Source organism: Mauremys reevesii, linkage group 3 (genome assembly GCF_016161935.1).
Source record: "Mauremys reevesii isolate NIE-2019 linkage group 3, ASM1616193v1, whole genome shotgun sequence".
Lineage (NCBI taxonomy): Eukaryota > Metazoa > Chordata > Testudines > Geoemydidae > Mauremys > Mauremys reevesii.
In genome coordinates this window covers 91,916,444-91,988,532 of record NC_052625.1, presented here as the reverse complement: position 1 = coordinate 91,988,532, position 72,089 = coordinate 91,916,444, and the positions used below count along the sequence as shown (strand labels likewise).

Below are 72,089 nucleotides of genomic sequence, written 5' to 3'. Positions count from 1 at the left end.
TGATGTGTCTATGGAAGAGTAACTCGGGGAAAAACAGACTTTAACAGACTCTAGTCCAGTCTAGTGGACCACAATACAACATGAGTCATTACTGTGCACTTCTTTTGGATGCAAATTCTGTTCACTTATGTGGAACTTTATTCACTTTTATAGGTCAGACCCTAGGGATGCATTAATTCAACACCCCTCCCAGGTGATCTCTGCCAGCAGACCTGCTATGAAGCCCTGACTAAACGTTAAATGTTGCTATCCCTCATTCATCCCAACAGCTCTAGTTATCAGCTGGGGTTAAAGAAGCCGATGGTGTGTCAGCACATTACCATGGTGAAACAAACTTGCTTCCTCATCACTGACAATCTACTGTACTTAGAAACCAGACTTTCCAATTAATTTCCTCAACCAGTCTTGCCTTTGCCATAGAACTATGGCACACCTCGAAATATCTCAGTGGAAATTAAAACCCACAATGCATGCTGTGCGTGCATTTCAAAACCCTTTGAGTTATAGAGCACTGGAGTTTCTTCATGTGGAGACACACACATTCCTTTCAATGTCTAGCTGCAACATGGCAAGAGAGAACCTCTCAGTCACAACTTTTCAGACCATTAACAGAATCTGACCTGGTGCACACATGCCCTAGCAAGAGTCACTCACAACTTGCAGTACAACTGAAAGTGATATGCTAGGTTCATAAGATATGTCTACACTGCAATAAAACACCCTCAGCATGAAGCAGCTACAGATGGTGAAGCACCACTTCTGTGCATGAGAAATAAGCATTGACTGGTGGGATCACATTGTAATGCAGGTTTGAGATGATGAGCGATAGCTGCAGATCTTTTGGATGTAAAAGGCCACATTTCTGTATCTCTGTGTTCAGTTCCTTCCAGCCCTCCTGCGTAGGGTCAGCAGAATGAGAGCTGAAGTGAGTGGTAATTGGATTGTGGAATCTTGCAATGCTAGATTGCTACTGGCCAGTGGGAAATCATTTTGGAGCTGGAAAATCCACAGTAGAGGCCATTGTCATGCAAGTGTGCAGGGACATTAATTGTCTGCTGCTATGCAGGACTGTGACTCTCAATGTGCACGATGTAGTGGGTGGATTTGAAGGAATGGAGCTCCCAAACTGTAATGGGGTGATAGATGGCACACATATCCCTTTTTTGGCACCAGCTCATCTTGCCGCAGAGTATATCAACAGAAAGGGCTACTTTTCTATGGTTATGCAAGCACTGGTGGCTCACTGGGGATGCTTTACCAACATCAATATTGGCTGATCGGGGAAGGTGCCTGACTTTAAGAACACAGCACTGTTCAGAAAACTGCAATCAGATTTACCACTGGGGATACTGAAATGCCATAGTGATCCTGGGGGACCAACCTACCCCTTGCTGTCATGGCTCATGAAACCGTACACTAGCCACCTCACGAACACCAAGGAAAGATTCAACTACTGGCTCAACAGCTGCAGAATGACAGTTGAATGTGCTTTTGGTAGCTTGAAGGGACGTTGGTGGAGTTTACTCACTAGATCAGATCTCAGTGAGAAAAATATCCCAATAGTTACAGATGCCTGTTTACTGCATAATTTCTGTGAGGCAAAGTTTGTCACCAGCACAATGAGCAGAGGGGAACAGCTTTCTGCTGAGTTTGAAAAGCCCCCGATACACAGGATATTAGACGAGCTCAATGCGGAGTTAAGCAGCTGAGGGAGGCCATGAAAGAACACTTTAACAGTCAGCCACAGTGATGTAGTGTGGTGGGCTGTGCTTTACCTGGCTCTGAAGTCTTGGGTCCTGTTAGGAATTGTGTGATTCTTGGTGTACGTCTATGAATATAATACTGTTAATGCACCTACTCAGTGTGTGGCACTTGATATACATGTATAATTATTGCATTGTGTGTTGTCACTGATCCCATAAGTTCTGTTGCCCTGTAGAATAACAAGCAGTGGGTGCTTGGCATGCTGAAGTAATAAAGATGAATTAATAAAAAAAAAAGAATTTTATTGCATACCAAACAAGTGCAAAAAAACCCTATGTGTAATTACAAAACAAATACAATAAAAACTTTTGAAATAGATTAATGGAACAGAATTTAACAAGAAGAACATTCATGTCCATTCCAGTCCATTTTGGCTTCACATACACTGATCTGTGAAAACCACAGTTGGCGTATGTGAAGCTGTGGTTGTCCTTACTGTCCCCAGGCAATGGAGTGGCTGGGGTAGGGATTCAGCCCCTGCTGCCATGTTGAATGTTAGTGGGTCTAGAGTGGTGCTAAAATGGAGTTCTCCAGAGATTCCAAAGGGAGGAGAGCCTGAGCTTGTTGAACCTGTAGGTCAACCAGAGTCTGCAGCACCTGTTTTCTGCTGAAGAAGGTCCATTATGTCCTCTTGCATCTTCCTCTCCTCATCCTGCTGGGACTTCTGGCCCTTTCTCCTGTCTGCTCTCTGTTTTTCCATGCTGTCTGACATACCCTCCAGGCCCTCTGTTCATGGTCCAGTGCAGCACTGGTTTGCAGGATTTTGCTGAATAGGTCCTCCTGAGCCCTCTTCTTCCTCCTCACAATAAAGGTCAGGTGTTCAGCGTGTGTGGAGGGGGCACCCTTCAAGGCTGCAACAGCAGCTATTACAGATAAAACACACAGAGGTATTGCATTAGTCACAACAGAAAATGAACGTTAACTTTCAGGACTCCCTTCCCTTACTTCCCTAAAGGCTTTGAACAGGACATGCTCATTGATGCTTCAGCCTTGGAGCATCTCTGTACAGCACCACTCTCCAGTCCCAGCCATGGTGAGTATGGCCCTCCAGGGGCAGAAGGGGGAGTGGAGGAGGGGAATGAACTGGAAGTACTTCAGTTGCATGAAACAATAACATGCAGGCCCCTGTTTGCATGGGTATGAGTACAGGGCAAGTTTACTGGGTGCTGGTGGTATTTTCCCACAGGCAGTGCTAATTTTAGCTGATATCTGACTCCTGAGGGCAACCAAGGCACAGAAAGCACAGCTGCTGCTGGCATCATGAAACTGCCCAGGCCAGTATGCCACTAGTATGTTTTCTACAATGCTGCCTGCTGAAGTCATCTCAGACTGGTGTGGGAAAGTGTCCTGCTGAGGAAGAAATACGGCTGCTCTCCCTAGAAACCTTCAGGAGAGGATTGCAGCTACGTCTGCGAATGTTTCATGGAGATTTCTATGGAGAATTCAAGGGACATCCTTTTGTATGTAAACAAAGTGCTCCGCACAGCCCTCCCCTGGCCTAACTGTACAGGGGAATGAAAAGCAGATAACTCTACCTCTGTGTTGTACCGCTCCCTCTTTTAGTACGAGTAAAACAATGAAAACTCAATAGCTGTGCCCTGCTAAATCAGGGTCAGGCGCCGTCTGTACATTTAAACCTTGTAATGGGGAACTCATTCACGCACTTATCCAAGGTTCCTTCCCCTGCATTGACCTTGCCCGTGCTCAACTGCTGGGACTGACTGAACTGCAAAGGGATCTCAAACAGGTCTTGGCTTTCAGCATAGCTAGACCCACCCCCTACCCCATTGCATATATCCCATCCTCCTGCGCCTCGCTGTTTATGGCAGGGCTCTGTGTCTCAGGCTTCTCTTCTTTTGTGTGGCAATAGTGGAACAGTGAAAGCAATGATGAGACTAGAGTTGGATCTTAAGGTTTCTTATCCAGTCCAGAACAGAGTGGGTAGCCATGTGAATGGCTACTACTCCTCCAAGATGAGCATGGATTGGGCAATCATCTGTGATGTGTCCAACAGCTTGCACCATTGCACAGTCGCAGTTCGGTGATTCCCCACTTTCCATCTATGGAGTATATGTATCTTCCATGTCGGGTGTGGATACAGTTTAGAGCTGTCCCTATGTGCTGTGGAGAGAAGCCCGGCACTTGCACAGTTGGGTCGTTGATTAGATTTTTCTTTGGTGCATTGGCAGCCACCCAGGCTCCAGACCATCATCTGTGAATGTCCTTATCTTCCACAAGGAGTGCTGTGGCATGAGACCAGAAGGGTTTTCTTGATTTTGGTCAGTGGTGAGGGGACTGTTCTAGATCACAGTGGAGCGGTTGTGTGGTATTTGTCATGATCTTTATGTACTCCTTAACTGTCTCAGCGTCTCCTTGGATACTTGCTGGCGCAATGTTAGCCAGTACCGCTAGCCATGGAGATGACGTTGATGTGAGTGTGCCACTAACTATGCAAAGAGCAGCATTAATTTCGGTGTCCACTTCCACTCCAAATTGGGGCACAGTATTCCTCTGTGGAATGGCCCAGGGCTAGCATTGATATTCAGAGTGTGTGGGTATCGTTTCCCCAAAATGTTCCTGCAAGCATCTGAATAAAGTTGACCCTGGCCTTTGTTTTCCTTTTGGTTTGTTCAGGGTGGAGCTGGGAGCTGGGTGACTTATGAATTAATTCTGTTTAATATCTAGTATTTTCCTGAGACATTTGCTTTTAAAGACATTTTAAAGACCTGTAGATGTCAATGTGATTTCCAGCTTTCACATCCAGATGGTACGCAGATAACATTTGAATCGAAGATGCTTAGTTTGGTCTATAAGTCGTAGATTTTCAACTACCAAATCTTGTTAAAGCTGCTGAATGCAGCTGCCGCCTTGCCAATTCATGACAATATTTCCTTCTCGACATCCCCACTGGCTTGCACCTTACTGCCAAGGTGTATGAATTGACTCACTTCTTGTATTCCTTTGTCTCGTAGTGTAATGCTTGAATTGGGAGTTGCTGGGATTCTCATTATATTTGCTTTTTCATAATTAATTTCTAGTGATGAGCCCTCTCTTGAGATGTTGGACAATCTTTGGAGCCTTACTTGCGTGTTGGTTGAACTGTCGGTTAGAAGAGCTATGTCCTCAGCAAAATCTACACCTTCTAGTGTACAGTTGTTAAGCCAAGCAATGCCTGTGTTGTAGCCATCTACACCTTTTCTCATACTGAGGTCAATGGCAATGCCAAACAACAGAGGTGAGAGACTGCACCCTTGGCTATGTCTGCCCTATGAGCGAGGGGTGTGACTCCCCTGCTTATGTTCACAGACTTACGTTAGCACTCAGCAACCTAGCGCAAGCATAAATAGTGCTGTAGCTGTGGTGGCTTGAGTAGCAACAGCGGACGCACAGGCGAGTCATGCCAAGTATGTACCCACTGGTTTCAGGTGGGTTTGTACTCAGCTTGGCTCAGCTGTGCCTCCGCTACCAGTGCTATTGCAGCGACACTGCTACTTAAACTCATGCTAGCTTGATGAGCAAGCAGGGAAATCACACCCTTAGCACGTAGTCTAGACATAGCCCTTATTTGACACCAAAGTCTATGTTAAACCATTTGCTTATGTCTGTATTTACTTTAACTGTGCAAGATGCACTTTAATATAAAGCCCCCTTGGTGTTAATTATTTTTGCTGGCAGGCCACTGAACTTTAAGATGTGCGTCCCGATGGAGGCTGTGAAAAGCTTTCTTGAAATCTTTGAAATTTATGATCGGTGGTTTTGCCATTTGGTGCTCTCTTGAATGATTATATATAGGGTGAAAATCTGGTCGACACATGATCTTCCATATCAAAATCCAACCTGCTCTTCCCTTCGCCTTGCCTCAACTGCATCCTTTAATTTGCTTAAACTACTGCAGGAGACTTTGCCTGTCACTGAAAGGAGCATGATGCTTTACCAATTATTGCAGTCACAGGTCACTGTTCTTTTGTATTGGGACTAAAATGCCATTTTTCTATTGTTCTCCATGCTTTTTCTGGTCCCAAACTTTGTTGAAAAGTTTGATTTTTAATATAAATGGTCTCACTGATAAAATTACAAAATACTAAACTAAAATTACTAACACATTAAGCAGTGAGCTCTAACCAGTGTTGAATAGCAGGTAGTAGACCAGAGATGGGCAAACCATGGACCACAAGGGCCACATCTGGCTCACGGGACCCTCCTGCCCGGCCCCTGAGCTCCTGGCCCGGGAGGCTTGCCCCCACTGTTCCCTCTTCCCCCAGCCTCAGCTCACTACGCTACCAATGCAATGCTCTGGGTGGCGGGGCAGCACGCTCCTGGGGAAGCTGTAGCGCCGCCAGCCACTGGTGCTCCAGGCAGCGCGGTAAGGGTGGTAGTGGTCAGGGGGTGGGGCTGTAGATAGGGGTCGGGAGAGTCAGAGGGCGGGGAACAGGGGTGTTGAATGGGGGCAGGGATCCCGGGAGGGCAGTCAGAAAGGAGGGGGGATTGAATAGGGTGGCGGGGGGCAGTCAGGGGCAGGGGTTCCGTGGGCAGTCAGGGGACAGAGAAGGGGGGGTGGATGGGGCAGAGGTCCTGGGGGGAGCAGTCAGGAATGAGAGGAGGGGTTGGATGGGGCAGGAGTCTCAGGGAGGCTATCAGGGGGCAGGAGCGGCGCCAGGGTTTCTGGCATCCTAGGCAGAATTCAGGGGGCGGCATTTTGTGCGCTCCCCACATGGTGCGTGGGAGCTTCTGGTCCCGCTCCCGTTGCACTGCCGAAGAAGGACTTTCCTCGGAAATGCCGCAGGCGACAGCGGCAGTCATTAAACTGCTCAATTGCCTGCCGCTGTTTTCCGCGGCATGTCGGCAGAAGGTCCTTCTTTGGCGGCGCGACGGGAGCAGAACCAGAAGCTCCCGTGCGGCCCGTGGGGAGCGCACAAAATGCTGCCCCCCGAATCCTGGCGCCCTAGGCGACCGCCTAGGGTCGCCTAATGGAAGCACCGACCCTGTCAGGGGGTGAGCAGCAGGTGGAGTCGGATAGGGGGCGGGGGCCAGGCCATGCCTAGCTGTTTGGGGAGGCACAGCCTCACCTAACTGGCCCTCCATACAATTTTGGAAACCCGATGTGGCCCACAGGCCAAAAAGTTTGCCCGCCCCTGTAATAGATAGTCCCGAATGGCATGCCGACTAGAGGCCTCCAGATGCATTCAAACCACGTTTTCATTCATTCATTCATTCTGGGTTTGCAGTCTTCTGCACTGTACAGTTGGTGAACAAAGAAAATTGATTGCGGAGGGGCAGGGGCGTTATTCTTCAAAGTCTGAGTGCCTGACAAACGGCTCATACCACAGCTCTAGTCTGGAGCCTTTTAAGGGGAATGGATTCTCAGAGGTTGTGACACTGAGAGTGACAACTCTTGTCAGATGAAGACTTAATCACACTTAAAACTTTAGAACTCCAGGGAAGAGACAAACTGAGAGAAGGAGACAGAGAAAGGGCAAGTTTGCTGTGCTGCATGACAAGGTGTTTTATGGACGGTGTTTTTTGTAATACCAGGCAGTACAAGATAGCCAGCCTGTCATTGCTATCACAAACAGAACCTTACACAGGAGATATCATACTATTTTTAAAGTGTGTCATTGGTAGTATGTTCCCAATGGACTCTCAGTACTGTCATTATTGCTGAGGTGCAGCCACTTCTGTCAAGTGAGTGGTGTTATCTAGCAGAATGGTAATGGATCATTCTCAGGCTGAGAATAACCTCCTCAATTCTGAGAGCTGCACCTCCACATCTTGCAAGTTCTGCTTCAGCATGAAATGTAAGCTGAGAGTTGATGTATGAAAATCATTTTCTGTTCTTCAGGCTCGAAACCATCATGCTGAGGACTGCAGCTACCACAGAGCAGGGTAAATCACAACAAACTTCTGAGCACTCATGTAACTCATTGCCAGCAACAAAGGAAATTCAGTACAAACATCTATATTAAACTAGTGCCCTATCTAAACACTCAAAGGATGGAGATATAATTGTTCTCTGTCAGGACAGCTCAACAAGGAGGATCTTACTCCAGCTTTAACTAATCTAAAGAAATGCAGATACCGTACATGTATATTGTGTTTTTAACAGCAGACCCAGCACCGAGTGACTTCATGGTAGCAATGTGACTTGAAAGTCTGCTAGTGCTTCCACCACTTAATAGGATTGATGATCTTGAAAGCCTAGCTCTGTCAGCTACATTCACAGCTCTCTGTTCACAGCAGCTGACAAAACCAGTGACTACAGTTCTTGTACAATTTTTCCCAACAGCTCCACAAGTTTGCATTGTCCATATGTGATTCCCAGTAAGACAGTTCAGAAACACTTTTATTTATTTCTGGTTTTTAATTTGCTGTCAAACGCATTGTTGTTCTTTAGCAGGATTTGTTCAGAAAATATGTGAGGAAAAGGCATCCACTCAGAATGGTTGTCATTGAAGAGGAAATAGAACTGCTTAAAGAGATTGATTCTGCTCTCCCTTATACCAGCTTTACACTGTGTAATGCCATGGATGTCAGTGGCATTCATCGCTGGTAGCACAACAGAGAATCAGGTTTGACCTGCATAAATGTTTCATGTTAATTCATCAAATGGCGCCAGAGTGGAGTGGTGTGATTTACTCCAATGTTTCATATAACATTTGTTTATCATTTGCTGGTCATGTATGATTATGGACCACTAATTATCTCAGCAATATACCCAGGGAGTCAGTGATGCAGTAGTCACATTCCTTGATATCAGACAAAGCCCACTGGTTTTCACGGAGATGGTTTCAATAAATGGAGTGAGTGATATCCATCCTGTAACACTGAGGGATTGCTGGTTTCTGGGCAAGCAAAGTTTTTCCTCTGTACTGTACTTTCACAACTCCCAAGTGGTCAGGAATGTTTGGATTCCAGGACTGGATTATTTCACAGTTTTGGAGATAAATGAGTTTCTATAGACACATGACACTGTATCCTAGCCTAATTTATTTCCAAGTATGTATGCTCTTCAGCAGGGATAGCTGGTCTTTAACAAAAAGCACTCTAAGGATAAAACAATTTCTTATTAAAAATGCTATTAGAAATTGCTTTCAAAACAATAAAGCACACACATTTGCCAATTTCTGGTCCTTAACATTATGTTTGTGCTAATCCCATCTGTTTCAGTTGGAGACAAGAGTTCAAATGAAGCAACAGCAAGCAAGCAGTGTTGGTCCCAGGATATTAGAGAAATGAGGTTGGCGAGGTAATATCTTGTATTGGACCACTTCTGTTGCTGAAAAAGACAAGTTTTTGAGCTTACACTGAGCCAGACCTAGAGAAGAGCTATGTGTAAGCTCAAAAGCTTGTCTTTTTCACTAACAGAAGTTGGTCCAATAAGAGATGTTACCTCACCCACCTTGTCCATCAAGGAAGCATTGGGTCAATTTCAGAGATTTAATAAATATCACTGCCATGCAACCTGTCATCCATTTAAAAACGTGAATCCAGAATACTTGTGCCAAAGCTTTTGAAGACTTGGAAGAGCCATGCAAGGGAGTGGAAATGTTGGCATTAAGCATTAATAACTTTCTGCTGTTTGCTGATATCCTGTTGGACTTGCTGCACTGAGACCTCCACTTCAAGGTATTTCTCAAAAACTTGGCTGATGCAAAACAAGAAGTTGGATTACTTGATATGGAATCAATGTTTTCTCACGGTTGCTGGTGTTATATAATATAACTTGGAACTCTTCTGCATACACATGCTTTCTTTCAAGGTGAAGAAACTGAGCTGGAGTTTCTCAAGACTCCAGAAGTGTACAGTTTCTGGTCTATTCACCACCATGGCTGAAGGGGAGGCATTTGCCTCCATAAATACCCTATGGGATTGGGTCAAACGTGATGCAATTCATGTTTGTTCTGAGAATTCCTTCCATCTGCTACTAATTCCAGAGATTAAGTCAAGATAAAGCTAAAAACTTCTTTCTTTTTCTCTGTTGCTTGCTGCCCCTTCATGAATGTAAAGAGGAGAGGCCTGAGGAGAATGTGGTTTAGTAGTCTGAGCTCTAATATTGGGTTGGTTCTCTCTGTGGCCATTGGCACATCTTTTAACCTCACTCTGTTGATTTTCACATACGTAAAATGGGATAATAGGAAATAGTTTCTATCTCGTGAAGGTTTTATGAGGATTAAGCTATATGGTACTTTGAAGATAAGTTCTAAGACTGAAGACGAATCCCTCACAAAATTTAACTCTGTTGTAATTTGGTGTACCAGCCTTGTAAAGGTATGGCTGCACTTACGGCAGTGGCTAGCGTACAGTAACTGCATACCCAGGAAGCATGGGTATAAATAGCAGTATAGACAGTGAGGCACATCTCAGGGAGTAGAGTGCTCTACACACCTAAATCCTAGTGTGTGCACCCTGCACTGCTCTCTATACAGCCAAGCAGTGCTTCCCATGTCTACACTACTATTCTTAGGACTCTAGTTGTCCCGCCACTGAAGTCTTTCCCCACTGCGGTAAAAGACTCCAGTGGCTGGGAAAGGCTCCAGGAGCAGGGAAAGGCTCTGCAAGCTCCCCACTGCCTCCCTACTACCAGAGACTTTCCCCACTGCCTGCCTTCTGCCAGAGCTTTTCACTGAGGCACGTAGCTACATGTGTAACAGCTGTAGTCTACATGCTGCCGTAAGTGTGGACACAGCCTAAGTCTAGTGAGGGGATCCTTCTATGTCCCCACTCCCCTGTTCCAGGTTTTTCACCTTATGATAGATCTGTGGAGGTGGGGACACAGGGAGAGGAAGTGGCCTTGGTATTTAGTTTGGGGTATGGTGAAAAACCCATACAGCTGACTCTGGCTGTAAGGCCCAAGACCAGAGTTCTGTGATTAGGGTGGGTTGGAACTCCCCTCAGGAAGGAGGGATCACCCTGGCTTCTGGTGATTCCAGCCAGCTTCTCTAGTATCAGAAGCAAATGAGTTAGACCAGCTGGGGAATGTAGTCCTAACTTGGGCAAGGCACGCTGGGATAAGGGAAGTATAAAGGCCCTGAACTTTTCCACAGTCATGGAGAGACCTGGAGGGAGCTAGAATACACTTTTGGTCTCTCCAGGGAGGTCTAGAGTTGAGTTTTATTAATTGTAGATTAGTTTGGCCTTTTTTTTTTTAAAAAAAAGACATGCTACATTTACACTAGGAAGGAGTGGGGAAGGCAGAGACTGTTGATTACAAGCTTCCATTCCTTTTTGTGTGAGTTTTACCTACCATAGGTGGGGTGAACAACCCTTTCCCTCCCCACCCCCAATCGACCCCACCCCTCAAGGAAGAAGCAAATATTTGGTTTTGGTTTTATACATGCTCCAGGGGCATGCTTGTTTGTTTGACTGCTCGCACATGTGTAATGCAGATTGTTACAATCAGCTCTGAATCCCTTGCTCCCCATTTAAAAGTTTAATTGTTACGACCTAATTAATAAATATTTGCTAATGTGCATTGTAAACTATATTATGAAAAACCCACCATATCTTTTCAATTATCAATGCCTTAAATAAACTAAGGGGATGCTTTTCATGATCCAAATGTTAAGATAAAAGCTGTACAATAAAGTGTGCTATAAAAGTAATGTAAATTGAATACTTTTTTTTTATAGACTAACAGAGTTTTTGCAGCATGTGGGTTGATACCAACGCCTTCGAAAGAAAGAAAGAGGTATTCACCACACCCTCATGCTGCTGCGTAAACGCCTGTCCAAAAGGTGCAATTTGTTGCAACAGAATTTAGTTTGGACTAAAACAAAATGCACACGATTGAAAATACTTGGAGATATTTGAGTGAGTGCTCTAACGCCTGCCATGCTAGAAGTATTGGTAAATTCATCTTGCTCAGCACAAAGACTGTGGGTTGGTGTAATAAAGATTTTTTTTCTTCTGTCTCCAAACTAAACAATGTTTGGTCATATTGTAAACTGAGCCTTTCACCAAATGGGAACTCACAAGTCTGAAATAATAACATTTCTCGAAGAGTAAAGAATGCAGCTGGGCATGGAGAAATGGATTCATATGTTTGCCATACAGTTACCACACACTTCCATTTCTATCGCAATGACTAAGCAAACAAAATGCATAGTTTTTGCTGTAACTATAGGTTATATTAAGTGGGATCTTCAGCCAAAGATTAACTCAACTGGAGAATAAAAAATTAGGGAGAAAACAACTTTCCATGGGGATGAGGGGAAAAAAAATCCCAAATTATTGCTGTTTATCCTTAAGTAACCTAAAGTATTTGAAATCTCACAGAGATCAGTGCTAATGCCACTTCTCAAGTTTTCTGGGTTTCAAACAGAAGTCTTAATAGACTAGAGTCTAGACTTTGTTGCATAACAATATGTGTCATGTTACTAGCATGGGAGTTGCACTTCAGCAACTCATTTCTATCATAAGCATGGGACTGATTTATGCTAATATTGATGTTAAACCTCTGAGCTTATATAGTGTGAATTAACTGCCTGATTCTTCACTATGTTACTCTAATTTTACACCGGTGTAATTCTGTTGATTTCAATAGCAAGAAGTAAAATGTTATTTTGGTTCTGCTCTTCCACCTGAAAACTCTTCAGTAGACTGCAGCTGTTTTGACACTCTTGCACATCAAGTATCTCAGTGACGAGTTTTCAGGTTGTGGAGCTCAACCAAATATTTTACTACTTGGTGCCACTGACTGATACACTTAGTGGCTTCATTCATCATTTAAGTATGTCTACACTAAAACTAGCCACTCACAGCTGGCTTGTGGGGCTGTTTCATTGCAATGTATACATCTGGGCTCAGAGCTGGACCCTCCCACCACGCAGGGTCCTAGATCCCGGGCTCCAGCCCAAGCCCGGAAGTCTACATTGCAATGAAACAGCCCCGCAGCCCACGCCCCATGAGCCAAAGTCAGTTGGCGCAGGCCAGTTGCAGGTTTTTCATTGCACTGTAGACATACTTTAAGTGGGTGGGTGTGTTTGTGCTAGGGTGGGAAGAGAGGTATGTTTAATGGGAATTAAACGTTTAATGGGTCTGAATTCAGTTTGGGCTCATGTGTAAAAGCAAGGCAGCAGAGATTTGTTCTGGTAACTAACGTTCATTGTAAACTGCCTGTCATACTGTGTAATCAGCCAGACAATGTCACTACCACTGAAGAGTAACAGAGTGAGCTAAGCTACAGTGGGCCTTGATTCTGATCTCACACTGGTGTAAATCCAGAGTAGTTCCACTGACATCAATACTGTTACAATTGTGCAGAACTAATGTAAGTGAGAACTGAATGGGTTCTAAGCGATCCCAATCCTTTAGGAGGGGGATTAAAAACCAGTTTCCTTTTTTTGTCTCTATTGTTTATATCTTTCCACTTTACCATGACAGATTTCTCTTCCTGGGGCTTATGTCTAGATAACACAATGGGTTATTACAGGTATAAAGATAGCAGCTATCACAGCACAGGAGTGAAGAACTGGCTTAAGCTGTGACTAAATCACAGCTACATTGTGTCTTGTTGATCATAGCCATGAGACACATTTTAAGCTTAATATGAGCTCACTGTGACTGAGGTGATGTATGTTTTTCCTTCTGGAAACAAGTAATATCTCTTTAATGTGTGCACTCCTCAGGGAAGGCATCATGCTGTGGTGTTGAACTTGGGTTCTTTATGACTTTTTGAGAAGTAAGTGGCCCCCCGTGAGACGATAATCTCAGTTTGTAATTTAAGCTCAGCATTTGGGAACATTAATAATACTTTCCACTTATGGAATGACTGTTATATAGGTGGCCTAGTGCACTTTACAGACATGAGCATGTTCATTAAAGGGACCCAATCTGGTAGAAATCTGGCCCAAAATGTAAGTTTCCAAAAATGAATAGCTGTATCCTCAGCTGCATCAAAACCCTCCTCAGCACACAGAGGGGGAGAGGTGACATTATGCCACCTTTCTGCTCCCTCCCATATTTCAGGAGGCCCAAGGCCAGTTTGGCCCCTGGTGCAAGTTAGAGAAGCCAGAGAACTATATACGTGCTATGTATTATTGTAAAAGGCCTGGGAGTCTTCAAGTTAGTGAAACTTTGCAGGATGGTTGGCAATTGTATCCTATTCCCTGCTCTTCTGGTCGTTCTCTTTTGCCTTCTATGTTCCAGTACTGACCCAGTGACTACAACGGACACAGGCCATCTACTCTTATTTGAACATTGGAACATAACTTACCCGTCAAGTTTAAAGAGCTGCTGAAACCTCTTACCCCATTAAACCCCATTTGCCGATTCAGAAGCACCAACACTCTTGTTCATCCCGAGTAACTCACTGCCTTAAACTGCAGCTATAAGCCTCTTGTACATACAGACCCACAGCGGTGGAGTGCCCAGTGGGGAAAATGCTGCAACAAGCTCCAATATGCCTGCTAACCAAGCCCATGTGTGTTTCATTCACATGAGAAGTGCCACCTCATATCAGCGCAATGACTTTTACAAACACCTCATGGCTTCAGCACTTCACAGTTGTCAGGACTTTCTCCCCTTGTGGTACAAATGTGGTAGTTCCCCCTCTAATCCACCTTCTGCCCTTTCCTAAAGTAGACCTCTCCTATAGATCTTCAGTAATCCTGCTCCCCTTGCTAGGAAATAGGGAATAGAACCAATTCTTTCATGTCTTTTGTTTGGTTGATACCATCAGGTTCTGATTAGCACCAACCTCCACAGGCTTCCCCTTTCTAAGTCACTCTGGTGTTTACATGCAAAGCTGAGCACCAACCAAGCTGGTAAAGTTTTTATGAAACGGCCCAGAGAGATCAACAGGCAAATGTTTGTATTTCACAGCCCGCAGGCTCTATAAACATCCCCTTAATTATGAGCGGTGGTGCTCGGCTATCTTGAAGGTTCGTCACTCCTCTCAGGCAATTCCACATTTCAGCCGTCAATTTTTCATTAACACATCTGTTTTCAAATTGCATTTCTATGGGAAAATGATAGGGGCTTTAATTAAGCCAGTGAAAGGTCAAAAAACAACCTTTCTTATTAAATGCACCCTTGGGAATTCATTTGGAAATAATACTCTTCATTTTTGTTTCTCTGTCTGTCTGCCAGTGCTGAGCCACATAACAGCCCACTAAAATAAACGATCTTAGTGTGCCAGGTTCTGAGCAGAATCATCCCTAAACCTTTCCATTTGTTAACATCAGAAATATCCCAACTAGGAAGACAAAGTGGGAGAGAGAGAGACAGAGAGAGAGAGAGAGAGAGAGAGCTGTTGCTGCTGCAGCCAGAGGGGTGGAGTATAAAGATGTATAGTTAAAATATTAGAAATGCATTATTTTTGATAGAAAAACTCCTGTAATCAGCATGCTAAGAGCCACAGAATGAAAGGAAATCCCAAGTGGTAACCAGTCTGAAGGCTGTTTTCTATCTACCGTACACAAAGAGTACAACCTTCCCTCTACACGTCTGTTAACAGAGATGTCATCTCACAGAAATCAGTAGCAATAATGAGGCAGACACACAGGAGAACTTAAAAAGCAAATTTAGAGCTCATGAAAAGTGTTAGATTTCAAAAACTGAAGACTAGTCAGAACCCTGATTCTTGGCGCCACTTAAATTTCCAGGTGCAGATGAAGATCTACCAATAATAGATTGTGACTCACTTGAACAAAGGATAGACAAAGTCCTCAACGACAGGTGTACTGTTAAACCATTCCTGCCACCTCCTGAAACTTCCTTCTCCCAGACCCTAACTACCAGTTCCATCTTGTTCTGATTAAACCTCAGCCAGCTCGCTCAGCTCAGCCCCAGGGGCAGTTATGCACTGGGATACCATGTATCTGGATCTGATGGAAAGAAGTCATTGAGCTATGTGTCATCTATTGACAAACATCATCAATCCCCGGAGCCATTCAGGCACTTGCAGACAAGGTGTTGGGATGTCCCCTTTCATTGACAGTTTCTTTTCTCTTTCTGATAAGCAGGAGAAGAAAATAAATGCCACCTAAACTGGGAAAATCAGTTAATTTTCAGATAAAGCCAAGCTGCTAGTCAATTAAAAAAGCTCAGATTTGAACAAGAAATGTAGCTTGAGTCACAGGAATGGATGCGATGCAAAATGTAACTGGCGTTTTTCAGAATTTCCTGCTTCTAGAATTTAGAAATGTTTTTCACGTTTAAATTCTGGTATGGTACATTCTTTAATTCAGTTTGCCTTCAATTTTTAAACTCCAATGGGAGTTCTGCACATATATAGGAAGGTAGGGGAGGGTTAACAGTGAAGGGATTCTGGATACATAAAATTATATGGCATCAGTAAAGCTTTTGTTGTTCATCGGACCAAGTGTAGGAATGTACAATACTTCAAAAGGCTTTTTTACTCATGCTATAAACTTAAAAAGCGGTTTGCATGCTGTCTCCATTGCCCCCACATACAGTGACTTAACTACTTCATTTTTATGAGATCTTATACCTTGACACTTTCAGAAATGTGGGATTAGTTTCCACAGTAATGACTAAAGCAGCAAAATTACACAAATTCATATTAATGGATTCCAAAATTCTAGTTATAGTTTGCTCAGGCTTGTAGGGTAGGGATCACTTAAGGAAGAAACAGATTTATTCAGTTCTGTACTGTAAGAACTTAAAGACTTCAATGGTGACTGTGCTCTATAGCTAATCTTCTTTCCTGTTCCCCTCTCCCCTCAGGACGCCAACTGCTGAAAAGGCTTAGACAGTACAACCTTCCCTTTAGCTCTCCCTAGTCAGCTATTCTTCCCTAGCTTTATATTCTTCCTTCAAAATCCCCTTCTTTAATTCTTGGGCTTTGCACAGATCTAAACCCTACTGCCAAGTGAAAGTTGTGAAACTGAATGAAGCAGTGACTTGGCATTTTCAAGTACATAGATGGTATTCATATAATCACTTGACACTTCATAACATAAGAGGGACAAGGTGCATGTGGTAACATCTTTTATTGGACCAACACCAATTGACATTGGTCCAATAAAAGATATTACCACACGCACCTTGTCACTGTCATATCCTGGGACCAACACAGCTACAATGCCACTGTATAACATGCCATTCATGACACCACATGGTGGACAAGGAATTCTTCAAAAAATGACATGTGTTACTCCTTATTTACCATTGCAGGCTATCCACAACTTTTGTGAAACAAATCCTCCCATTTGGGTTCTCTGCTTAGCAGAAACTGTACACTGCATACTGTACATTGGACTCTGCATGAGGGGATATATGCTGTCTGACTTCTACAACTTGGTGAGATATTGAATACTTAGTTATGATCCATTCTAATCCAGCTCTAAGGATGTCTCCTGAAGGGAGCCCCAGGGAGGAAGAAGAATGAATACCTCTCTTCGTTCTTCTTCAAATACTAATTATAATTAATTAGCTCTAAGAATTGATAAGAAAAGCTGTGCCTTTGAGGATTTCCTACAATAATACAAGTGTGAGCTTGAGTAGCAAAGGCCTGCCTTTAACGTTAAGCAAAGTTGAGCATGGATTGCCAGTCAATATGAAGGCCTGGAATTAGAAATATTACATTCTTCAGCATAATTGAGCTGTAGTGTCTGTGAAAGAGTTAATGGTGCTGCATCTTCAAGAGAGAGATGTACCCCACTGGAATCATGTGACCCGAAACAGCTCTGTTAAAGTTAGCCCCCTACCTGCATCACCCAAGCAAATATAGCGGCGTCTGATCCTGCATATACCTTGCATGGCACCTTAATCCTCAGCACAAGCTAGCTTCATAGCCAACATGCCAACTAAGGTTTATGGGGTTTCACAGCCCAAAAAACAACAGCAGTGGGATTGGGAGTGTTTTCTTTGCTCCTGCTTCTTGACCCGTCCAAAGGCCCTTTAGGATTTAGGTGGCAATGGTCTTCACTGAGCCCCCAATTCCCCATCCCAAAAGAACAGCTGGAGCTAATGGGAATCTGGCAGTCCTGAAAATCCAACAGTGATTTCAAACAGGGTTCACACTCCTTTTTTTCCATTCTGTCTCAGTAACTGAAATTCTGCATCTGAAGCATGAAAGAGACTTGTATCTTTTTTAAGAAGAGTAACATTCACATTGCTAAAGAGTCCATACTTCCTTTGATAGTCTCCTTCATTGAAACAAGCCACAAACTATATTTTGTCAGGTGTATCTCTACCTCTCCAAGATCCCATATATCTGGGGGAATAGGCACAGGATATATGCCACTGGATAACTTTTTCATACCCCAAAAGGCATTTGAAAAAGAACTAATAAAGTCTCATCCAAAAGTACCCCTAGCGATTTCCACAACATCAAGGCCTCAGTTAGAAGGGGGAAATGCAGTAACCGAACTAATGAACTGTGTCGGTCTTTTCACAGCTTCACTCTTTAGCCATTGATGAATAATGAATTCAGTTATGACTTCTTTCACTCTGGTGTGGGTTCTGTGGTAATGGAGAAGAAAGAAGAAGGTCCGCAACTTCACATGCGCTAGAAAAATCATTATTCAACAGCTTTTGAGAAGACTAAGGAAAGACCTTGCCATGACTCTCTCTCAAAGCTCATACTTCCTATTTATGCTGTAAGCATGGCATATCTCCAAGATAGTGGACTGAGGCTTTCACAAAGATCAGGAAGGTATAATTTTCATTGTGCAAAAAGAAAAATGGCCACCTTTTGTCTCTTCTGTGATTGTTGGCATCTGGGGAATCAATGGTTATGGATATCATGCTGGAAAAAGAGGATGACTGAACCATTAGAAGGGCAGGTGACCATTTGCCTATTGCTGTTCTCAATGAGGGTGACCGGATTGCTCCTGGGCTCAGGCGAAAGGTGTTCACAAAAGACTGGGACAAAACAGTGTGTGGGGTCAGGTGTTCTTGCCCAGCTCTGGAGAACTAACAAAGCCCAGCGATTGTCTGCTTCATCGCTTTAACACAGGCTCATGACTGAAATAGAGTGCAGTGTAGAATAATATAATTTTGTACAACATCCAAGATTTATCTAAAGCATCCTTCTGACCATGAACCTTTCCACAGAAGAATGTCAGTTTTAACAATGTCTCACAGTGCTTACCAGGTCCATCACTGAAAGCTTTCTGTTTCTGTACTGAGACATGCAGAAGCCCAGGATGGGCTTCTGAGGACCAGAGAGGACCAGTTTTTAAAAAAGCCACTGGATATTGAGGAACAGGTCTGTGAGAGAATTAGTCCATACATTGATGCTTAATTTCTGTCTGATCTTAGAAAGAGAGACAGAGGACTATGTAATAACTGAGCCTACAAAATGTTCCCTAATTGTAAGCTCAACTGTGGGAAAGTGGATAAAAGCTCACAAAATGTCACAATAACCTATAACAATAAATGGTGATGGGAAAAGGTACAAGAGGGAGACCAACTACATTTGTCTAAGCAAATAGTCCTACGGATATAAACTCAAGGAGTGTGTTAAAATCGTGCCTGGTAATCAAGAGAGATATAGGACCAGAAATCAATGGACCAAAATTTGTGTTTTGGAAATTAGGACTAATTCGTGGACAAAATAAGAAGCAGATGGGCTATTTCACCCATCACTCTGTTTTTGGGAACCTCAAAAAGAAACATGGGGGGGAAATTAGCAGCAGCTGGCTGTCTGAAAGATGGGAGAACAAGAAGGAGTAAGCTTCACCATCATGGCTTCCACTCCCACTGTCTCCTGGGGCCTGTTATGCCATTGGGAGTTCGTCATCTTGATCTTGACAGATATCCTGACCAGACTGGGCTACAGATAGAGACCCAGGTGATCCCACCACCTCCACTGGCTGAATCCTGAATATGACCTGCTGTGTGAGACTGGGTTATTCCTATTCCTCAAGTGTTCTTTTCCTTCCACACCTTGTTTCTTCTCTTTTCTATCCCTTTCCACTTGCCTTCTGTTTAATCAACGTTTGGCTTCACTGGCCAAGACTATCTTTTTGCAACACTGCTGCAAGCCTGTGCTCAGAAAGAGGCAGATAAAAGCAATGCCCTAAGTAACCCAATGCTGGCACAAGTTTGCCAGGTCTCGGAGTGCCTAATAAGACTGTGCACCACACCTGTGTTCTTCCAGCAGTGAGATTGCCATGGAAAGTCAGTGATAAAAGCTGCATTTTATATCTTTGCTCTTCTTTTCTCTTCCCTCTTGTGTGTGTTTGACTTATTTTGTCTGCAAGAAAACTGGATTGGACATTAACAACAACAGCTCCAGCCCATCTCAATTAACTTCCCTCCACACCCCCAAAAAAAGGATAGCTATTATCATCTTTAACACTATCTAAAAGACTGCCAGTCAAGGGGGGTTTATTTTAAAAAATTCTGTACAGCTAAAGGGAAAATGAACAAGGGATATGGGCAAAATGAAGGTCTTATTTAAAACTGTACATTTCAGATTTTTCAACTGTCTTTCCTTCTTTTCTGCATCTTTAATAAAAAGATGAAAATATTTTAATGGTGTGTTTGCCTTGGTACAAAGCAAACCAAGGTATCTGTATTCCACACCTCAAGCCTTGTTTAAATGTCTAATATTGGACAGTGACAAGGTCATGTTAACCCCTTTGACTTTTTGATCCCACTTAGTCCACTGAAATTAATACAACAGGACTTTTTCCTTAAGACCAGAAAGAATGATACAGTGGCCATTATGTACCCATGTGCTCACAGCAAACCTCAGTGTCTGCTGCTGAAATTAGCAGCGTGGGTATGTCCACTTGGAGATCCTATAAATTTGTGATTAATCACCCATGCACATGAGAGATACCAGGAAGTCTATGGAAGTTTATCTGCTCCACAGAACTAAAGAGGTTTTTGGTTCTGGTGACGCTCCATACTCATGTGTAGTTTACAAACTCCACAGGCTCCCTTCCCTCAATGTATGGTCTGTTCCTCTGTAGCTCTCAGAACTGCCAAAGAATGTACTGCCCTCATGGCTCACTGGTCCTGCAAAGCTGTGCAAAGACCAAAGCCTGTGTGGCTGTCTGTTTCCGGTGGAGTTTATAGACTCCACTTACAACCTGGTAGAGTTTTCAGAGGTTCATACATAAATCAATTTAATAACTTCACAGTTAACAATCCAGACTTGCCCCAAGTACTGAAGAGTACATGCCACCATCAGGAAAAGAAACAAAAGAATAAACCATATAAGGAATTTGTAGCTAAAATAAAGTGCCAGATTCTGCTCTTGATTACACCGACAATCATAATGCCATGTAGATATACTAAATTTGGTGCAATTACTCCAGTTTTACATCATGGTTAATAAGAGGTGACATTCCCCCCCATCTTCCTGAGATGCATTTTTAAAAACAATTAGCGAAACTTAAAAAGTGAAATACCTCTAATTTTTCAAATGCTTCTATTTTACAAATACTCAATCCAGTATGGTTTGGTTTTGAAAAATTAGAAACTAAGGCTCAAAAACTGAGTTTATATTTGGAGCTATTTACAACCGTAACATTGGCATTGCTGCAGCAACTCTACAATAAATCAAATTTCAGACTTTACTCAAATTCAGAATTTACTGGGTTCCAATGCAACTTTAAATTGAACACACCTAGAAATTGCTAAGGTTACAGGGCAAGTTTGATCTTATTGTTCTTCAGAAAATAATGCATAAACTGTATAACCAGGTTTTTTTCCTGGAGCAGTTTTTATCAACTATTTAGATTCTGGGCCAAGCTGTTAGTTACACCCATTCTGTCCCATTAATGGGTTTGAAAGGTGTAACTAAGAGCACTGTTTGGCTCTCCATTATTAAATAAAACTTTGCTGCGTTAAGAATAGCAGAATTTCAAATGTCTAAAGCATGACCCACTGTGTCTGTGGTATGGACAAAATTCTAGGAAGTCAAAAGGAAGAGATCCAAGAAAAGCAGAGGAAATTATGGCTCACTAAAAACACAATAACCTCTCAAAACATTGTGTATATGGCTCAATGATTCCATACATATATTTAAAAACATTTCTAAAGTATATTTTCTTAATATTTTTTTGGAACAAATACTTTTAACAGCCACACTGACAAGAGTTTGGGAGAGCAGAGATTAAAAAAGCATATGCAAACCTTCGAAGGAAATGTTTAACAGTGAAGAATTCATCAGGCTATTTTATCATTTGCAGTTGTTGTTAATGTAATGAAATTTGAATATGTTATAATTTTTGATTCATGAAATTACCAAAAACTGATCTGAATTTGTGGAAAAGTGATAGCTAGGGCCCCTGGAAATACCATCATAGAAAGTCTGGGTGGGATTTTCAAAAACACTAAGTGAGATTCTCAAAAACATGTAGCATTGGCTTAACTCTGCTCCCACAAGGATTACAGCGAACTTCAAGAAAAGCAGAATTGGCTAATGCTGAATGATTGTGAAAAATCCCACAATCTATTAATTGGCACTGGGTTTTGGGGGTGTTCTGCTGCATTTAAGCTTGCAGCAAAACAGACAAACAAAAACATAGCAGTAAAAACTCAACCTCGTGGTTGCAAAGGAAATAGTTAATTTGTGATTCAAGTTTAGTCTTACTGAAAATAGTAGCTGACTTGTCCCTCCCACCACATGGGAAGGGTGGAGATCTACACTGAGGGGTTCCTTTGCACAAACAAATGTAAGAATTTTATTAAAGCTTATGTTAAAAAATTATATAATACATAGGTTGAGAAAAGAGTGTCTGCACATCTGGGTATAGTGTTTAGATTATCCACAAATACAAAGTTTGTTTTTAAAAGTCGTATGACACATAGAGTACATAATCAGCAATAATCCAAATTTAGGTGAATAGATTTAACAATATAGTTTAGATATTAGAATCCAAATACTTGAGTACATCACTCATGAAAAGTTGTACAGAGATTTGATTGTGGAAAGCAAAATATATCAATGAGTGGAGATTGTCCCTTAGTAATTGAGAATTAGGTAGGTTGTCCATTTAGAAAATACAGTCCATGAGGGAAGTATTTCAGTTACTTTCTGACTGCACTTCTCATCAGCACTCCAGCTCATCCTCCTAGTAGTGCCAATGTCTGGTGATGTGTTCTATGTAGATATCCCTTGATCACCTGATGGCATCCGAGACCATGAGTTGCTGCATCAGCCAAGCGTAGCGTTGACCAATTCCGCATTTTCTCAGCACTCACTCATTACTGGGATCCCATGCGTCAAAGGCTCTGATGATCAGTGCGTGTCTGAACCTGGTAGCCCTTAGCTCTCAAGGTTTCGGTCAGAGGGGTGTATTTCTCCATCTTTCAAGCTCAGGCATCATGGAAGGCTAGGGTCCTGTTCTTAAAGGGCACTGTGATGTCCACCATGATGATCTTCTTCCAGTCCTCGCTGGTGATGATGAGTTTCAGTTGCAGTTGGCTGTCGGTTTCAGGTATGGCAGAGTTTACGGGGTGGAGGGATGGCTCTGGCCAGGCGATCTTGGATGAGGTTGTGTCCCAGCTTCCAGGCTCTGGAATGGGGCTTGCAGTTACACAGGACGTGGGGTAGTGTCTCATTGATGTAGCTGCACTTCCTGCATCACTTGTCCTGATTCCTGTGGCAGAAAGGTCCATTCAGCAGGATGCAGTTGAGCTGGGCCGGGTAGATGAACCTCCAGTTGGCAAATCAGGTGATGCTGTCCCCGGGGAGGAAGTGGTTGCGGCCATCCCACTTGAACATCACCTTGAATGCCTTGCCCTGGTCTGGCTTCCATTTCAGGTTTTCCACGTATTGGCAGCAGATGGCATCCTTCAGGGTCCTCTCCAGCGTGGTTCTAGCTCTCAAAGTGATGATAGAATGATCTGTATTCTTCACCTGTGGCACCAGGACTCCCAGCTCCTGGCGTTCCTCGCACCACATCCAGTGGCTTCTCCGGTCATCGCGTAGCAGATGGGAACAAGTCCAGAGTGAAGCAAAGTCTCCCCCGTCTCTTCCAAATTCACTTCCAGTGAGCCACTTAGCTGGGTGCCAACATGTTGGTTGGAGGGGGGCCTGGCCATTTGCTTCTTGACGACATCCTGCAGAGCACACTCCATGATGTTGCTCACTGTGGCACATGAAAATCTTTCCCCATAGTTTTAGCATAATTCCTAAAACACAGTTGGTTCCTATCTATACAGCAAAATGGAACTGTGTTTAGCTCATATCAGTTCCCACACAGTGGTGGATTAACCATTGGGCCAATGGGGCCCATGCTCAGGAGCCCTGATCAGTTAGAGGGGGTCGGAAAAATGAGTGTCCCCATGCCCTGACCCATTCCTCCTGCCTGCTAGGGGCAAGAGTGCCAGGCAGGCGGGAGAGCAGGGAAAGCCCACACACCGTGACCACATTCCCTGGCAAGATCACCAGGGGTGGGGGTCTGCAGGTGGAAGGGGTGGGGAGAGGCCCCCACTTTCTCTGGCTCAGGGGCCGACAAAAGCATAATCCACCTCTGCTCCCACAACACACTTTCATTCAGTGAAAAGAGGACCTAGGAAGGGAACACTGTATTCCTGATTAGACTCTTCATAATAAGGCAGAGTAATGTCCCATCAGGGGCGGCTCTAGGCACCAGCGGGCCAAGCGCCCGCTTGCGGCATGGGGGGGGGAGGGCAGCATTGGCTCCGGGAGCTCCCCCGCATGCCCTGCCTGCGGTCCCGTCCGCCTCTGGGCTCCGGGCAGGCCGCCGCCGGCCGGCGCGGCCCACCACCGCCATGCCGCCTCCCAGGAGCCGGAAGCCGAGGAAGGGGGAAGGGGGGGACGGGCGAGAGGGAGGGCGGGCGCTGCGCAGGCAGCTTTGCAGCCTACAGCCTACTTTGTAGAGCCGCCCCTGTGTCCCATTGCTGAAAAATAGATTTAGAATAAGAAAGGTCACGTGAGGTATAAGACTTATGTGAAGACTGATGGGGAGCCTAATGAAAAATCTAAAGGGGGTCATGGAAGCTTATTCAATTGAACATTAAAAAAGGAAAAAATATGTTCAAGAAGCGCTCTATGCCAAGCAGCGGGAAAATTGTGGTGAAAAGTCCCAATCTATTACACAGGGAAAGAAATCCAAGTCAATTATCTTAAATATTTTTACAACAGAGTGGGGGGAAAAGGCAAACAGAACATGTGAACTTTAAATGTGGACTGAATGTTTCATGTGAGAACAGCTTGAGAGGCCAATATGTCAGTTTTTCAGGGAAGTAATCAGTGCTCTGTTACGTGACCACCTGCACCACATCAGGACGGCAAGGGTTTTCCATGCAGTCATCTCAGTTCCTGACACTGTCCTCTCCACTCCATCTCTCAAACAGAGCAGAATTCTGAAGATCTGGCCCAGGCAGGGCAGGTCCCTGCCCCATTAGGAAGAATACCTTGGGATTCTTCTTGTAGCCCCTATAAACATATGACAGTATTACTGAGGAAGTGGGAATAAGGCTCCAGTTAAAGGTTTCTCGGCAGGTTCATTAAAAGTCCTGATTTTCAGTGGTTTATAACACAGCCGTTTCAAATCTTATGGGGTGGAAACTTGTTTAACAAGTTATCAGCCTAGATAGGGATTTGGGGGATATTATAAAATGTAAAGAATGTTGGCAGCCCTTTTTTTAACATTGTGAATCATTACAAATACTGTGAATGACAAACAGTTTCAGATGTTTTAGAAGAAAATTCAGAAGCAGACAAAATAAATAGTCATGACCCATTGGCATTTTCATAGTTTTGTTTTTGTTGGGTTTTATCATTCATAATCTCAATAGGCAACATGGTCTATTTTTAATGGTCCATTTCTAATTCTTGTTTTTTGGGGGTTATTTATGCCACGTTGAAGCATTTTAGTTTGAAACTAGATCTGAAATAGGCAGAAACTAGAGCTGAGTGATTACTTCTTAAAAAGGGCTCTAGGGGTGATCCTGGCAATTACAGACCGGTAAGTCTAACGTCGGTACCGGGCAAATTAGTTAAAACAATAGTAAAGAATAAAATTGTCAGACACATAGAAAAACATAAACTCTTGAGCAATAGTCAACATGGTTTCTGTAAAGGGAAATTGTGTCTTACTAATCTATTAGAGTTCTTTGAAGGGGTCAACAAACATGTGGACAAGGGGGATCCGGTGGACATAGTATACTTAGATTTCCAGAAAGCCTTTGACAAGGTCCCTCACCAAAGGCTCTTACGTAAATTAAGCTGTCATGGGATAAAAGGAAAGGTCCTTTCATGGATTGAGAACTGGTTAAAGGACAGGGAACAAAGGGTAGGAATTAATGGTAAATTCTCAGAATGGAGAGGGGTAACTAGTGGTGTTCCCCAAGGGTCAGTCCTAGGACCAATCCTATTCAATTTATTCATAAATGATCTGGAGAAAGGGGTAAACAGTGAGGTGGCAAAGTTTGCAGATGATACTAAACTACTCAAGATAGTTAAGACCAAAGCAGATTGTGAAGAACTTCAAAAAGATCTCACAAAACTAAGTGATTGGGCAACAAAATGGCAAATGAAATTTAATGTGGATAAATGTAAAGTAATGCACATTGGAAAAAATAACCCCAACTATACATACAACATGATGGGGGCTAATTTAGCTACAACGAGTCAGGAAAAAGATCTTGGAGTTATCGTGGATAGTTCTCTGAAGATGTCCACGCAGTGTGCAGAGGCGGTCAAAATATCAAACAGGATGTTAGGAATCATTAAAAAGGGGATAGAGAATAAGACTGAGAATATATTATTGCCCTTATATAAATCCATGGTACGCCCACATCTCGAATACTGTGTACAGATGTGGTCTCCTCACCTCAAAAAGATATTCTAGCACTAGAAAAGGTTCAGAAAAGAGCAACTAAAATGATTAGGGGTTTAGAGAGGGTCCCATATGAGGAAAGATTAAAGAGGCTAGGACTCTTCAGTTTGGAAAAGAGGAGACTAAGGGGGGACATGATAGAGGTATATAAAATCATGAGTGATGTTGAGAAAGTGGATAAGGAAAAGTTATTTACTTATTCCCATAATACAAGAACTAGGGGTCACCAAATGAAATTAATAGGCAGCAGGTTTAAAACAAATAAAAGGAAGTTCTTCTTCACGCAGCGCACAGTCAACTTGTGGAACTCCTTACCTGAGGAGGTTGTGAAGGCTAGGACTATAACAATGTTTAAAAGGGGACTGGATAAATTCATGGTGGCTAAGTCCATAAATGGCTATTAGCCAGGATGGTTAAGAATGGTGTCCCTAGCCTCTGTTCGTCAGAGGATGGAGATGGATGGCAGGAGAGAGATCACTTGATCATTGCCTGTTAGGTTCACTCCCTCAGGGGCACCTGGCATTGGCCACTGTCGGTAGACAGATACTGGGCTAGATGGACCTTTGGTCTGACCCGGTATGGCTTTTCTTATGTTCTTATGTTCTTAAATATTGTGGCCTATTCTAAATCAGATATGATTTTATTACGTTTGCCAATTTTTTGATCCACTGTCCACATAGATTCTTGTAAGTGATTATTAATGTATTTATGTTCCCGCAAGTGTCCATTGGAAGAAAGAGACATGAATAAATGTATCAATATGTATTTGCACAAAGATTTGTGCCCGAACTGCTCATGTGGCCATCTTGATTAGAGCTGAATAATCATTTTTTTCCATTCAGTAGCTGAACTAAAAATTTAAAAGAAAAATGTTTGGGATTGAATAAAATGAATATTGTTTAATTTTCAAGGGTTTTTTGTTTTTTTTTTACCTTTTTTGTTTTTTAATAAAATTGAAGTAGAATTCACACAAAAAGTCATTTTGAACTGGAAAGTGAAAACATTTCATTTTGACTTTCTTGGAATTGTTTTGTTTTGTTTTCTGACTGAAACAATTCTGTGAATTCCCTGCAAATCTGTGAAATGTTTGTTAACCCAAATCTGCATTTTGGGGGTGGGGGGAAAGGGTTTGTCTGAAAAATTTTGAAAAAAAGAAACAATATCACATGACTTTAGACAACTAATCATGTGGTTCAAATATCAAATCATAGATACTTGAAGGAATACGTGTGGCAGACAATTTGCAAACCAGCCATAGACAGAAAAACTTGTTTGCACAAAAAAAAAATTAACTTCAAATAACAAGTAATTTTATAAAAATCACAGTCTGTTCAAAGGCAATTTCTGATATGCAAAAAAGGTTACATTCATCAATTAAAAGATTAATTTTCAATTAATTGCCAGCTCTAGCTGAAACCATACAAAAGTTCTTAGTCTTCTAGTATTTTTATACAAAAACTTTAATCCATAAACCTATTGCTGATGAATCAATAATTGTGCGTGAGGCTGTATAATTTTGTACAGACACATGTGTGTGCAGTGTTGTTGTAGCTGTGTGGGTCAGAAGATATCATAGAGACAAGGTGGGTGAGGTAATATCTTTTGCTGGACCAACTTCTGTTGGTGAGAGAGACAATATAGGTGTGGTAACAATGCTACTTTTGTTGCTCTAACCTTCTGTCCTTGCTGACAGCTTTTTGGTGAAGTCTCTAATCCTCCCATTTCAAAACAGAGGAAATTAACCGATACAGGAAATTGCAGTATATTCAAAGAATGCTAACGTTCGAGCCTAAGCTCATCAGAGTAAGGAAGTTCACAGTTGGGAACAAAGTGGTTCCCTGTCAGATGTGCTTTGGACCAAGGGATGAATGTAATCTGTTCTAACTAACCCTGATGCATTTACATGTTGGATGATTCAGTTTAGAGATTGAGGGAGGGGAATTATGTAGATAATCAAATTTTTCCTCAGCCCTGTTGTTGCTAACTGACAGATCCTTAGGCTGGGACCCACTTAGCAAGGGAGACTCTATTTCCCCTGACATCACCACCTGCGCACTGCAAGGCCCGTGTCTTCTTCTAAGGTAGGATTTTCAAAACTATGTAGCACTGGCTTAGCTCTGCTCCCCCTGAAGTCACTGAATGGGAGTTTTATCACTGACTTCAAGGGGACCAGAGCTAGGCCAGTGCTAAGTGCTTCTGAAATCCCAGCCTTCTGCTTTTCCCAGGAGGCTGTGGGTGAGAGCAATGGGGAGTGTGTTCTGGAAGGCTCGTTCTGTGGACATTGGCCCTGCAGTGGTGTGGTATCTGCGTACAAGACATATACTTGCGCAAAGAGCACTGGATGGGCACATTTTTAAACCATGAAACGTACATACAAAGCTACTGCATGTCCCTTCATAGCCTTTTACTTCCAAAAAGCCAATTCATTCAGAACTGGACTCTTCAATGGGCCTCTTTGCCAAGGCTCACGCAGCCTCCCGCCGTTCTTTACTTCCCTCTCTCTCCCGGGTACTTTAGTCCAAACTCTCTGCTGCTGGTGCTGGATGGGGAGGACGAGCCCATGTCTCCTGTAACCACTTGGCAGGGATAGGCTGCAGCCACCATCCCATGGCTGTTTGGGTGCCAAGGGTCTAATACAAAGCACATTGCCATCAATGTTGGTCTTTCAGTTAATGTCAATGGGCTTTGGATCACACCCTAAATGCAGAAGGCAATGTGCTTTCAATGTTCCTGCCCACTCTACAACATGAGAAGCCCTTGGAGAGGTCTGGACATGGGATCATCATGTTTTTTTCTGAGAGTCAGCTCAGATATGGGCTGAGCCTGTAGTCAGGGCCAGAGGAAAGTGACCAGAGCAGTAATTACTGCTGTCATTATCACCCAGGCGAAAGGTTGGCAATGTAACCACCACCATACCTTCCCCAGTGGTGAACCCTTCTTAAGGACAGCACTCAATCACAGTATGCATTTCCCTGCACCAGCAAGTTGAACTGAGTCCCAAGTATTTACTGGGCACAAAAAAATCTCAACATCTTGCAGATTGTCCTTCCTAACTGCCATTGCAAGGTTGCAAGGGCTGTTACTTGTGTGAGCCACATTAAATAAAGGATCCACTTTGATCCTACTGACTGTCTGTCAAGATGCAACAAGAGGGGCTACTGTGAAGGTCACAGTGTTCCCTCACGTCAGTAAAGCGCATAACACAATAGTGACTGGCAGCCAAATCCCGCAGCAAGCTGCCTGCTCGCCATGATCTGAAGCACTGCTAGTTTGGGGTGGTTTTGTTCCCTGTCCCCAAAACCCAACCATCACATTATGCAAATGTATTGTAGTTCGAATAATTACAGTAGCCCAGGACAATGAGTGCCAAATAAAATAGTAAACTAGAGGGTTAGCTACATTTAATTGTGACTATGGATACAATTTCTACAGAATGAACTAAAATGGTTTACAGTCAGAGCGTAATACAGCAAGTATCTGTATGCTAGACAGTTAGCCTGGGCTTTTACCTGGGTTTTAACTTTAACCCCTTCCTGTCTACACTGAATCTCTGACCCAAGTTTGGCTGTGCTTTAAGCCCAGACTGGCTTACCCAGATAGGAAGGTGACTTACAACCCAGATTCTGCTTTACTTTAGGTTGGAACCCACCCACTTTTCAGTAAGGATGCAGGCTAAATCATTTGAGTGCTGACACCCTCCAATGCCCTTCCCACAATTCCTCCTGAAGGACAAACACATTCTCCTTCAGTTGACACATCTGCCTGGGACAGAACCCTGGAATGTCTCAGCACAAAGAACCATGGGATATGCTCCCAGACACACATGGGTGAGTGCAGGAACAGTGAGGACACAGTAACACAGGTAGGACTTTGCAGTGGGGATGCTCATACCCAGGCTAGACTATCCCAGGTGCCAACACCTGGCTTTTCTGTGCAGTGTAGACACAGCCAGAGTGTGAGGCTGAATCTCAATTACTGTTTTGGTTTACTTAGTATTACAAACTGGGAAGGAGAAAAGTGGGGATACCAAAAGTAAATGTAGCCGTCTAATCTATTTTCCTCTCAGAGCACACACAGCAAGGCGCCTGTGCCGCTCAGTTCTGCTCCATCGCTGTGTGAAGAGGATCTATTTTTCAGTCTGTAGAAAAGGATGGTCCAGTGGTTAGAGTCCCAAGTTCAGTCGCCTCCTTGGCCACAGATTCCGTGTGACCTTCAGTTCTCGGTGCCTCAGTTCCCCATCTGCAAAATGGGGCTAATAGCACTGCTCTACCTCATAGGGCTGTTGTGAGGATAACTGTGTTACAGATTGTGAAATGCTCAGATAGCCTGGCACTGGGGGAAGGGGGCGCACATTTAACAATCATGTGGGGTTTTTTGGTGTTGGCACTCATGATGAGCTCTGCACTTTCCAGACATACATGAATGGATGGCCTTTGCTGCAAGGAGCTACCATTTTTGTTTTAAAACAGTTCCATCAGCCATTCTGTGTCTGTAGTAGAAATGGGATGCACTACCATTTGGTTTTACTGGTGGTCTTAGCAACAGGGGAAATACATTCAGAATGCTCCACTGCTAAATATCAAAGTCACGGTTCCTTTCTAAGCAAAATTATTGTTTCAAGTGTATTTTATACTGGAGTGAGCAAGACATTTGAAAATTGCCACATTTAATTGCAGCTTATATATGGACAATCTTTGGAAAACATTAACACTAAAAAAAAATCCAAATGTTTTAAGTTTAAATGCATATAGAACCACAGAGTCAGTGACTGGAGCCAAGCTAGAAAAATAGCATTTCCACTACAAGAGGATTAAACTCATTTGGGAATCTGGAGTGTTGACCAGACAGTACAGAGCACTGGAACATTAGAGTTTAATGTGTTTTTGTATAGCTGTGAACACTCTAATAACTTATACAATAAAAATTAATTGGTGTTCTCTTTGTGGGTAAATTTATTACTGAAATGTTGGAAACTCCTTCATCTTTCACTTTAATAGAAGAAGCAACACACAGTGAATTAAGGAGATTTGCCTGGACATAGACTTTGCTATGACCTAGACTAAGGAACACACTGTGTGTGAACTTTATTCAGAGTTTCTGTTGCACTAATGAAAAAAATATGACAGCCTTCTAGTGGCCAGAATAACACACATAAATTCCCACAGACAATTCCCTCTGCTTCACAGAGTGAAGTAGCAGAGATCAAACCTAGTGCTACTAACTCGCTTGACTTTATCACGAGTCTTGCAATATTTGATGTCATTTCCTAAATACCCAGCCCCTGAAGTCCTGTGACGAGGTGAGAATTTTAGCTTTTTTAAAAAAGTTTTTAGCTGTCCTGGATGTGGAGAAGATTTGAAAACATGAGCCCTAAAGGCTCAAAAACCAGAAGGCAAATAAAGTGAACCCAACATTTGTTGTTTTAACAATCTCGTGACTGCATAAAGTAATCTGATTTATGATTTTTGAACACTTGGGTTTGGAACAAGAACTATGAACTGTGAAAAGCCTCAAATTATTTGTGGAAGGGGAGAAAAACCAAATGCCTGGTTCAGTCAAATCCATTTGCTGACAATGGGTGTCACCATGAATGCAGCTGAGCTGGTGCTGACTACAGTGCAAATGAAGGCGGAAGATTGTGTCTGTTCCTTATTGTTCCTGAATCTGCGGAAGCTCAGTGGAAGTTGTAGCTCTGCGAGTTCAGGTAAATATGGCTGGGTGGAGAGTAGGGTTGGCCTTTCCATGCAGTGGCACAGCAGTATAGAATTTTCATGGGAAAATCCTGCAAGAGTCTGTCAGTATTAACATCATGGGGATAGGTCGTGGCAGGGATAAATGGAGCCCATGCAGACTTCTGCTCCAATCCAGCAATGAGATACAGGCAGGTAACATCTTGCACCCACACAGAGCCCCAGGGAATCTCATTACAGGATTGGGGTCCCATAAGTATATTAACCAGACATCAACATCATATCTATGTATTGGTTCATATAGCCATCAGAACAATAAGGTGACACGAGAGCTAGAGGTGTAATTTCCAGCTCGGGTAGACATACCTGTGCTAGCTTTGATCGAACTAGTGTGCTAAAAATAGTAGTGTAGCTGCAGCTGTATGGGCAGCGGGATGGGTTAGCCTCCCTGAATACAATCCCATCTGAGCCCCTACATACATACCCAGGGTAGGTAGCCCACCTTGCCACCTGTGCAGCTGCAGCTATGCTGGTATTTATAGCACACTAGCTCAATCAGCCCTAGTGTGGCTATTTCTCCTCAAGCTGGAAATTGCACCTCCAGCATAGACATCCCCATATATAGATGGTATGACTTAGCCCATTGGAAAGCCATTCCAGGAGAGGCAGTTCACAGCTAGGAATGAAACATCGGCACTTGGAAAACAGATTCACATTTTTCAGTCCATCCACAAGCCTCTGAAACAAAAACTCTCCAGTCACAATTAAGAAGAATGATATCGTCTAAAAGATACAAAATAATTGAGAGAATGAAGACCGGTGCCAAAAGTGTAGTTGCACAGAGCTGTTTCCCAGACAGTTGGAATAGTGTGTGCGCGTATGTTATATGCTTTCAGCCTCTCTACAGCCCAGCACCTGCTTCCTTCTCACTGTCTGTCGGGAGAAGAGGAAAGGAGTGAGCTGCACGAAGGGTACATTCCATACCCTGAAAAGGATGTACAGCAACTGTACATTCCAGGGGGGAGTGTTCATAAATGCAGCACGTCCCATGTGCTCTCCCATCTGGCACAAACGTCCTTCATTAGTTTGAGTGATGTGGGCTACACTGCCAAAAGGAGATTGTTTAATTATTCTCCCCCACAAAATGGCGATGAAGCTGGCCATTGCAGTTGCTGAAACGAAGCCATCCCAAGAAACTGAGTGACTTAAATATTAAAGACACTTATTTACTTAGGCATCAGCCCCACTATGCTCTCTTCAGGCATATTTTCACAGCTATGAAGTCAGCAAGGATTTATGTACATACTTGGGAGAAAGTAAGATGATTACTCAGATCATTTTTGTACTGTCTGTCTGATCCCTGTCAAATCTTTATTCTATCTCAGACCCCCCGCCCCTTTTTCCAGTTGATATATCCAGAATGCCAAGTAGAATCCAAAACAAAACCACAGGAACAGGTTCAAATCAAGGGACTGGAATGCAAATCTTCCTAAAATAGAAAGACATTTAAATTCAAAGGTCTGATTTTTGCACACTTCTAATGTAGCAACCTACATGGAACTTGGAGGGAGGGGCACAGATTGCAGGAGGGAAGAGCTTGGAGGAGTCACTAGGAAGTCAGTCTGCATGCATATAGCTAGAATGCTAGCAAATAGACATCTTCCCATTTGTTCCTGAGGCTGAGGAAGGTCAGTGGAAATCTCATTCTGGGAGTTCAGGTACACGTGGCTGGGTGGAGAGGAGGGTGTGGCCTTTCTATGCAGCAGCAATGTAGAATTTATAATAGCAGCATCTCTAAAGAGTTCTCTTAATAAAGGGACAGTTTAGTTTTACAAGCTTGGCGTCCTTTCATGTTCTTACCCAGAAAATGTTACATGAAATGCTTGATATTAATATTTATTATAGCTGGAGCTTGCAATGTGGAGCTTGCACACACAAGCTGGAGCTTGCAATATGGCCTGATACAAAGCTCATTGAAATCCAAGTTAAGACACATTGGATTAGTTAAGGTTCTCTAAGCTTTTTCCATTCTAATGAGCCTTTTTCAGTTGCTTATAATTTTCTCTTTTGTCTTACAGGATGAGAATTTGCAGGTCTGCTCTCTGACAAAGTGTGAATTTTTGGGACATGTTTGAGCAAAACCAGGCCAACTGTTTTTGAGGACTCAGGCAGTGAAAAAAGGGCTTTTCACTGCTATAAAAGCACTTAGGGGCCGTTTTTGAGCAGGTGTAGCACCTGAGTGGGAAGAAGTAGATTCTTGAAATTTTTCAGGAAGATAGGCCTTAAGTCAGACATGGGCCTTTTGGAGCTCTAGTGAAAATCCGTTTTTATTTGGCCAAATTATAATGCACATATGCCCTTATTTTTAATAGCTTTGAGGGTAGTTTTATTTAAAATTTTAATTTTCCCAAATTCCAATAGCATGGTGCATACATGTGTAAGTACTAAATTGCTCAAAGCATCTTTTGGATATCTTGTTTCTATTCCATTCCATTCCTGGAGTTAGCTGAGCGCATATGTGTTTAAAATTGTGAATGTTAGATTTTGAGTTTGTACTGTGACCAAGCAAGTTGCATGTAGTTTAATTACAAACAGTTCATGCAGTTTAATTTCTACTCTTAGTGGATCCTAGATAGAAACATTAGAAAGAGTTCGTGAACTTCATGTGGAGCATGTTTCTACACTTATCTATAACAAGGAATAGAACCATTTTGTCTGATTTTTCTCTGAAGAGCTTCTGCACATAACTGAACTGTGCCTTATGTTAAAAGATTACAGAGAGTGTTCAAAATTATCAGAATCTCTGGGCCCAGACACTTTTTTCCAGAAAGAGCAGCACTCACAAGGAGTTCAAATAAAAACTGTTTTCACTTGAACAAGAAGAAACTGGTGCAACAGTTGAGAAAATGGATGGTTGGATGAAATCAAACTTTGGACAGAGAAAAGAGAGAGAGAACACAGAGCAGCTCTTGTCTCCTGTTCTATAGTGGTCATGCTGATTTAACTATGCCAGAAATTACAATGCTGGAGACATCAGTGGCCTGATCTGATGCCAACTGAAATCAGTGGAAAGATCTCATGGATTTCAGTGGTTTGAATCAGTACAAAATATAAGAATTCATTCACATTTCTCTCCTTATCTGAGCATCTGTTACAGGTGTAATCTGATTCATTATTGTTAAAATCTGATTCATTCCCACGTGCTTACATTTTTTAATCCTCTTCGAAAATTCCAAATGGATTTGTTTGTTTTAGGTTTATTAAAAATTTGTCTAAAATTAAAGCCCAAAAATTTTGATCAAAGTGTATCCTGCATATCCCTATGGAACTTTTGCCTTCAGAGCTTTTACCACCCAAATCCCTAGATCTTTCTGGGGAAAATAAGTCAGTACAGGTTTCCTTACTTTTGGTGAATGAATAGTAGGTCAGATGGTCCCTCCCACATTAAAAACAGGATGGCTCACGGGGAGGAAATCCCAAATGAGTCACAGAATACCCTCCAGCAACACCACCACTACCACATGTCTGTCAATACCCAGAGGAGCAGGTTTCACCCTCTACACAAGGTTATGGGCCCATTTCCATACTTGATGGCTCCCCATCAAGCTACAGAAAGCATTTGTACAGGCCTTGTGCCTCCATATTGGCTATGGCCTCAGGTAAGGCTTCTCCCATTATGAGAGCTCCATATCAAAAGTGCAATGTGTAAGTATGTGGGTGTGTAGCTAGTAAGGACACACAAAGAGGACTGTCTACTGGCAAATAAGAGAGGGGCACATTCCATAAACGTATGGTTCCTTAGCTGAACAGTTCTTACCATCCCCCAGCTCCCTAGCTGTGCAGTGCCACTATGCCTCCCCCAATTCTCTGCTCTGCCTGGGTTATAACAGTAACAGATCAGAGAGATACTTATGTACTGTGCAAATGTTGTGTCATTTTCCAAGTTTTCATAAGGTGCTTTATGACTGCTACACATGGAATGAACAAATCTGTTAGTCAAGAAGGCAGGAACTGTGTTGTGCAGGACCAAAATGGAGATTGGCCCTGAATGGCATGGCACACACAAAGAGAAAGAGTATTCCAGGCATAGGGCTGGTGTGGGAAAGGCGCTGAATCACCTATGGGACAAGAAGACTGAGCTACAATACAGTACACCAAGCTGGCAGAGTACAGGGCACGAGATGAGGAGGCATAAAGTCTTGTTTTGAGGCCACTGGACTAGGACTCAGGAAACTTGGGTTTTATTTCTGGCTTTGCTAGACTTGCTGTGGGACTTCGGTCAAATCACTTTGGGTATGTCTACACTGCAATGTAAGGCCAGGGCCTCTCCCCTGGCTCCTCCCCACCCCTCACCCCAAACTCAACACCTGGAAAACTGTCTGGAAGACAAAGGCTCTGAACTGGGGAGTTTGGTCCTGGGCTCGAAAGGGGTCCAGTCTGTGTATTGAAGAACTGTAAGCTGCTTGTACCATCTGTTGGGGTGAGAAAAGCTGTTCGATTCAACTCTTGCTTAGTATAAAAGTTTAAGATTTAGCATGCCTGTTTACTTTTTATTTTCGTAAGGTAACTATCTCTGACCTTTACTCCTACCACTTATAATAACTTAAAAATCTATCTTTCTGTAGTTAATACACTTATTTTAATATTTTATCCTTAATAGTGTGCTTTGGTTGAAGTGCTTGGGAAATCTCAGCTCAGGCTACAAAGGCTGGTGCATGCCCAGTTTCCTATGAAGCAGTGGCAAACTAAGTGATGAGCTTACACTGGCCAGGCTTCTGACCAGTGCAAGGTGGTACAGTTCTGGGGTGCAAGACTGGGAAGCCGGGGGGAATTGGCTGGAGCCTCTCTATTGATGGTTCATGAGTGGCTAGAGACCGTGCACGTAACACGGTTGAGTGTGTCCCTGCCTGTGGGTGTCTGTGTAAGTGCAGTGCCTGTCAGAGGTTTGTAGCTTGACATCAGCATCACAGAGAGAGAAGCAGCCCACGTTGGTGGGACAGAGGCTCGGCAGTCCCACAATCCAGGTTGCACCCCAGGGACGCTGTCACAGTGATATACCCCTATGCTTTCCATGCCTCAGTTCCAAGAATTCACAAGAGTTCCTAACAGCTTTATCAGCATTTGATTCTTAGGCTGAACCTACAAAAATCTTGTGATTTGAGTCCTGTGAGGCTCTGAGTGTCCTCATCTCCTATGGACTTTAGTGGGAAGTGAAAGACATAACATTTTAAGGAATTGAGCCCTTCTAGGTTGTAGCATATAGAAATAGGGTAGTATCACTTTAAATAGTTTGTGAGCTGCTAGTGGCACTCACTGCATTCTATGATTTAGAAGCCTCCCAGAGCAGTTGTGTATATATGTACATAGGAGAAAACACAATAATGTGGAAACCATTGTGTGATGAAGTGGGACTGTTCTTAATGTTTCCTCTGAATACTGTTTGGGTGCCTCAGTTTCTGGCCGACACTCTGTCTCCTGGAAACTAATGGCCTGAGCCCTTCCCCTCCTGCAAGGGGATGCTAAAGGTGTGGGAGAACAAAGAGGTCAGATGACCTCCTGGCCCGGGAAAGGAACTCAGCAGAGACGGAGGGGCTGGAGAGGGTTTCAGTTTGGAGCTGGCTGGGGACGTGGAGTAAGTGCAGACGTGAGTCTGACTTGCTGCCCCCCAGGATGGATCCAGCTGAGGGGTCCCGTTCTCTGTACCTACAAGCTCTGTTTTAGTCCATGTTCCTGTCATCTAATAAACCTCTGTTTTACTGGCTGGCTAAGAGTCACGTCTGAGTGTGAAGTGGGGGTACAGAACCCTCTGGCTTCCCCAGGACCCCACCTGGGTGGACTTGCTGTGGGAAGTGCACAGAGGGACATATGCTGAATGCTCCAAGGTCAGACCCAGGAAGGTGAAGCCATGTGAGCTTCTTGCCCTGAAGACAGTCTGCTCCAAGGGAGAGGAGGCTCCCCAAAGCCCTGACTGGCTTTGTGGGGAGCAGTTCCAAAGCATCGCCCGGGGACTCCGTGACACATTGTACTTATGTGGTTTCTACATATTACTTTGTTGTGTAAAGTGCAAATTATATCACACAGAAAACTCCAGTTTTATTTAGTTTAGTAGACAAGCACTTCTAACCCAATGAGTATGAAGAAAAATATTAGCTTAGGATTCCATCACTGATGGGCAGCAACTTTCAGCCTAGCCTGTAATTCCTTGACATTTGATAATGTGAGTTAGGCAATGATTTTTTAGATGACTTCACTCAGTTAAAATGAAAATATTTATGGAAGGGTGGTTGTTGGTTTTGGTAACATAATCCGTCTCTTGATAAAAGGAAGCTCCACTTAATGCTCCTGCCTCATTACTTTCAAATAATCATGCCCCTAGATAGCCAGCAAAGTACAAAATGGGTTCAGTACAGTAATCAGCATACAAGTCACATACTATGCTACAATCTATCGCTAACTCCATAGTACTGTTGACTTAAAAAGCAGATGGGAAGCCATCTCACTGAAGCCAGTGTGTGCATAAAAGAGATGTGCTGAATGAGAGATCTGAGCTTCTCTTGCTTATAAACTATGATGTGTCACAGATTATTTGGGGCTTCTTTGTTTTTCACTTCTTTGTGACAAAACAATGCATGATGAGACTTAGAGACATGCACAATTAGTCCAACTGGGCAAGAAAGACATTTAAGTGCATCATTTGTCAATGATTTGGTGAAGGAACCTTTTGTGTAGTGATGAAGTATGCAGAACAGCATATCAGCTTCCCACATCCTGTCCCCAGACGTACCCATGTAGCTCTTCCCCCAGATGTGGCTCAAGCCTCCTTCTTGGTACTTGCTACTTGAAGTGGCTTCTCCCTTCTCCTCACGTGGGTTGGGTCCTAAGTTCCTTTCTTGTGATGCCTGGTGTTTCCACCCTTGATGCAGGGGGTGCTGTCCCTTGGAAAAATGACTAATACCACTGCTGACTAGAAGAATGAAACCTAATACACAAGAAATAATAAAATGTATCAACACAAAGAAGTGGCATCCAAATTATAACAATATAACAAAGGGGGACTTTATTGGGAGCAGGAAAATAGGATCTGGGGAAGGAAAGGGTTAGGGTTAACTAATAAGTATTAATGCATCAACACATTTTCCACATCCCAACACTTACAATTTATACCAACTCCCTTCCTTGCACCTTCCCAGGCAGGCGGTACACTACGGATGAATCCAGAGACACGTGCTGGGAATGTTGGCCAGCTTAAACAAAATGGAGTCCTCTTACAGCTTCTTCATAGATTCTGCCCTGGAGTCCTGTGGGAGGTCTTGTTTGTCTCTCAGTTGCCGGCCCCAGATCAGGTCTCTGGGCACTGGCCTCTGCAAGGCTGGTGCTGCCTCTGACCCATGCACTGGATCCCACAGCAGTTGAAAGTCTCCCTTTGGGGGCAGGGAGTGGAGTTAATCAGAGAGCCCCTAAGCTATTCTGCTTCACTGTCAGCTCCCTCACTGAAACTTGGAGACAAAAACTGAATCTTTTTGTCTCCAAGTTGGGCTGTCCCCTCCCTCTGAGGGGCTAAGCCCAGTCCTGGCTAATCAGTGGCCCAGCAAACTGCCTGTCCTTATCACCCCATGCAGAAGCCTCTCTACTGACCTCAGCAGGGATTTCTAGTCCATTCTGTCCCCACCGCTGGCTCCAAGCATACTGGGAAGTGGTGTCAAAGTGGGCTCTGGTAGCCATTATTGTTATAGCCCCCCTGTAACAGAGTGCTGGGTAACAACAGCTCAGCCAGCCTGCTGGTTGCTGCAGAACAGACCTTGTAAAGAAGGGCTGTGCCTAACTGAGGGATGGAGGAGAGCTGGGAGGCTAATTAAGCCATTAGGCAGAGGATACAAGAGGCACGGGAAGGAAGTGAGGAAGCAGAGAGAGAGAGGTTGTGATTGCTCTTCCCTCAGGAGCTGTGGGCTCCCTAAAACAATAGGAGTAAGGCTGTATAGTGTGCAAGGGTGGTGGGAACCAACACTGAAAATAAACTGCACCAGGTGTTTTACCAGTATAAAGGTATCTGAGCTGTCTGTGGGCTTGAGCAGAGGCAGGAGCGAGTGGGCCCTGGCACCGCCCACCCCCATCCCCATCAAGGCTCAGTCCAGAGAATAGGCACTGACTCCGTGGGTGCTCCAGCCCTAGAGCAGCCAGAGAAAAAAATTAGCAGGTGCTTAGCACCCACTGGCAGCCAATCTCCCTCCCTCCCCCTCTCCCTACCTCCAGCACCTCCTGCCCACTGGCAGCCCCGCCGATCAGTTCCTTCCCAGCACCTCCTGCCTGCCATGAATCAGCTGTTCCATGGCAGGCAGGAGGTGCTGGGAGGGAGGGGGACGAGTGGGGAGGGGGAGTGCGCAGGGGAGGGGTGGAAAGAGGTGGGAAGGGAGTGGAGCAGGGTGGGGATGGGGCTTTGGAAGAAGGGGTGGAGTGGGGGAGGGCCAGAGGCAGAGTGGGGTGGAAAGAGGTGGGGGTGAGTGCTTGGGGGAAGGGGTGGAATAGGGAGGTAGGGCCTGAGGCTGAGTGGGGATTGAGCACCCCCAGGGAAAACTGGAAGCTGGCGCTTGTGGTCCAGAGTTCCAGGAGCTGGCAAACTCCAAATGGGAATCTTTCACACATTATGAAGTATAAGCAGCAAAGAGTCCTGTGGCATCTTATAGACTAACAGACGTATTGGAGCATGAGCATCCGACGAAGTGGGTATTCACCCACGAAAGCTCATGCTCCAATACGTCTGTTAGTCTATAAGGTGCCACAGGACTCTTTGGTGCTTTTACAGATCCAGACTAACACGGCTACCCCTCTGATACTTGACATTATGAAGAATGGTTTTTTTTAAGGTGTTGTGTGTATAATGAATGATCCTGTCACCTGGTGCAATTACAGAAGTGCAACAAATGAGAACAGTCCATGTCAGTGAAAAAGTATTTGCTACTCTACTACTCTAGTAGAAGTCAGTGGAACTTTTTACAGTGTGTAAGTGGGGCCCAAGTCCATATTTAAGCAGCTAAATAAGGAACTCCACCCCCGTGGTGGTGTAAATCGTAGCAGAAAACCAGCTTGCTTTTATTTAGCTTATCGCTATGCTCAGAGAAAAAAGTCAAAACCTTAATTGCATTTCTTATCAGCTAGACGAGCTGGAGTATAATGTTGGCTCCCAAGAGGGAAGAACAAAAACGCTTTTTTTTTTTTAACTACATGGATATACTATCCTTTTAATTAGGAAACAAATGGTTTGCATCCTGTTAGTTATCCAGTGGCAGTGCTATGCTTGTGTATTTGAAGGCACTGGAAAGCAGCCAGGAAGACTAAAACAGTGAAATTAATAAATACATATATGATTACAGAATTGAAACAAACTGCCCTTGTTTTGCATCTGTTTTATATTCGTTCCATTTTCAGAGGGGATCAATTATCAGTGATAATATTTTGAGTTGAGATGGGCCAATTTGTGAGAGACTGTTTTTTAACTCTGAGCTGTGTTTAAGGCTAGGGTGCAGGGATTGGATCTGAGGTTGAAATGGGCCTGCTGCTCTGCACTGAAATCACATCAGATGGGGCTGTGACTGCTTTAGCCCAAAATAAAGAAATTGCACAAGTTGAGAGCCAACCATTGACAGCTCATCTTAAAACTGGAGTTCTCTCCAGAGACGTCCTCCATTTTGCTTTGAAATCTCACCAGAGAGGCTGCTGTTCTGAGATTTCAGCTGCATCTGAGCCAGAAGGTAGGATCAGGCATCTTTTGATTTTAGATCCAACTTGAATCCAGAACTGAAGGGGTAGAGTTGGATCTGGGGATGTGACTATGACCTCCACAGACCACGAATGTGGTTTCAGAATGGAAACCCATTTTAGTCCATCTTTAGTCTTGTGATGTTTGCTTCGGACCAGGCATACTTTAATTTTGGCACTGCCGGCTATTCTCTGTAACCTGTATCTGTAGTGCTTGGGCTATGTGAGATGCAAGCATTGCTCTTTCTATACCAGCCTCAGTATTCCAATTCCGAACAAATAGCTTATCTGTAATAAAATAGGTTTCAGAGTAGCAGCCGTGTTAGTCTGTATCCGCAAAAAAAACAGGAGTACTTGTGGCACCTTAAAGACTAACAAATTTATTTTAGCATGAGCTTTCGTGAGCTAAAGCTCACTTCTTCGGATGGTCTAAACAAAGACTGGGAATGGTTGGGTCATTACACCAATTGAATCTATTTCCCTATGTTAAGTTCTCCTCACACCTTCTATGGGCCATCTTAATTATCACTTCAAAAAGTTTTTTTTCCTCCTGCTAACGATAGCTCATCTCAATTGATTAGACTCTGCCTGTTGGTATGCATACTTCCACCTTTTCATGTTCTCTGTATGTATAAATATCTCCTGTCTGTGTGTTCCATTCTATGCATCCGAAGAAGTGAGCTTTAGCTCACGAAAGCTCATGCTAAAATAAATTTGTTAGTCTTTAAGGTGCCACAAGTACTCCTGTTTTTTTTGTGTAATAAAATACTGCAGTATCTCCCTCTGCTTTACCCCAGGATCACAGAAAATCGTGCACCTGTCTTCTTATTTTTAATTCAAACATTTCCAGTTTTGCAAATTGCGACTAAAATTGCTCCTCCAGCAAAAGCTACGACTCTTGTCAGAACATGTGGCTGCTCTGACCACACTATCCATCTTGGCTATACATGGGAAAACAAGGTTACTCAAGATAGGTACAAATTGGGGGGCAATCCTGGCCCTATAGAAGTCAATGGGAATTTTGCCATTAACTTCAGTGGGGCCAGGATTTCACCCAGCTACTCCGTGCAGCCTCCCTGACTTCAGTGGAACTGCAGGGGATGTAAATGAGAACAGAATATAGCCCTTGTTTTCTGAATGGACATGTAATCTTTGTTCATGATGCCAGGTTTGCAATATCCCATCACAGTGGGAACTGTTAATATGTTGTTTACGTATATTTACAAGTCAATTCTAAACTCTAACACTACATTTGCAGCTGGAACCACAATTGTTTGGGGTAGTGGCCAGTTAGGATGACCAGATAGCAAGTGTGAAATATTGGAACAGGAGGTGGGGGGTAATAGGTGCCTATATAAGAAAAAGCCCCAAAAATTGGGACTCTCCCTATAAAATTGGGACATCTGGTCACCCTCTGTCCAGTATCAATATTATGCCAGACAACAGTTACCATCAGGGCTGTGTGAGTTGTGCTGGATTTAGTGAGCAGCTGGCCCATTGCAAATGTAATAGCCTCTACTAACATACTTATTTAATTTTTACATCTATAAACATCTTCCCCAAATATTTACTGTTGTGCGTTCTTACAAAATGTGGTTTTAAATATTAATTAATCCCCAAGTCCATTTCACTCATAGTACAGTTCATCTAGCTATTTGTTTTCATGAAAAGCACACAGGCAACAGGCACAAATGCTTTGTTCAATCAAACAAGGTTTACCACTGTGAGAACCTTTTGTGCGCAATGACCAATGGCTCAAAACCAGGCACTTACAGATGCTTCTGATTGAGAGAAAAGAAGAAAGAGAGACTAAGTCATGTGCCAGGGTCTATTAGACTTCTGTTAACTTTATAATTTGGCTGTTGGAAACTAGACACAAACTGAGGAACGTAGTTCACAACACATATAATCCTCTTGTTTTCAGGAAACTGCATCTACTTATAGAAAGTAGTAAATACAACAAGAGTTCTCTCTAGTAAATTAAGGTCCAGTAAGCTTTTAGGTAGAAGTTATAGATCTTGAATTCTTCTGTACAGCATATTTGCAAACTGTCTTGTACCTGAAATGACATTGTTTGGTTTTCCATTCTTCTATGTTTACAAGTTTATGAATCTGAGATTTTAAAAAGGCTGTGAATAACACGGGGCAGGCTGTCTGTATGTTGCAGTTGGACGTGGGACCAGCGGGGGGCGTTTGCACACTTACAGAAACATGCTGGGGTTTGCACTTGTTTAAAATGGTTACATTTTTTTGCCAGTTATGACGAAGGGCCCTGTAACATGCAGCACTTTAAGTCTAAAATATGCATCAGGGGCCCTGAGTAATGAAGCAGCGCTGCACTGAATTCTGTGGCAGACTGAAACTAGTGTGGCAGTGAAAAATACTTACAAAACCTTCAGCCAAAGTTTTCAAAAATGGGTGCTAAAAGTTTGGCTCCTGAGGCCCCAATCCTGCAAAGACATACACATGTGCTTCAGCACTCATGAGTAGTAGAAATCACTGGAACTATTTACAGTGCGTAAGCGGGACCCAAATCCATATTTAAGCATCTAAATAAAGGACCTCATTTTCCTAAGTGCTGAGTATCCCGCAGCTCCTGTTGTACTCACTATGGGTCCCTCCATTGACTTCAGTGATGCAGGACTTATAGGAACGTAGGACTGGATCACTGAGTCCAGTCCCCTGCTATTGCAGGCAATCCCATCCCATAATGCTGTTCATGAGCTTATCAAGCTGCATCTTAAAACCAATTAGGTTGTCTGTCCCCACTACTCCTATTGGGAGGCTGTTCCAGAACTTCACTCCTCTGATGGTTGGAAACCTTCTAGTTTCCAGGCTAAATGTATTCATGGCCAGTTTGTTCTAGGGTCAGGTGGAAGAGGGAAGAATGCTGCAGAGGTGGAGTTCCCTCCTTGTACAGACACAGACATGGAGGGGAGCATGAGGCCATTAATAATTCTATTGGGCACAGGAAGCAGATACTATAATTAATTTTGTGTGCCAAATTCCATTCAAATCCCATTTCCTTTTCTCAGAACTTTCTCAAACAAATTCCTTTGAGATGAAATTTTCCATCCTTGGCTTGGCCCAGAGAGAGGTAATTTCTCCTGAATAGTTTGAGCAAAATTGCTGGAGCTGATTTTGAGTAATGCAGGCATGAAAAGAAACAGTCTTCCTCCAATGTTGCAATCAAGAGATTTGCACATTGATAACTGAAAAACTTTTAGGGGAAGGTAAAAGAATCATCATATTTGGCTAGTGTTGTATATCTCATTGAGATTAAGAAATGAACCAAGTCTGGAGAATATAGGCTCAAAAAATTAAAGCTATGAATGTTCAAAACAGGTGTTTTCTAGCAGGTAGGTAAAATGTTGCTCTAGCTTGGGGACACGTCATACGAGTCTGAATAGCCTCTATTTCTATCGGGTTAAGACTATAAATTCCAGACTCGTGCAACACAAATAAAATATAGTTATTCTGAGCCTTAATGAGGACTAAAGAATTAGATAGGCCAAAACCAGAACAATTTATCTGAAACCCACCCCCCCAAAAAATAACTTTAGTGGTTAGGATACATATTGAACCACAACTAGCTTTGAATTTGCAGAACCAAAATGTGATAAGGCTTGGCAAACCAAAAATCCAAACCACCCTGACTTGATCACTGTAGATATAGGACAAAAACCAAAACCTTTTATCTACACCCCCCTGAATTTTGGTGTTTCCGATTAATTGGAACCTGCAGCTAAATCACCTTCAAGCTGGATTTTGCAAAGCCAAAGTATAACTAAGGTTTTGCAAAACCATCGCCGTTGGCCTATCTTACAGTTTAGGGTTGAGCTGTAGCTTTTGCCTTTCTCTCTGTGGGCACCCTTTTCAACAGACAGGACTATACCTGCACTTCACTCAAAGTGGAATCCAGCGATTTATCCCATTTGCAGACTGGATCACCAGCCTACAGCACCCTCTGCTTACCAACAGTATCATCTCAGCAGGTCCCATTGGATTTCAGCCCTGCTATAGACTTCTCTCTGGGAGCTTGTGACCAGGGTAAAAAATACAGTGACTCAGGACAGCTTTTTCAAAACAAGTTAGTTATTTGTCCACAGGAACATGAAGAGATAAAGGTTAAAATAACAAAAGCTTACACACATATTGTCTTACCTAAACTTAGCCTTTCCTTAATAGTTTAAATAGGTTCCCAGGAATCCCTGGCATTGGAGGATTTGGAAAGACAAGGCTGCACCCCAACAGCTGCTGCTTTTCTGACCACTCCTGTCAATGTGTGTCAGAGTCCCTCATGATGCAAACAATCTTATTTCAAAGTTCCTTTGTTCAAGAGTTCCCAACAAAAGACCCCCCTGAGCTTTCAAGTGGGGCTTCTACACCTGGGCAAACTGGTTTACGCATCCCTCCAGGTAGATATGAGGCAAGCTTTCAGCAGAGGATTCATTGTATCGTCCATTTGAGAACCAGGCAATTGAATTCAAGTCTATGCTGCGTTTCTGGGGAGAGCTGCAGCTAGAATTAACTCTTCAGGTTCCATTGAACCAACCACACCACAATAACCAAGTCCACAGTTAACATTTTTTAACATTAATAAAGATATCTCCAAGGAGTGGTGTTATAATACTCCCAGATTACTGGGTGGGGACTTGAGATAGTTCTGTTGTGTGATGTTAAGAGGAATGCCTAGATAATGCCCCTCTTGCTGCCGACTGTACTTGACAGAAGAGTTAAATTTTGGAGAGCTTGTCATAACAATCTTTTATTGATGTATGCTACTGTCTGTAGTATTTTAACCAGGGATGACCTACTGCTTGGACAAGCAAGGAAAAGTGATATGTTGCTCCCTCACCTACCCACTTGTTCCACCCAGCAGGCAGTGCTGAGTGTGGGGGTACGACATAATCACATTAGGCCCTATCTAGTCAGCACTGAAGTATGTGCTTACTGGTATCCACATGGGAGTCAGTGGGACCATTCCCTTGCTTAAAAGTAAGAATGTGCTTAAGTGCTTTACTGGACCCACGCCTTACACCCCTCCCATCCTCTAATTTAAGCATGGGGATGACAACAGAGGGTTGCAGTGATCAACAGCTGTTGTACTCTACAGAGAGTATTAGCTTCACAAACAGATAATCCCCTTTGGCAGGTGCAGTTGGGTGCAATCCCTAGAATAAATGCATCTTGCTTGGTTAAGAGGATGTTGCATTGCCACTGTGCATCCAGAACCATTTGTTAGGATGCTCAGTGAAATTTTCTTTGAGAATAACATTCACCGTGGAACACTCATTATTTCTTTGACTTCCTTTAATCCATACAGTTCCTTTGATGCTTGGGGCACACCCCATTGCAATATCACCGCATGTCTTTGCAATAAAACTGGACATGTGATCTAACCCACTGCGGCGTTTGCCTTTGTTCACCTTCTTTTAATGAAAAGCCAAACGCGTAGGTTCACTAGGACTGAAAGCCTCTTTCAGTCTTCTATTATTTCGTAATATAATGCTAAAGGCAGAAATGAATTGCTTTTTATTCCACACAAAGCACTTTGTACTGTTACACTGCAGAAAAGCCAAATTCATCACAGTGATCTCATTGTTACCGATAGCACCCTTCTGGGGCCTTTCGCTTGGATTGATAGCTATTATCCTACATAAATATGCAGTAGTTCGGCAAACTTAATGAAAGTCTTAACGTGTCTGGAAAGAATTGGGGAAATGTAAAAGACACAGAGATCATTCATTGTAAGACACACACACAACCTAATCAGTCAGACTAAGCAAATCAAAATGACACCAGATATGTCAAAAATGCAAGGGATCACTAAAATACCTTTAGACTTCTGTTAGTCAAATGTTCTGTGGATGCCCATAAAGGAAACGGCTGCATTCCTATGTCAGTCCTTCTCTGCAGAATACCTGTTCCAATGCCCTTCATCAAAGCGTCAAGCTGTGGGGAGACACTCACGACCGTTAGTGCCAACCTCAGGGCCGACTGTTACAAACCAGGGCACAAACCCCACATTGGTTGTGTGTTTCTATAATTAGATTTCACCAACCAAGGATCGAGTGTGAACCACTCAAGCATTATAACAGCAGTAACATGGAGTCACAGACAGTCCCCTTGGGTACTCTGGTCTACTTGCCACCCAGGCAAGCCTGCCTTTGTGTTAGATGGTCCCTTACTCCAAAAATCACAGCAATATTCAGGTTACTCCCAGTCCCAAAGGACTGGTTGTTTACTCCAGGTCAATTGCACCTAGGGTGACCAGATAGCAAGTGTGAAAAATCGGGACAGGGGGTGGGGGGTAATAGGTGCCTATATAAGAAGAAGCCCCAAATATCAGGACTGTCTCTATAAAATCGGGACATCTGGACACCCTCATTGCACCTCAGCTCACACACCAAAGACAGTGCTTGCAGCCAATCCTGTAATAAACCAACTAAAGATTTATTAATTAAGAAAAGGAAACAAGAGTTATGTATAAGGTTAATGCAGGCAAACATAAACACAAGTATTAGAGGGGTAGCCGTGTTAGTCTGTATCCTTTATGCCCAAATAAATCTGTTAGTCTTTAAGGTGCCACTGGACTCATCGTTGTTTTTATAAACACACAAATGAGTGACAGTCTTAGGTTCCAAAAAGTAATAGAAGCTGCTGTGATGTGCAAGCTCCATATGTCCTCTAGGGCTAACCCAATCTAAGCAGCTTGCTTATGCTTAGAAATATTGTCCTTTCCGAACTCCAAGCAGCGTAATGATACAGTTCCTTCTGGTCAGGGAGTTTTATTCCCTTCCCCCAGAGTGCAAGCTGTGATGGGATGAGCCTCTGTGCACTTCCCCTCTTCAGGGGTTTGGGGAAAACAATCAACAAAGTCTTTTGTCTACTTATGTTCCAGAATGGTTTGTCTGGTGTCTATAGGCCTTTTTTGGCTGGACAGCAGATAACATCTCTTGTGGTAAACTAGTAGCTCACATTTGGGTAATGCTTTTCTCCTGACTGCAGGGGTTTACAGTTCCGTGGCAAACACTTTTATAGTTACAGAACAAACGCTTAAATATTACCTTATAACATGAGAGAGATATTATAAGTGAGATGAATGCATGCAGCAACTCACAAGCATTTCATAAAGTCCAAATACTGAATACATCTCTATAAATCTAATACCTGTATTAAAATCACTAACACACAGGTGAGCCAGACTGGTTTCCAATTGTGCATTTGTCTGTGTACAGTGAGGCCGAGGGGCCTTGAAATGAGCTGGCATCTGGTCTGCCAGTGTCACAAATATATTTAGACTTTTGTTAGTAAAAATGTTCCATGGATACCTATCAAAGAGATGGCGTAGATGTAGGCAATCTTATGTCAGTCCTTATTTCCAGGACACCTATTCTAATGCCTTTCTCTAAAAAAGGTTGAGGTTGTGGAATCTCCATCACTGGAGAGTTTTAAGAGCAGGTTGGACAAACACCTGTCAGAGATGGTCTAGATAATACTTAGTGCTGCCATGAGTGCAGGGGACTGGATTAGATGACCTCTCTGGGTCCCTTCCTGTCCTATGTTTCTATCCCCAGGTCCCTCTTTACAAAATCTGAGCTCTAACAATTATATCAGTTAATACAGAACAATCTAACTGGATTATATTTAATGTTATATTTTTGTAGCTATTTAGGCCCAGATCTACAATGGTACTTAGGCAGCTAAATCCCAGTTTTAGGCTCCACTATGATCCACAAATTCCTGCCAAACCCTGTAGGTGCCTAAACTCACTTGGCGCCTAAATTTTCAGGGTAAAATTTCCCTTGGTGCCTAAACATCTGCCTCTGGGCACGTACATTGCTGCCTCACTCTATGCATCTAGCTGCCTATCTCTTGCCTAAGCCCCAGAGCAATTCACAAACCAGAAATGAAAGGCATTTGTCTGCCTAAGTCATCAGTGATACCTGAACCTGTAGCCAGCCTCTGAGCACACCCAATGGATCAAGCCCCATTTAAAATCTGGCCACAGGAAGAGATAATGGTGGTGGTGCCCGTCTTATACTTTTAGCTTAGTGGTTAGAGTACTCACCAGATATGTGGGTGGCCTTGCCACAAGACTTCAAAGTCCTTCCCTTTCTCTTTCTGATCCAATGACTTAATTTTATATACACAGTGGAACAGCTTCAAATACTTTGTCACTGGACCAGAGAGAGAGGAAATGATTCTGTAGCATTTATGGTTGCTACAATCAAAAGTTGTTTGTTTAATTTGCCTATTGTACTGCAGCTCTTTCCATGTCTAAGATTTAGAGTAATTTTGATCTATGATTATATGAAGGATAGAGCCGACTGCTGTGCAATCAAGCAATAAGTGAGAGCTAACGTCATACTAAATGGTAACTCTCTGAAGATCCCATAAATAACAGAAATGTAGGCCTGGAAGGGATCTCAAGAAGTCATCAAATCCAATCCCCTGCACTGTCGCATGACCAAGTAAACCTACACCATCTCTGACAAGTGTTTGTCCAATCTGTTTTTAAAAACCTTCAACAATGGGGATTCCACAACCTCCCTTGAAAGCATATTCCAGAGCTTAACTACCCTTATGGATAGAAAGTTTTTTCCTAATATTTAACTTAAATTGTCCTAGCTGAAGATTAAGCCCATTCTTTCTTGTCCTACCTTTAGTGGACATGAAGAACAATTGATCATCATCCTCTTTATAACACTCTTCTTTTCTGAGGACTAAATATGCCCAGGTTTTTTTAACATTTCCTCATAGGTCAGGTTTTCTACAATGTTTATCCTTTTTGTTGCGCCTCTTCTAGATTCTCTCCGATTTGTCCACATCTTTCCTAAAGAGTGGCACCCAGAACTGGATATAGTACTCCAGCTGAGGCCTTCCCAGTGCTGAGTAGAGCAGTAGTTACCTACAATATCTTATATATGACAGTCCTATTAATACATCCCAGAATATTCGCCATTTCACAGCTGCATCACATTGTTTACTCTATTCAATCTGTGATCCACTATACCTTCCAAGTACAGTCTTTCAACCAGTTGTGCACCCAATTTATAGTAATTTCATCTACTAGGTAGCCCTAGTATGATGAATTTTAGAGATTCTAGTAATAGACAGGACAGCTTCAACAGGTATTGTTCAAACAGCGCAGGGTGTTTTAAAATAGATATATTTTCTCAACTCCGTATCTTAATTTTGATGAATTGTTCCAGGTATTACGGCTTTGAGAATCATTGATCTTCTCTTGGTTTAAAAATAAGTAGGTAATAGACCCCTAAAATACAGGGATTACTACTCATTAAATGCAGTTTACACACAATGAAGGTAACTGATTCTTGAATTAAAAATATCGTTTCACCTTTATCTACACATTTTCATTTACTGATAATGAATTTATTATGAAAGTGTTCACACATAGGTCTCATCTGCTGCCCAGTAGGGCCAGGCTTATACAGAACTGATAGTCTCTCAGTTAATTCGTCTGTTGATAATCCTCCAAGTCAACATCCCTTTGGCAGCTTGACACATCTTTTTGTTCCTGTTGCACCCCATGGTCATGTCAACATGGAAGGTGACAAGAGTCAAGGGAAACATTCGAAAAGCATCCAAACCACTTGGCAAGAAGGTGAGTTTCACACTTAGTGATTACCATTTGTTTTTGTCTTGGAAAGACACTATGCTCTGTGCAAGAACGGTGGCCTATTTTAAAACTGGCTTTTAGAGGGAATAAAAATGACAATGTCAGCAGCAGCTCTGGACTTGAAAGTTACAGTGTAGGAGTTCACTTTTCAATTTGCTTTTACACATGTGCTATGGGAGCTCTCAGTAGGGCCACGATAACCTTTGTCACTCTACGTTGGTTTCCAATAGCACGGATTCACTTGCCATCAAGTTAGAGTTTTGTCTCACTTGGGATGAAACTTTGGCAGGAGAAATTTTGATTACAAAATAGTTAATGCTGAAATTAAGCTTGTCACGCCCCACAGAATAATAAATGCTCTTCTCCACTGCATATACTTGAGGAGATTTGGGGGTTAGGAGTGGGACATGTACCATTTTACAGTAGCAGTGCCTCCTTAAATCAAGGTGAAACTTCTATTGAGATCTGCTTGGACTGTAATTGTCCAGTCAGCTAATATGATGAATCTCAGGCAGTCTGTTAAGGAGACAATATCATCATAATGTGCTTGAGATAATGTATTTTATTGTGGGATGTTACACTAGAGAAAATTCACAACATTTTTAAGGAATAGGCCAATGAGGCGAAACCAAGTACAATATAAATTAAATCTTTGTATAGAGGAACAATGATAACCATATGGATTTAGTTGTTAGTGCAGCAGATGTAGACTTCTCATAACTGGACCCAACAATACAGGGTGGCTGCTGTTCCCTTTTCCTTTGTAAAGCTCTGTTTTTCAGGGGTTCATATCTGACTGTATCACTTTAAAAAGTCCACCCAGAAGTGAATGTTGATTTGACCATTTATAAATGATGTGAGATAAAAATATTGGCTGGCCTCTATTTAGGCAAAATTTTTATTGGCTTCACTGGGAGTCTTGCCGGGTTGAGTCTACAGGAATTGACCACTTTGAGAGAGAATGTGTGTGAGGGTAAGAACTTGAGGGGAAGGTGGAATTGAACTGTCTGTTCCCGTTGGCTAAACCCAGAGTTTCCCCCATTAGAAGCATGGAATGCTGGTGCTCATTTTTAAGGAAGGAATGAGGTAGGAGTTTGGGAGTTACCTTTGCCATGGGAAGATGAAGGCTGTTTGAAAACTATTTTTATGGCTGCTGATGGGAGTTCTGAAATGCAAGGAAATATCACAATCATTCCTTATTTCAGATGCCATCTCTGGAAACAGAGCACACTCTGTGCTCTGAATAAGTGAGCCCAGCATTGTCTCTTTGTGAGAGGCAATATGTCTTGAGCAACCGTAGCGGCAGAATTTGTGAAGACTAGAAAATCAAATTATAGTTTGAGAAAAGAAATCCTGCAGAGTCAATGCATAGTGACATTCCCCACCACCACCACCATAGAGCTAGGGGATACTGGCTACAGCGCGCAGGAGGGGTCTGTAGGTCAGAACACTATGGTGCAAGTCCCTGCTTTGCCCCTGACTTGTGTGACCTGGGACAAGTCATCTCTTTTCTCTTGGTTGGAGTATATTTGTCAGTAAAATGGAGATGATAATGTGGTGATGTGCACCATATTAACTGATAACAAATAATATTTACTTCACAGGGGAGTTGTATGGCTTAAATACTAACCCTTGTAAGACATATTGAGATCCTTAAATGAAAGATACTATATATACACATTCTACATGAAAAATAATCATAAAGTCACTATAGCTAAGGGCTTGCACTAACTGGAACTGAAGTCTGCACATTGCAATCAACTGAAAATGTTTGAGACTTTTTATTCCACTATAAACAGATCTTCACCATAAGAGTTGATTAGAAGGGGGTTCCACTCTGGATCTATGAATCAGCACAACCATGAAGCTTTACTCTGTAGAGAAGGCACAATCCCTAACATTCAACTGATTGTAAAAATCTCATGTGCCAAAGGTTTTTCTGAATTCACTGCTCTGTCCTAATAAAGAATGTAGCAGTGGTTGTACCAGTAGGTAATGGCACTGGGAAATGCTACAGTTAAACAGTCATAAAGACTTCAGATTCCTCCAAAGGTCAGCACACAGGTGTTTAATCTTACTACACATGGGTACACAAGTTATGCACACATGAGCAGAACAGACCTGTGTAATGAGGAGCTATGCTCCTTTGTTAATGCCTCCCACCTACTCTACTAAGAGGCTGTGTAGCTGCTTGAAAGCTCCGTGCTGACAGTCAGCAAGTGACAGCTTCTTTTTCTTCAGCTGGAATTCTGCTTAACAGATCCAAAGGGTCCTTCTCTCCTCTTGTGAGCAGATTTGTGATTCCTGGGTATTTATTTTTTCTTTCCTGTTTTTATAAAGGTGCCGATCAAAAAATTTGTCAGTGAATTTTCTCATTAATTTACTATCTCTCATGTCTACTATTGAAGTCAGTGGGGAGTTTTTCCATTGATTTCAAGAGGCTTTGGATTGGGCTCTCTAAGAGGTATGAGCTGCTATCATTCCCCTCCGATAGCTAGCTATGAAACCTTAACAATGGCCTTTGGAAGGCCGGCCCTACTGTTAGCTGGCAAGTGACCATTTCAGCAGAGTGACCTGGCTCTCTCATATAGGGCTCAGCTGCACTGGAACATGACAAACCAACCTAGTGCACTTAAAATACTGGGGCAAGTGCTGGCCCTACCTGTTTGTGGGATAGAGCCTATAAACAGCAAAGCTGCCAGTATGTGAAGGAGCCTAAGCAAATCCTGAAGGAAGCCAACCTTTCTGAAGCAGCCCTGTATATTGAATGTGGCCTCTGGAGCCTCTGACTTCATTCCTGTCTTACATGGGGCTGCCTGGGAAGTGGAGGATGAAATCATTGCCCTCTCAAGCACTGTGCCCAAAGGTCCTCGGGATCAGGCTCCCTGGTACATGTCAGTGAGGGATTGCAGAACTCCTTACACGACATAACACAAAAGTGAGGACTTGGGCCTCGGTATGCAATTATTCCTGCCTGCTGCTTAAAGAAACCACAATGCTTTTGTTACAAAAACGCTTTAAAACTGGGGCTGTCAATTAATCACGATTAACACATGTGATTATCTCAAAACAAATTTACCTGCTTTTTTTTAAAATGAGCATTAATCACATATGAGGATGCCATGCTCTGGGGGGCACCACTGCGTGCCTCTGGGGCAAGGGTGCCCCTTCACTGCCCACCCTGCTCCACCTGCCTCTTCTCCACCCCAGCCCACCCCCATGGAGCTGCCCCTGGCCATGCTGCTCCGGACCAGGATCCTGCCCCCTGTTTGCTGCACAGAGTGGGTAGGGGGCTGATGGCAGGGTGTCCTCCCTCCCCCTGCCCATGTACCTGGATGCTGCTGAGCTGGGATCGGGGAACAGGGGGATCCTGTCTGCTGCTTCTGCTGGCTCAGGAGCAGGGCCAGCCTTAGGGGTGGGCAGGCTGGGCCACCACCAGGGTGCTGTGCTCAGGGAGGTGTGCAGGGGTTCCCCTCCTCCTCCCATTGCTCTGCTCTACTGCTATCTGCAACCACTGCTGCTCCTACCTCACCACCCTGGGCAAGCTACTCAGGACCAGGAGCCTCTCGTCTTCTGTGCAGAGTGAAGGGATGGCTCATGTTGGGGTGTCCTGTGTACCTGGTCTCTGCTGAGCTGGGGTGGAGGTCAGGGGACAGGACTGTGCTGCCTCTGGGTCATAGTGGGAGTTGCTGGTGGCTGCTGCTGTCTGAAAAAGTATTCAGGCTGGTGAATGCTCTGCTTAAAGAGACAGTGCACTGACAGACTCATTCCCCCCAACACACACGTGCCCTGTCTCACACTCCCCCAACACACACACACATCCAAAAATATTTAAACAAATGCTATTCTATTATTGTTTAACAGTGCGATTTAAAACTGTGATTAATCGTGACTATTTTTTTAATCTTGCGATTCATCATTTGACAGCCTTATTTAAAACCCACCTACACTCCTTGTGACCTTTGGCCTAATCAGTTACCTCATACTTGAGGCCTAGCAAGTTTGTTTACTTCAGGAGCAGGAATCCATGATACAAGCCTGCAATATTCTTGGCATTGTCTTGTTTATTTACCAAAAATGTACACAAAGTTCTGTTTCACTGAACACCATAGAAACTCTAACAGCAGCAGGGAGTTCCCATACTCAGAAATCCCCATGTCCGCCACTCCAGCAAGCTCTGCATAAGAAGCTCCATCTCTGTTTCCTGCTTACAGCTGCTTCTTCAGACTTTATGCCTCTAGTATCCACAGCCTACAAACCCAAACTACTAGCCCCTGCATTTTCCACCAGGCCAAATCTCTCAGCCCACCTGACTTTATCCTGCCACCTGCTGTCCTTCCACTGTTTCCAGCTGCCTTTACTATGTAGAAGGAGCCTAATTGCTCCTTCCACTGAACCTGAAAGAGTTCTTGGCACACCTATTGGCTTTAAAGGGACTTCTGTGATTGTTTTAGGATCAAAGATGCATTTGATGGCAGCCATTAGCATCTTCCAGCAGAATAGCCCCCTATTCAGTAATAGCATATGGCCTGATCCTACACCCCTGAGGTCAATGGAGGATTGCCATTGATCCCTCGGGGCCTGGTACAAAGCTTACTGAAGTCAATAGGAGTCTTTCCATTGAATCCAGCAGGCTTTCAGTGAGCCCCAAAGGGAACAAGGGTGATCGCAAAAGTTAAAAATACATTTCCTGCACATTTAAAAGTGGTGGGTTTATATTTTTAACTAGAGTACTTAACGCTGAATGCAGGATTTGCTAAGCCAATGAAGAAAGTGTTTCTCCAGATGATAGCACAAGCACCTACATCAGTGCCAGGAGGGCAATGTACTTGTCTCTGCAGTGCTGTGAATTCTCTCTTTGATGGAAGCAAGTTGGGTGACCTAGTCGCTATTATACACATCTCTGCTCTTCCATGACTTCTTTTCTGTTGAAAAGAAAAACAAAAAAATCGGGTTTGCTTTTTCATAATTCTCCTGAGTAAAGTTTGTTTGTTTTTAGAAGAAATTCCCTTTGCTCAGTTTCCCACATGACTGTCCTCTGCTCAGTCTTATCTTGGAGTGACTCACAGCATGGGTCAAACGGTGAAGAGAAACTTTATGGCAACCTTTTTGTAAGAACTGTTTTCTTTGGACTCTGTTTGTGTTTGCAACCAGTAGGCAATTTCCCCCTCTTTCAGCTTGAGTATGAACTCCTTCCACTATGCTGTATTTAATGAATTCTGCTGAAATGTATATGCAGTATTTTAGCCATGCAAATAGGTCTACTTTTGCACCCAAAGACACCTCCCATGCCTTTTAAACCTGACCAACATCTCTAGCTATCTCCTCAGCTACTGTACATTTCCACAGCTCTGCTGACTACAAAAGAATGTTCACTGACATTAATGGAACCATTCCTTTTTATACCAACTGAGGATCTAGCCCCATGCATGTATCAGTGATGTTCTGGAGGAAGTTTGCAAGAGCCCTTCATTAAAAATTTGCCACCAATCTGAAAATACCATGTGAGTGATTACCCTGTTCCCACTGGCATTCACCACTGGTGTGGATACTACAAAGTCCTGCTTGTTAAGGAATACTTACTCCGGGAAGCACTGGAAATACTTCTAACAATTTTTTTTTAATTATTATTTATTTTTTTGCCTTGGGAATGGATCAGGTTGCACAAAATGGTAGGCATTTCCTTAGAGAGGCTACCTCCAGGCCTTCCACAAGGTTTTTGCCTCCATCCCCTCTACAAATTACACAAACTGAGCACTGTACTACACCATCACTGTACTCCATATATTTTTCAGAAACAAAGTATAAATATTTGCATTAATATACATAGGTTTTCCAAGTGAGATTGACTCCCCTTCTTGCTTATTGTTATGAGTTTTAAAAGCATTTCTGCTATAATGAGAAAAATTAACAGGTGACCCAATCACCCATACTCCCTGTAATCCTGACTCAAACAACCCCTATTCAGCAAAACACATAAGCATGTGCTTAACTTTAAACGGATGTTTAAATACCATTAAAGACAATGGAACTTATGATATGTGATCAAAGTTAAGACTATGTGTCAGTGCTTTGCTGAATAGAGACCTGTGAGCACACAGGCCCATGTTGTCATCACAGGTTAAGGAGGAAATTTTTATGAGTCCTCGTTCAAATATTGAAAACACATCACTGGAACAAGGAGGAAGAGTGAGAGCAGATAAGAACCAATCATAATGGTCATAATTATTTGCTTTCATTTGCTCAGCAATCAAATAAATAAGGATATTTACAGTTCTATTCCCCAAAGTTCAGAAAAAGAAAAAATGGAATAATGGCAGAATGGAAATAGTCTTAATTTTTAAACATGCAACAATATCCCTTCAGTGTTAGCAGCAGTGAACTTTTCCATTCCTCATTTGCTTGTGTTCAGTTTCATTCCTACAGTAGTGCAGCATGGAAAAACTGGGATCATAAAATCCTCTTTTTTTCTGAACTCATTTGTTTCGCTTTTCACTCATGAAAGAAATATTTCCGTTTCTACAGTATGTTCATTTCCAGTGGCTTGTTTTCCTTAACAAAAAACCTCCAAAACCCTAGAGATTTTTTTTCTGCAGGCCTAATGTCTGAATCACACTCATGAACAGTTTGCAGTATACTTCACATCAGGACTGTGCCTTATTCCAAATGGCATTAATGTAAATTCAGTGCAGACAGTTTTCTTTCTGGGCTAGTCCAGGGGAACCAAGATGTCAATTAAAAGACAAAAACCATCTACCTTTGTGTTCTACACACAACTGCAACCTCAACCTCCAGACCAACGTACCGTCAGACTTCTCCTTTGTAAAGAAGATACTGTACTTAGGAGTAAATCTATGGTAGTTAATTATTTGTTATAAACAATATGCTTTGTTAATTTAGATCTTTTGATTCAGGAAAGCATGGCTATTCTGGACAGCACTGAAGCTGGGATTTAAGTGGAAGGTTAATGAAAATAAGCCTGTATTAAGTGCTTTTCATGGAGCCTCATTTTTTTTAAGGGTTATTTTTTTCCTATTCCCGAGCTATCATTTTTTAATAAAAATTGATTTTCGCAAATCCCTATGTATTTATTCAAACACTTTGCGTGAACAAATGTCAAGCTACCGATTATCACAAACTGATCACTTCAGCTATTTATTAGCATGATCATTTTTTGTATTACAAGAGCAACTACAGTTTTCAGCAGAGATTGGAGTTCCAGTGTTTTAGGCACTGGATGAACATTTTATAGGAAATAGGCTATTCCCCAAAGAGCAGATACAGGTTGTCCAATTGTGCACTCTTGCCATGTCAATCTCAAAGGATCTAGGGTGACCAGACAGCAACTGTGAAAAATCAGGACTGGGGTGGGAGATAATAGGAGCCTATATAAGAAAAAGACCCAAAAATCGAGACTGTCCCTATAAAATCAGGACATCTGGTCACCCTAAAAAGACCTAGTCAAAGACGATCATGCATTATGGAGCAGCTTGTAAAGAACTCTGCACTAGCTCCTAAGAGCCACCAGGAGGCAGGACAACAGCCAAGCAGAACATATGCAATAGGTCTCTCTGGTAGAAGAAAAGGAGAAGGAACCTGATTTTCCTGTCCAAGTTGTAGTCCTGCTGTCCCATTTCTCCAGCAGTCCCATCCTCGCCCATGTGCTCCTCTATGCTCCTCAAACATGGTCTACACTGGCGGGGGGGGGTCGATGTAAGATACGCAACTTCAGCTACGAGAATAGCATAGCTGAAGTCGATGTATCTTATTTCGACTTATCTCCCGTCCTCATGGCGCGGGATCGACGGCCGTGGCTCCCCCATCGACTCCGCTTCTGCCTCTCGCCCTGGTGGAGTTCCGGAGTCGACGGGGAGCGCGTTCGGGGATTGATTTATCGCGTCTATACGAGACGTGATAAATCGATCACCGATAGATCGACCGCTACCCGCTGATCTGGCAGGTAGTGTGGATGTACCCAAAAAGAGCCGTGGGATTTCTCAGTGACATATAGGTCTTGAGAACATTATCCAGGTAGTTTTAAAATCTGTATTTTCCTGATTTCTTCTTCTTCCCCTTGTCCTATTTCATCTGACTTCTAGATGAATATTTATACTTGCTCCACAAATTCACCCTGTAGTTACAACTGGATAATTTATTCTCTGAAAACTGATCTGTTTTCTAGTGCTGCTGTGTGCTGTTCAATGGATGCTATGTTCCAGTCAAGAAGCTACTATTGTGGAGTGGATAAATTGCTCCTTATATATGCAGCAGTCTGGATGGCACTTTGGGCTCATTTAGAATGAAAGTTGGTGTACAAAATGTAAATGATATTTTAATCACGTAGAATTAATTTGGTTTGCCTTCACTTAGACCCAGTCTGTTTACCCAAGAGAAACATCTAACATCCAGCTTCATTCCATGTATTTTTCCTCTGTGGGAGTTGTTACCTTCACTAGTTAATAATAAATATAGGTGTAGAGTATCCTTTAAAATGCTTAGTGGCACTTCACAAAGAGACAGACATGCTGAAATTTCGTAAACAAGTTTGAGTTTCATAAAAAGCGACGTCCTCCTAAGTTATTACGCATTGTTAACATGTCGAATGCCTAAACAACAAACAGTCCTCTCAAAAGTATGCAAATAGCACACTGATCTACAGAGTCAATGCATCTGCTGGGTAAACAGAACCTAAGACCACACAGTGTCTTAGAAATCAAACAAATTAAAACAATTTCTACACCATCACTCATTACGATACCCAACTGAAGTAATGTGATCTGAATGACTAATCTGGGAGCTGAGCTTGTTTATATGATGACCTGAATGAGCACTAAGTGAAGCCTTGCAAGTAGCCCTGCAGAAAGACTCAACTGGATGAGACAAACAAGATCTTGGCATCAGGGAACAACATGAGCAAATAATGGCAATGTTTGCATAATAGGATCTAAATAGGCTAGTTTGACTAAATAATGCATTGTGGTAAAAGGGCAAGTCACACAGCTGCCAGTGAGACCTTTCCCACTCTAAGTGGAAGGCATATTTCTTTAACCCATCCTTCACTAATTAAAAAAAAACACATAGCACAACATATGAGGCATTTTGTAATTCTCTTTAAACCTCCAGATCCCCTAATTTTCCCCTTGGAAGAGGAAGGGACAAAGAAGGAAAGAACTGAATGTGATAGGTGCACGTCATATCGCTTAAAGGACTTCTAGAAGTGACTCGGGCATGTCTCCATGGTGGAATAATGTCATTCTGGGGGTGGGGGCGGGGGTGATTTCTAAAGCGTACTAACATGTTGTGCATTAATTGGTAGGCATAGCCCCTGCTGGTTCACACTAGAGGTTCCCTAGAGCAGTGGTTCTCAACCAGGGGTACACGTACCCCTGAGGGTATGCAGAGGTCTTCCAGGGGTACATCAATTCATCTAGATATTCGCCTAGTTTTACAACAGGCTACATAAAAATCATTAGCAAAGTCAGCACAGACTAAAATTTCATACAGACAATGACTTGTTTACACTGCTCTATATACTATACACTGAACTATAAGTACAATATTTATATTCTGATTGATTTATAATTATATGGTAAAAATGAGAAGTAAGCAATTTTTCAGTCTTAGTCTGCGGTGACACTTTGTATTTTTATGTCTGATTTTGTAAGCAAGTAGTTTTTAAGTGAGGAAAAGCTTGGGGTACTCAAGACAAATCAGATTCCTGAAAGGGGTACAGTAGTCTGGAAAGATTAAGAGCCACTGCCCTAGAGTATTTTAACATAATTCTGTTTCAAACAGCACTATTTTAAAGTGCACCGGCAGGGTCTACCTGGACCAGTTAGTGAGCAATACATAAGTGTGCTTTAGAAATCATACCCGTGTAGAGCACTCCACCATGTACACAAGCCCTCAGGTATCATGCTAGTGGTTGCAGCATAAGAATCTGAACAGAATTGAAGCATAGATTCCAACTTCCAGTGCTATACTGATGTCGATTTTGAGTAAAGTAATTACAGTAAATAGGAGTGGAGTGAGTTGGCTAGTATGTGTGCATCCCAGTGCACTATCTTGGACAGAGCTGGAGCTCTTTACTGGTAGCATTGACTGCTATATCTCAAATGGGAGGGCATGTGCTCTTGTGGCCAAAGGAACTGAATGTTATCCCTTCTAGTTTTGTGAAATCCCAAGTGGCCATGATCCGCCGGACCTGCGGATGCGGCAGGTAAACAAATTGGCCCAGCCAGCCAGGGGCTTTCCGTACACGAGCAGTGACCCCAGTTTGAGAAACACTGTTTTAGTACATTAATTGAAAAAAAAAAGCAGAATCATAGACATGTAGGGCTGGAAGGGACCTTAAGAGGTCATCTAGTCTGGACTTCCATGCTGAGGCAGGACCAAGTATACCTAGACCATCCCATCAGCCCTACATTTCTATGATTCATCCCTAACAGGTGCTTGTCTAACCTGTTCTTAAGAAGTGATGGGGTGTCACATTCTGGGATGCAACCCAAACCAGTGAGAGATTGCTTCACCACTTGTCCTGTCACCCTGAGTGCCTTAAAATGCTCTGCTGCTGTAACTTCCTGTCTGGATGCTCACAGCCAGCATACAAGCATGTACTGAGCGTCAGTGTGATAAGCAGCCCTGGTTCAGGAACTGTGACTACAGCAACCTGCATGTTACACCACAGCCACTCTCTGGTCTCCACCAGCCTGGGTTACTGCTAGCCAAGTGACCCTAATACACCTTCAGTCCTAAATTTCCCTAAATCCATGTTCCCTGAAATGTCCAACCCTTTCCTTGATAACTCAAAAAATAATAAGGTTTGTTTGCTCCTTCAAAGAGTCAGTACCGAGCAGCTTGCCATATTAACTGCACTTAGTAATTACTTCAATTCAAACACAGCACTGGGGTGGTTTAGATTAAAAATAAAACAATTTTATTAACAATAGGACATAGGTTAAGTCGTACTAAGTAACAGAAATAGAAGTATAGATGGTTATAAGCAAATAAAAGTGAAAAGATGCATCAGAAAGTCTAAGACTAAATCTAGTAAGGTACAGTTATTTAAGATGACTCCTCTTACCAATATTCTTTGTCCAGCAGGGCTGACATTCTCTCGGTCAGGACCTTCCACAGAACTATGGAGGTGCTGGTTTCTCTAGTATTCTTAAGTGCAAGATGGAGTCTCTCTGTCCCTTATATTCCCAAAGAATTGTCTTTGTTCTCCAAGTTAGAAAGGCCTCCTGGGGATTCAGTCTCCTGCGTATCTCTGGGGTGTAGGAACAAAGTCAATTCTCTGTCGCTGTTCTGTCTCAAGACAAACCCTGCTGGTCTGCCTGATAGCTTCATTTATGGTTAATATGAAAACTGATGTAAACCCACATTCCTATGTCTGGGACAGACCTGTTTATCATCTTTACCTAGGCTAGGCCATCCTTTTAAACAGGTCCTAGTGACATTAGACAGAGGGAATTAATATTATAAAATGCATGTTATCCTTCTATTAACAACCAGCATGCAGTTACTTTTCAAATGATATCTTACAAGGCATATTTTGTACAAACATTGCTGTGGTATGGGGGATATGAATACAGGGGTGTTTAGTGTCATATGGGGATTCCACAACCTCCCCTGGAAGCCTATTCCAGTGCTTATCTATCTTCGAAGTTAGAAAGGTTTTCCTAATATCTAACCTAGATTTCCCATGGCAGATTTCTGGAGGTCAAAATAATGGACCATATTTAGCCCAGGCATCAATAGATTCAACTCACCCATTGATTTCAATGGGTGTTGCACATGATTATACCAAGGTTGGATTTAGTCCAATCTCGCTACAGTCCCACCAATGATAAGATTATCTATCCAAGTGGATATATTGCCTTATATTTCAAAAGCACTCAGTAGACCTATTTTTTAAAATATATATATAATCAAAAAGTTACCTGTTTTTCAAAAAAAAAAAAAATCCATGAAAAGTTCCATGTTTATTCCCCACCCCACCCCCGAAAAAAATCATAAAAACATTACTAGCAAATGGTTTCATTTCTGATTAGTGAAAAGTGTTGAATTTCAATAGTGTCTATGATAAAAATGTTGAAAAATCTCTAAGAAGCAAGTCAGCTTTGAAACAAAAACCCGTTAAATTTTTCTGCTAAAATAGGTTTTCATTTTTCGATTTGCTTGACAAAGGGGTTTAAATGGAGGTGGGCTGAGGGGCTCAATGCTGCAAACACTTATGACGGAGCCCTTTTTGTTCAATGAGCAAAACATATGCAGCATGAAGTCTCATTTTTGTGAAATTTTGCATGCATGTGGATTGGGAACATTCTTTCTTTGAACTTTACACTCTGCACGTTGAGTTTTTCCTTGTAGTACTGAATATGTCTTTAATAGGAAAAATATGAGAACCCTAAAAGTGAACAAAGTCATACCATTAAACTCCAGGGATGCCAACAAAAGACTGTAGCCTGCTGGATAAATGTCTGCACCGTAGTTCCAAGGCTGTTTGTTCATATCCTGTTAGGGTTGTATTTTTGTTTAACTCTTCTCCTTGTTACCACCCCTCCTCCTCCTTCTTCTTCTTGCACCTCTCAGCCAAGTTGCAAAAGCTTGACTAGAAGCAGAGATCAGTGAGTGAGCTCTCATTTAATCTGCTCCTTGCACAGGCTTAAACAGACCTAAACTTCAGAAGGTCTGGTTTCATCAGGAAACATCAGCAGCCAAGACATTTAACATGAGTTTTAAATTCCTCAAAGAATATTCCTATCACCTCTGGGATACTGCACTGTAATTTGCCATCAGTCACACAAATCAACCAGCATTTCAAAAGGTGCTCAAATGTAAATTTAGTCTGTTACAGGGCCACAGCTGTCTAGCCATTTGCAACAAATATCTCCAGTTTCTATTATTATTGCAGTAGTGTTTTGAGGCCTCAGTCAGTACTGGGACCCATTCTGTAGGGTGTACATTGTGTACAAACATCTAGTTAATGACAGTCCCTGTCCTGAAGAAATCTATACAATCTATATGAAATAAATAATACAGTTGCCCCTTTGCCAAGGAGTAGCAGAATTTGGGGCCTTGCAAGCCAGCTTCCTGTTTGGAGCAGAAGTCAGTGACACAAGGTTAGGTATTTTCTTACTGTCATTTGCTTATTTACAAAACATACAAGTCCTGCTCCTTAAAACAGAGGTGCCAACAGACTGCCTACAGGCAACTCCCTGCTCAGGTCAGGCACCACTACCCTTCCCACAGAAGCAGCTGTCTTGTTAGGAGCCTAACAAGTCTCACAGCTTAACACCAGTCTTGCCCTTTCATGCCCCAGTCCTGAGTTTTTCAGATTGGAAACCTGTAGTCCAAGACGGCTCATGGAGATCGCGCAGCCTGGAAAGTTAAACCTGGGCATCTCCCTCATTTTGTACTGCAGAGCTTCTGAACAAAAGGAACCTCACAGCTTTAACTATCAAACCAAGGAAAGCATTTAAACCTACACAATAATGACTCTGGCTGTGATTACTGCATGGAGACTTCAACTCTTTTTATAGAAAGTTTTATCTCGGGTTCTTATAAATCAACAAACCCTCATAGGCAAGTCATAACAATAATAATACTTTTTGTTGCTATAGTGGCTTCCATCTGAGCATTTAAAGTGCTTTACAAACATTACAGTTTGCAAACGTTCGAACAAACTTTATTCATTGCGGAATATAGGACTTCATTTTTAACTATGGACACAATACTAAGATCCATCCTTCTGAAATAAGTTAGATTAGATTGATCTTCTCTGTTTCCTTTGGAGACCAGATTGTGCCCAAATTGGAGTCCTGCCTACTGGAGTCATATAAGGTAGGATTTTAATAGGAAAAGCCTGCCACCTCCAGGGAAAAACTCTGAAAAAATGTAGCATAACAATAGATGGGCATTAACCTGCAACATTAAGGCCCATTTACCCTTCTGGAGTGATGTAAAGGGGCCTTAGTGTAAATGAGAATCAGAGCTAAAATAGACCAACCTTTCCAAAGAACTTTTTTTAATTTACCAGAATTGTTTAATTTAATGTAAGCTCTGTGGCCTAAAGCTTCAGAGGATAAGGAACTCTCTGCCCCCATCTGTTGATGAATGTGGGGGAAATGGCATCACTGCTGCTTCATCTGCCTGTGGTTTCTACCCAGAATTCCTCCAGGGACACTGTGGGAGTCTGCATAACTTTATGCAAACACAGAATTGATTGGGTAGTGGAACCGAAGAGGGGAAAAGGTGAAGAGTTCCTAGTTTTTGGCAAAGCATGCATCTTTGGTGGCAATGACTCTGCTTGAAGGTCTTGTAGGCTGCAAGTTCCCTTCCACTAATGATCTACTGATGGAAGGACTATTTGAGAGGAGATGATTCAGAGAAGGCTCTTTAATTGGATGCAATATAGAGATGGCTGTTATCTCTGCTGCTGTGCCCTACAGCTTCAGCTGCGTGTGAAATCTGGTGAGGCTCCTTCTAGCCACAAATTAAATAAAGCTGAAGTCACCCTAACTGTCTTAGGTGGTGGAGCCTCAAGACAGGACCAGGAAGCACTTCCCAAGAGACTGGAGACATGCCTATCCAGGGGCTCTGCATAGCTCAGCATTCTGGGAGTACAATACCGACTGACACTAAATTGTGAGTGTCAAACAAAGGCTCAACAAAGGGGAAAGTGACATGGTAAAAGGATATATGTCTACTGGACATTCACACTGGTGAGTGGGGAACCAAGTTAACAGACAATTGCTGAAGTTACTATGGGAGAGTGTTTTATTTATCATTATTATAGATGGATTGTTGTTGTGGTCTCCCAAGTTGATGCAGTGTTCCTTTACCCCCCATAAAATTTTCCTAATTTCATACAGACTTAGTGCTCACAAGTGGGCAACTAGTAAGGGCACTCAGGTTTAGTGATCCCAGAAATTCTAGGTGGTGGCTCAAGCCAATGGTGTTTGTTGTACAAGAACCCTTAGGTATTTGAACTGGCCATGTGTTGCTGCTAACAATACCTGGCATACAAGTGACATTAAAAAAAAATCCTATTCTAGTAGTGAAAGCTGGTCTGTTGGTACTAGCCTGAGACTTGAGAGATCTGAGTTCTATTCCCTGCTCTACCACAGACTTCTTGTGTGACTGTGGGCGAGGCATTTAGCCTCTCTGTGCCTCAGCTCCCCCTATGTAAAATGGTGACAACAGCACTGCCCAACCTCATAGTGGTGTTGGGAGGATAAATACATTGGCATTTGTGAATCACTCAGGTAAACGGAGCCACAAAAGTGCCTTAGGCAGATAGAAAAGAGGACTGCCATACACAATATGCTGATATTACTACATACTACTGTGAAAGGATCAACTCACCAATGGCATCTCCTCAACAATAGCTGTGGCATAGCAGCTGTCTCAGCACTGGGGTCTGCTGCTATTGAGTGCTCCACATCTGCAGTGGCCTACCTCTTCCTGTGACTTGGCCCACTGGCTATGTCACTTCAAAACCTCTCCCCTTCCAGGGTAGTCTATGAACAAAAAGCAAGGGGAATTAACACAAATAAACTGAGCAGGGCTAGGGGGGCGGAATGCCTCCCTCTCAGGGCATATCAGGATCTGGCCTTCAGGCAGGAGTTGTTAGGGAAGCGCCTGCCTTCAACCAGCCCTCTCCTCAGGAGCTGAAGGTTGAAGATCTGTTCTCTTCCCTGGTCTGCCCACAAGTGAGCTGCTCTGCTTCCCTTTTAAACTTCTCCTCCAGCCTGTAGATTCCTGGCAGCTGTGGCAGGGTGGAGTTGACTGAGCCCAGAGCAGCTCCTTAACCCCTTGTTGTGCAGGGTGGGAGGTGTATGTCCCATCACAGTGACACATTCTGTCTGTGGGTTAAATCTTCTCACCTTTTGCAGGGCCCGAATAAATGGACTTTGTGCATGGAGAGTTTTGTTGGGGTTTGTTTAATGGAATTACCTCCCCCACAAGCAATGAAGCAGCCATGGTAACCCACGAGATGAAGCAATAGCTCCAGAAGGTCACTTATATCCTCCATCCCACGTTGGGAGTTGGCCAGGGGATCTGCATGGATTCATTGGCCCACTAGTGCTGTTGATTTTAGTCCCCATCAAGCAGTACATCACCACATGCAGATAATGCCAGCACCTCCCCTGCAAATCATCCTCACACTTACCTGGCAAAACAACATCAAATCTGCTGTCCTTCAAGTCCCATGAACCCACCAGTGGTGAGCAAGATTGGATCCAATAGGAAATTACTGTGTCTGTGGCATGTGGATTTGGACCCCAGTATATTGTCCATGTATCGTCCATACAGCGGGATACAGAACCGTCACATGCAGCTCAGCAAAGCTATAGAGAGCAACACACAATATTTTGAAATACAAAATATTAAGAGGTTTAAGTTTAAATGTATATTACTAGCTGCTGTCTTTTTTTCCACATTACACATATGGCAGTAACTTTTGTATTATCCCAAGGTAAAAGCTGGATGAATATTGACAAAACAGAACAGCAGCATATTGTTATTACACTTATTTTCCAGCCTGTGAGCACATACGAGCCCAGCTACAAAATGCTATGCGGGCCTGAACAATAGGAAACACTTTATTACAGAGATTGCATTTTAAATAATACATTTATGTTTCATAATAACACTGAGGCACAACCACCAATGATTTCTCAAGATCTGAATAGCTTTCCCAGGGTGGATCTGGATAACATGTAGGAATCATGACATGAACTTTTGAAATTTACACAGATGCTAATAATACAAAACTGATGGCTTCATCACTTTCCACCCCAGAAGGTCCCTGCATAGTGAGAAAGGAATAATCAACCACACCAGTATGCTTGGGAAGACCTGCAATGCTCTAGGAATCATCTCCCATCCTTTAACATTTGTTGTGGCTCCACAGTCTTACCTGGAAAACTGTAAACAGTATTTCATCAGTAGCCCACTTCACTTTTATATTCTGTGCCTGCATTTCCTTCTCAGCCATGGCAGAGTGCCCAGACATTTGTGCATCAGTAGAAACATCTCAGGCCAGATTCACTTTCAGGTCTGTGCTGGCTTCCGATGGCCGACCCAGACGCACAGCCCCAATGGGGGACCACTGGGAGTTAAGACTGTGGTGGCCAAAAGAAGCTGCAACCTCTCTTCCCCCAGGGGTTCATGTGTGGTCTGTTCTACCCAAAAAATGAGTGGCACTGGCTAGGGGAATGTGGCTAGGACATCTGGGGAATGATGGCATCTAGTGCATCCCTGGTGCAACATCCACCGATGGGGCTTTAGTGGATCCTTTACCTGAAAGGAAAGCTGCTTTCCCTAGAAGAACTCCTGAGGGAGCCTGACAGTGGGTTGTGAGAGGAAGGTAAAGGGGGATGGAGAATGAGGGGCAGGAAGGTTGAGAGGGGAAGGAGAGAGTGCAGGGGAGGAGACTGAAAAGCACAATGGGCAGAGACAGTGATGATGTGGGGCTGGGGAATTGCAGTGGAAGGAGATGGGCAGGGTTAAGGAGGACTGGCAAACAATGGCAATAGCGCAAATGAGAAAAAAAATCCAACATCTATGTTTCAGAGCTGAGTGAATGATGAGGCCAGCCAGGCCCTCCTCTCCCCGCCCCCCACCCCAGCTGCTGCTGCTGCTGCTGCTGTTCCCTTCCTGGAGAGGGAGATGAAAGGCCTCTGGCTTATCATTTGGGTTGGAAAGCTGTGATTTACTGCCTGTGGCATCTGCTGTAGTGATGCTGTGTGGAAGGAACCCGAAATGCATGGATGTTTTCCTGGTCCATCTGTGCAAGCTTCTTCCAACTATTGATGGTTCCCATGTGCAGGGGGCAGAGAGGCAGGCCCATGGGCTCAGTGCCCTGAACAATCCCATTGCGACAGAAAGGTGCGTATACCCCTTGCACTCTCGGCTGTAGCTGATGCTGGCTGCTCACCGCTTGCGTTAGCAGTGGGATAGTGTTCTGGACCAAGGCCTTAGATGCTGTTGCATTTCTTTTAAAGGCAGGTTCCTCCAAGTCTTAGCTGGAATAGTGTGTGCTGCTGGAGCACAGCCCTGCTGGTCTATTGATCTAAATGAATGCTCTGTGTTACTGTCCAGACACATGCAGTCCCGAAGGCTTTGACGCACTAAGTGCACTTTATACACAAGTTCCATCAAGAAGCACTTGTCCAGTTATATGCTGGACACTCCCTCTATGTTTCTGTGTTGAAAATAATGGGACCTCATCAATGAGAACCCTGGGAATATGCTGGAGGCTGGACTGTGGCCATGACAGTGTTAATGTTTTGTTTATTCCTGCTCGCGACTGTATTTGGAAGAAGCCAAATGTGTTAAAGAAGGGCTATTGTTACCATTCATAGTTAGTGTTTTGTGCTTTAAAAATGAGCCCATAAGCCAACCCCTCAGCGCTCCGGATGCTCTGGCAGCCCAGCTCCTCCTCCTCCTCCTCCAGAGAAAAACACCCAAGAACAACACTCTCATTCATACTGGGCTCCATTTCCTGCCTTGTGCATCCTCCCTCAAGATGGCCTGACTTCCCTGCATGACAAATGAGTCCTTGCCAGGAGAGTAAAGTCTTTCCCTCTACAGGGCTGTGAAAAACGTACACACTGACTTCCCCAACCAAGCATGGTTGGTCTAGTTTCAGCATGAACCCAAAACTTACTGAGGTTCAGCAAATCTTCGAGAAGATGTGCATTTTCCCTTCCATCCCAGGAAACCCCTCTTTGGTTAGATTGGCATCAGGGAGTAATCAAGCTCTTCTCCTCTCCTGCTACATTCAAGAGTCAGCTGACTAGCTACCTTCCACATCTTCAGCTGGAGGCTCGATGGCTTGTTCCTATCATCTTCGGTCTTTGGGGCAAGCAAGGTAAGGCTACTCTCCCCTGATCTAAAGGCAATATTTTCAGGGCACTGTCCAGCCTACCCAGCACCCAGTCAGCAGCAGAAGTGAAGCTGGGAAATGGTCTCTTATTCTCACTGTGGGTGTTCTAAGGGCCTATTTACCTCATCCTGGGCTTGAGGCACCCAGAAGGTACCACACGAAAAAGGACTCTCCAGCCTAGAGAACAAACATATGATATTTACATCAGTACAGAAAGGCTGTAGTGCCAGGACAGTGGCCCAGAAGTCTCCAAGGTTCTCCTGTATATTTTCATACCTAAATCAAAGCCAAGAGGAAGTTGCTTTCAAACCAGTCACTTTCATCAAGAACATACTCCTGCTACTATGGATCTTCACATCTAGGGGCTTTGTCCTGCTACCATTGGAGTTAATGGCAAAGTTCCTGTTGACTTCAATAGTGCAAAATCACACCCTCTGTGTAAATGCAAAGGCATTATGATTGGCACTGTTTGGTTCATTGTGAGTGCTGCACAGAAGACTAGCTCTAAAACAGCCTTTTCCCTTTGTGAAGTGAAGGAGAACCAGCTTCTTTGACAGGATCAGATGTTTTTCCAAATCTCATCTAAACTTCTGAGTCTAGAAAGGTGAACTGGAAATCTTGCAAGATCAGGAACTGCCTGCTCTCAGTGAGGCCAGAAGTGACACTAGAGCCTTGTGATGGAGGGAAGTGTCATTTTCCCCTCCTGCTTTTACAGATAGAGAAACGAAGGCACACAGATGTTAAGTCATTTGTACAAGGTACACAGCAAGTCAAGGACAGATGTAAGACTGGAACCCACAACCCCAGTTCCTAGTCATGTGTCTTAAATTCTAGATGTTACTTTGCTCTCATTTTTATATTTTTTCTGGTTTAAATTAGGGTAGGTACTAAGTGTCAACTCAAAAATCTGTACACAATCAAATTTTTGGAAGTGGAAATGCGGACAGAGTCAGTGGCACAATCAGTCACTCTACACACATTGTTTCCTGCCTGTATTTATCTGCAGTTTGAGGATTTATTACTGCACTCACTCATAAATGGGCATTTCTGAAGAAAATAAAGCTGAGTGCACACTGATCTTTTCTTGTGCCTCATATTAACACAATATAAGAAATTAATTGTTTTTCTTTTCTGCCTGTTTCTCTTTGTCTAGTCCATAAATTAGCTCAGTTGAGACCAAATTATATTGTGCTTCCTCTTTATACCATAGCCCCAAAGGGCAGCATTGGAACATGAAACAAACATTCAAACTATTTTCCCACCCAAATTTCAATTCTTTGGCTCACATACGTGTGTGTGCGTGTGCATGCACGCACATGCACACATGCACATAAGGATTTAATATGCTTTTTTCTGCTGTTGATATGGAGTTTGATCACCTCATGTTTCTCAGCAAGAGAAAAGCTGCGTATCTTAGGAGAGCTAGATCATGGGGTTTACAGTAATAAATCCAGATGCAGTTTTGAAACAAGTCTTCAACATCGACCAATAGGACTTTCTTGGACTTGAGCATCTACCGTAATAAAGCATTTTTAGATGGCATAAATCACAGGCCAGTAAGCCAAAGTTAGAAAAGCAAAGATGGTGGAACTAAAAATTCCTTT

General features: G+C 43.0%; 1 long non-coding RNA gene across 1 annotated transcript; it reads right to left on the bottom strand.

Moving 5' to 3' along the window:
- Positions 1–55,204: 55,204 nt before the first annotated feature.
- Positions 55,205–64,087, bottom strand: LOC120401944. The gene is made up of 4 exons (XR_005596859.1): positions 64,019–64,087; positions 62,671–62,856; positions 56,393–56,512; positions 55,205–55,293 (listed from the first exon to the last, which is right to left on the bottom strand). It is a non-coding gene; the product is annotated as an uncharacterized LOC120401944 (long non-coding RNA).
- Between the last annotated feature and the right edge of the window lie 8,002 nt (positions 64,088–72,089).